The following is a 72,089-nucleotide window of genomic DNA, read 5'->3' on the forward strand; positions in this document are numbered from 1 at the left end:
CCATGTTATGATCACTGTTACCCAAATGTTCCAGGACTTGAATATTTGTTATTACTTCTACATTGTTTGATATAACCAAATCCAGAACTGCCCCTCTCCTGGTTGGTTCCTCAATAATTTGGGTCATATAATTGTCTTTAAGCACCCCCAAAAACCTGTTCCCTTTTGTTGTAACGCTAATCGCATTGCCCCAGACTATGTCTGGATAATTAAAATCCCCCATTATGCAAACATGACCCAGTTTTGATGCATTCTCCATTTGCAAAAGTATTTTAGCTTCCTCAATCTCACAGATATTTGGTGGTTTATAGCATATTCCCACAAACATTTTCTTTATACTTTTACCTCCACTGCTAATTTCTATCCACAAAGTCTCTACATTTTCATCATTCCCTTCATAGACATCGTCCCTTATAATAGGTTTTAGATCCGGTTTAACATATAAACATACGCCACCTCCCCTTCTATTTGGACGATCCTTCCGAAAAAGAGAATAACCCTCTAAATTAACTGTCCAGTCATGAGTTTCATCCCACCATGTTTCAGTAATGCCTATGATATCATACTGCTCCCTTGCAGCTATTAATTCAAGCTTTCCCATTTTATCTGTCAGGCTTCTTGCATTAGCAAGCATGCATTTCAGGTTTTTTTCAGCCTGTACTATTATCTTATCTGCTCCTTCCTTTCTGCGCCCACTTTGTTTAGTCTTTAGAAGTTTTCTAGTATTATCTGTATTTACTATGGGTGTCTCACTGCTTGTCAAACTTGCACTTGCCCCCATTCTACCTCCATACCACCTTGTATCCTCATCTATTCCATTTAGTTCATTATCTTTTTCATTCTCCTCCCCCCTCCATCCTAGTTTAAAATCTCCTCCAACCTTTTTAGCATTCTCCCCCCTAGCACAGAAGATTCCTCTTCATTGAGGTGCAATCCGTCCCTAGAATATAGATGGCACCTCTCAGAAAAGGAGTCCCAGTGCTCTAAAAACCCAAGCCCCTCCTTCCTGCACCACTTTCTTAGCCATGCATTAACCTCCCTCATCTCTGACTGTCTCCCTGCGGTAGCGCATGGCACTGGTAGTATTTCATAAAATACTACCTTGGAAGTCCTTGCATTAAGATTTTGGCCTAGATCCTTGTAATCAATTTTTAGGACCCTCCATCTTTCTCTAAGTTTGTCATTGGTGCCAACGTGTACCAAGACCGCCGGGTCAATCCCAGCCCCCCCCCCCCCCAACAATCTGTCTACCCGATCCGCAATGTGCCGAACCCAAGCACCCGGGAGACCACAAACTGTTCGGTTCATGCGGTCCTGGCAACAGATTGCCCTATCTACCTTCCTAATAATGGAGTCCCCTACCACCACAATCTTTCTTTGTATCTGAGCATCCTGAGTCCCCTCTGTGCTGGAGGAACTATTCCCCTGGCTGCTAGAGGAATTAGTCTCCCCCAGCCTTGCCATTTCTGCCCCAACATTCCCAATATCTTCACTCAACATGGCAAATCTATTGGGATGTGTCAACTCAGAAACGACCTGCCTCTCCCTATTGCCCCTGCTTCCCCTTCTAACTGTCACCCAGCTACCTACCTGCTCCTCACTAACAGCAACCAAGCTACCTACCTGCTCCTCACTAACAGCGCCACCATCTGCACCACTAGTCGAAGCAAGGGCCTGCTCAGTGAGCTCTAATTCCCTTTCAAGATTGCCAATGTCCCTCAATTTTGCAAGTTGCCTCTTAACATTAGAGTTTTAGTCACATATTGTGACCGATGTTTAGTAGGGTGCAATGTGTGGGGAGATTTGTCAGTCGCCCAATATCACCAGGTATCGGGTTTAGTGAATTGTACCGTATGTAAATAAGTAATGTAGGGTTAATAATTACGCACTTCCATGTTTGCTGTTTAACTCACATCAGTAAAATGTGTGTTACTCTTGGCTATATCATGGCAAGGAATTACCCAATAAAACGGCATCGTGTTTTTGTTTAACCCTTTCAGTGCCGGAGGGTTGTGCCACCTCCATGGTAGACTTCCGCATCACGTGACATTTCTTAGCACCGATCACATGATCGTTTCCCTTTTCCGGGGATCAGGACGGTTGTAACAGGGAAGGAGGCTGGGCCTGCTCCCCGTCCCTTCAGTGTGTGGTACAAGCGTCGATCATGTACAGCCCCTTAAAAATGAGAGCAATAACAAGGGCCCCTGAGGTGGCACTTTTGTTGACGTACTGCGTGCATTATTAGGGCATTAAAGGGGTTAATGCTTATTTATTTTTTAACTTATCATAGTCTAGTGCAGGGGTGCGCAAACTGGGGGGCGCGTGAGATTTTTCTAGGGGGCCCGCTCTCTTCCCCAATGCATTTAAATTAAATGCCGAGGGATCGCGTGAGGCCTCTGCAACTTCCCTTACCGGGATTCAGAAGCTCGGTGTGGTGCGTCACCATGGCAACGCGGCGTCAAATGATGCCGCGGGTCATCAGACGCCAGTTGCCATGGCGACGCGGCGACATGACGTCACAAGACCCCGGCAAAAGTGGTAAGGTGGACGCGAGTATGAGGGTGAGCAGGCAAGGGGGTCACAGCTCAAATAGTTTTTCCACCCCTGGTCTAGTGAATCTGGTCAATGTGTCATGACTTATTGGTTGCATATTGTTGTTAAAATGTTCTACCAGTGTCATTTCAAACTATTTATTACTCACGTCAATATAACATATGACTGTCTACCAGAGCATCATTTGGAGTAGGACTGGTCGTAGAGCAACCAGAGGACTAACATGGTACTTCAAATAACTATACATATACATGTCCACCATTTTGTGTAAAGTTGCATTGAACTTGTCTGATAAAGTAATCTGCATCAAATGTGTCAAACGTGAACGCATGTAATACCTTTTTGCACCCTTCTAGGGAAGCAATGTTACATTATTGAGGGGCAGCTTGGTGATTCTTGATAAATAGGCCAGCTACATTTTCTTGCTATCACAATGTGTGTTCTTTGTGTGCGGTTTGGGGTTGGGCTTTGTGCTCTAAATGAGAAGTCTATCAAAATCTAAATGAGAAGAATACTGTAAATGTCAAGCACCTCAAGAAGGAAAAAGAAGGTGCTACAGGGCTAAGTGCTTTCACACAATACACGCGGCTAAGTGAGACTGCAAGTTTAAGGTTATAAATGGTGAATAACATAGTCTCTCTGATTCCAAGATCCGTGACCCCAAACATTGCTTCACTTTATTAGGTTTACTCACTAAAGTGCAATACACATTACCAACGTTTAGCAGCCATTCAGTGAAACTACTGCTAGCGATCAATAGTAGTAGTTGCAATTGTCAGCAAACCCCTATGCCTGGTGGCAGAAGTGTGGAAAGAAAAGATGGGTGACCTTCAGGTAATGTACAGGAGAATTTTATGGAAGATGTTTTTTATTAACACATTGACTGTGAAGCTGTCTTTCCTTTGCTGGTGAAGAGTGCACCTCCATTCAAATACAAATCACATGGAGGATGACTTCTCAGCATATTGTCTAAGGACCTTTTGCTGTTCTACCAACCATGGCTCCTATTCAAAGTAGTGTGAAGCAACCTCCCAGTGCAGAAGAAGAGATGATTGGGACTAACATCTTCTCCAGCACAGGGAATCAGCTTCACAGCATGTTTAATAAGGGCATATATTGCTCCTGGATCAGTGCGGGCTTAATTGCAGATTGTATTATTTGAAGGCCAGCATAAGAGTCATTCATAGATATAGTTGCATAAACACTTCCACGACCTTTTACGTCTCATCTTCAAATTCGGTGGTCTAAATAAAAGGTAGCAGTGAGCTACCCTATGAAAGACACACATATAAGGACCACAATGTAATAATCAGGAATATAAAGTATATCTATCGACAACAACATAAAACATATACATGTATACGGTCCATGTGTGTGTGTGTGTGTGTGTGTGTGTGTATGTATGTATGTATGTATATATATATATATATATATATACATACATTACCAGAAACTGGCAAAAAGGAGACAGCACTCAGGCAGGTAAATTCAGTAAGTGTATTACAACACAAAGCACCCCCCTGAGGAAGATCCCCCTGTGGGATCCAAACATTGGACTTCTGTGATTTGTGTTGTAATACACTTACTGAATTTACCTGCCTGAGTGCTGTCTCCTTTTTGCCAGTTTCTGGTAATGTATGTTTTTGTTATCTTTATGGGATATGCACCAGCCCATTTAGGATACTATATTGAAGTACCTGTGAAATCTTTTTCAACTAAATGGAAATATTACTGTATGTTTATTTGCATGTCTTAGACAGGTCTGCAACCCTGTCGTTCACCATTACCACACAGCACACAGCACTTCCACTGCAGCAAGGGATTCTGGGAAATGACATGCAAATGAGCACACAGTGCCACCTTTTGTCTCAAGCTCATATTACACAAGCAACCCTTAAGCCAATGCATGCTGCTTTAAACACAGCCTTTAAGCATAGGCTGGGGTGAGATGCAAACCATAACCATAACCTTAATAAGTGTGGTGAATACCTACTCTTAGTCAGCACAACAAACCTCACACTGATGATACCCATCAAGGTTGAAACATGTCTGTGAGTGGGTTTACTGGCTTTGCATCTCACCCCAGCCTATACTTAAAAGCTGTGTTTAAATCCAGAATCCCTTGCTGCAGTGGAAGTGCTGTGTGCTGGGCGATAATGGTGAAAGACAGGGTTGCAGACCTATCTAAGACATGCAAATGAACATACAGTAATATTTCCATTTGCTATATGCTTCACTGTGGAGGGTTTTTGTTACTTTTTTTTACCCACCATAACCTTAATAAGTGTGGTGAATAACTACTCTTAGTCTCAAACCAGCATAGCCAGCACAACCAACCTCACACTGATCATACCCATCAAGGTTGAAACATGTCTGTGAGTGGGTTTACTGGCTTTGCATCTCACCCCAGCCTATGCTTAAAAGCTGTGTTTAAAGCAGCATGCATGCGTTGGCTTAAGGGTTGCTCGTGTAATATGAGCTTGAGACAAAAGGTGGCACTGTGTGCTCATTTGCATGTCATTTCCCAGAATCACTTGCTGCAGTGGGTGTGCTGGGTGATAATAGTGAAAGACAGGCTTGCAGACCTGTCTAAGACATGCAAATGAATATATAGTAATATTTCCATTATATATATATATATGTATATATATATATATATATATATATATATATATATATATATATATATATATATATATATATATATATATAATGGAAATGCTTTACTGTGGAGGGTTTTTGTCACTTTTTTACCCACCGTAACTTAACTAAGTGTATATATATACACGTGATTTTTTTCATTCATTTTGTGACACTAGAGCACACTGATCTAAAATACTGATGCAGAATGCTGGAATCTGACTTCTGCAGCTCTAGTGAATAAAAGACTGAATTAAAGCCCATGTGACAGAGGCTAACGCAAACCGACTGGCTAAGTGTGTGGTGCACAGAAAAAAAGCAGGTCGCTCCCGGGAACTTTGTGACACTAGATTTCTTTTTAATTATTCCATGCAGATCACACTAATCTATTCTGTCAGGGCAAAGGCTCAACTGCTCCTCCTCCTGATTCTGCTTCTTCAAATCACGTTAATTTAGCTTTTCGACCGTTCACGTTTCTAGTGCCTAGCCCTTTGGTCCAGTCCCTGCAGAGTTAAACCATTAAATGTGTCCTGAATAAAGTGTGTTGGACAATGCAAGTAATTTCTGGTACTTATTGCAATATTTTGGCACTGGGAAAATAATTGCCTTTGGTGTGGCTCGCAGCAGAAAGGCATATTCTTTTCTATATAATATTACATTAATGATAGCATGTTTTGGAGCTTTGACAGATATTCTTTTAATTACACACATTCTAACCCTATTTGAAGGTGCTGTTACATACATTTTTTTAGACCACAGGAAAGTTAAGTACTCACTTTTTAAATTTTTATTGTGTCCCTAGAGGTTATTATGATAGCAGAAAAACATGGTAAATGTACATTTTTATCTCCAATTTATAAACATACTGTAGAAAGCATCTAAATTTAACAGAGGTTTTACTCGATGGACATATGTCTTTTTTTCAACCTCATCTACTACGTAACTAAGTGACATCTCTACATAAAAAAGTACCTCCGTATTATGTGGCAGCTTTTTTATTTGGACTAACAATTGATATTTTAGGTTCATAAAAAAAAATCATAACAAAATATCATAATTGCACCTTGAAAACCAAAATATCTCGGCATTTCCACATAAAGCATCATGTGGTCCCCCTTTCCCGCAGGACCACAAGGGCGCATCTTCCATGCAGAACACTATTTTAGAAGCTGTCAATGCTATCATTGCCTTACAGGGAGGGTCTTCAAGGTGGCACATTGCTGAACTTAACCCCTTTTCAAACTAACTCTATACCTCCTTGTTAGTGTCCAGCTCTGAACTTCTGAAGAGTATTTTTGTGTGAGTCAGGGTTCATTCACTCAGGTTTTTTGTGGGACTTTCTTCTTTTCAGCCCTCAGTGTGTTACACCAATTAAAGGGCGACGTGCTGTAAATGTAATGGGCCGAGAACTGATTGTTTTTGACAAGCAACAAAACACATAGATCCACCCCTTTGATTAGGCCGTTGAAGGGGAGGTTCAGGCCGGTCAGTTTACTGATTAGTTCATGAACTGTAATTCTGAGGGGCTCGTGTGAAAGAAAATGTCTCTTTTTTTTCTCTCTCTCTCTCTCTTCTTCTCTGAATAGGAGAAACAAGCAGGGTTCATGTAGAAAGAGGGCGCCGATCGATGAGCTTGCCATTAATAAAGCAGATAGCAGGCAACCTATTTCATGATACTATACATGCGGGTTCATCATTATTAGTATGTGCCTCAAATGCTACCTTATATGAAATGAATTTAAATCCCACTGCCAGTAAAGGAACTGTTCCACTAATGTCACAATGTATAGTATAATTGTGATAAAGTGAGCTATATAACACATTTTCAACCACTTGTTATGGGGGTTTGTTTCATACTGTAGCATACCTTTGCAAATGTAGTCCTAAAAGTCTACTGGTGGGAAAAAAGCTCACAAAATATATGCTTTATTCATGTTTTAATTATTCAATCCATTATTTTCAAAGGCATCCATGTGACAAGTTATTGACTACACTTATAAAGCAGAGGCCATACTAGTTGCACGTGCGATTTGTGGCCTAAGGGTAGACGCGATGGGTAGGCGTGACAGAGGCGTGGCAGTGACGTCACGGAGCTGGCTCACCCTATTTAGGCGAACCAATCACGTGACCCGACAGTAAGGGAATAAGATATTTGATGGCGATACAACATTTCCCATTTATGGTCAGTCCAAACAAGGTACAAGAACATTTCATTCATCCTCTACCAGTCACAGTACCAAAAGCAAAGTAAAAAACAAATGTATGCTAGTTAAAAAAACTTACAGAATAACAGGATGCAACAGTAAGTAAACCCACCAAGTAAGTAATCGGTAATTATCACAAAATACATACATACTGCATGTGTTTTATGTCAATATTTCTCCAAAAGAAAAAAAAAACTAGTTTATGAAACTAAATAACATGAGGGGAGATGCAACGTGTACAAACAACAAATGCTATGTGTCACTGTCTTCCCTCAGCAAAAACTGGGCCAAACTAGAACACAAACTCTACCAAATTTATCAAAGCAAAAAAATCAATTGCTTCCTATGGGATCTGTTTCTTTGATAAACTTGGTACCCTTATCTGCTCCAGTTTTGCAACTGGGAGACTTGGATACATAGCCACCAATATAATGTTATTTTTTACCAATATGCGTGCCTTCCAGGATCATGTTTGCCGGCAGGGTTTGCCCCTTTCTTTCTTTATGCTGAAGCACATTTGTTAATTTGGAGATTTGAGTTCACTTTTTAAAAGGTTGCTGTTTTCTTCCCTTAAAAATAACGGGGTAGTGTCCTCCAGTATTAATGACATATTGTAATTTTTATGATATTATTAATGATAATTCTATATACCAGAACACAAAGGTGTGTATATAGGTTCAGGGGTCGGAGTCCGAACTGCGTAAACGTCTAAGTTTGTTCGTAAGTTTTGAGTCGAAATTTGGAGCACATTTTTGAATCAGAGCAAAATTCAAGCCAAAATCAGAAAAAGGTCATCCACTGGTTCATGTTATTTATTTTAACCTGGGTGAACTTTTGAGTTCCACAAACATTTTATAAAAATGTCCCGCTTATTTGTTCATTTAGTAAAAAAAAAATAAAAAAAAAAATACAAAACATGATATTTTTTTTATTTTTTACATGAAAAAGTGAAAGAGACAACATGTAATATTGTCAACAATGCTTTGCTTTTCTGGTTGTCACATCGTACCCTTTCAGTCATACCCTCATACATCAATCTCTGGTTATAATTGATTTATATTACACTCTGTGGAAATCTCAGTCTTGTCAATTCCTTGTATTACGTATCAAAGATATTAGGGCAGTATACGTGTTAAATGAGAAGTCTAATTGTTATATAAACCATAATCATTGTATGTACTTTAAAACCGCCTTCCCTGTACTTGAGAATATTTCAGGCCCACTGAATACACCTTAAATCTTCTTGAGCAAGTAGAAGATGACTTTGCTGCATATTGAATAAGGCTATAATAATATTATAATAATATAATAATGGACATTCTTGGCAATAACTCATATTATTTAGTGATATCACGTAAATATAGAACTTCACCAAATCTACAATAGTAACATCAATAATCAGAGGAAGGGTTGTTTTAAGAAGGTTTTAGACTATTTAGATCCATTTTATAATGTGATTGCCTAAGTAAAAACATTAATTTGTTTTCTTGACATTTTCATGAATTACTTGCTTGAGTATATCGGGATGATTGACGGGTAAATATACTGGTATTTTGCTTTATTACGTAGCGCAGAATGGTGACAATTACAAAGCATTTTCCTTTTTTTTCTATTTCTCGCTCACCCCCATCCTTCTCTATAGACGTTTACCTCTCATTTTGTCTATCCCCATCCATTATCGGTCTCCTTTTGTTCTCTCCATATCACTCACTCTTTCTCTCCCTGGCCTTATTCAATTTGCTGTGAGACCTCTTCCCAGTGCTGGAAAAGACTTCAGTTCCATTTATTTGAACACCGATTGTGTGCAGCACAGGGAAGGGGCTATATACTCTCAATGTATTACTTCCTGGTAAAATATTTTTTAAATAAATAAATACACAGCATACTAAATAGGGGTCTGTCCCCTTTCCCCCTCCTCCTCCTCCTCTCTGTATCATAAACCTCTATCCCTGCATCCTTATCTTCTCCTGTCTCTCTCTTGACCTCTCACCTCCCCTATTTTGGCATATGAGGATCTACAGCATCTTTTCCAAATAATCATGTATAGCCGTATCTATGTATCATCTTTAAACTGGCTCCATAAAATGTTTCACATGATACAAATCTAACCCCCTGGAAAATAGTTCACCTTTATATGCTAGGTCAGTTTTTTGCATCAAGGCAATCCTAGGAACCCTTGGGTTCCCCGGGAATCTGTAAAGGGTTCTCTGCAATTTTCAGTTAATTTGAAAATGGAAAGAAATACAGAATAATTAACAATGCATCTGATCTCAGACATGCTATTAGAGAGGGTTGGGGTTCTTTACAATGCATCTGATCTCAGATACGTTATTAGAGAGGGTTGGGGTTCATTACAATGCATCTGATCTCAGACACTGTATTAGAGAGGGTTGGGGTTCCTTACAATGCATTTGATCTCAGACGCGCTATTAGAGAGGGTTGGGGTTCCTTACAATGCATCTGATCTCAGACATGCTATTAGAGAGGGTTGGGGTTCCTTACAATGCATCTGATCCCAGACATGCTATTAGAGATGGTTGGGGTTCCTTACAATGCATCTGATCTCAGACACGTTATTAGAGAGGGTTGGGGTTCCTTACTATACATCTGATCCCAGACACGCTATTATAGGGGATTGGGGTTCCTTACAATGCATCTGATTTTAGCGCTATTCGAGAGGGTTGGCGTTTCGCAGAGTCTCACAATATAATTATAGGGTCCTTTAACCAAAATAGTTTGGAAACCCCTGTGCTAGATACAATCATTGACTTATATTAACTGCGTTGTGAACGTTAACATCAGGTATGCAAATAGGATGGCAGAAAGAAGGGGACACAAGATGACTGGTGATAGATCAGTATAAACCAGACTGTTTGTTCGGATCTGCAAGTGTACACTTGATGGACACGTAATAGTAATCCCCTGTGGTGAAGGTTTTCATATCTACACGTTGAATAGAAGTCAGTGCCTCGTCTTAGCAGGGCTAACATCTTACCGCCTCTTCTGTCTTTAATAGAGAAACATGACATTTTACTGCTATAGAAGGGTATTTGCAGCTTACTACATAAAGGATATCCCTGCATATTCATATACTCTGTATGATTTATCCAACCATTATAGCACCAACTTTCCAAACCAAATACAGATAGGATCCAATCAATTTGACCTCGCAGAAAGAGTGAATGCTCGAAATGACCATTCTTTATGGGGAAATTCTGTTGTGCTGGGAGATTAGCATGTATTACCTAGGAATGAAAAAAAAAAAAAGCTGTGCTGGAATGGCGAAAAAGAAACAAAAGAATTACATGACATACTAAAAAAGAGTGGGCTAAATTAAAGCGTCTTTGGTCTTGTGACAGACATTATTTCTAAAGTTAGTTAAAGAATGTCCATCAACCAAGCAGTGTTGTTGGCACTTGTTAAACCCGTATGCCCTCCCTGTGTCTAATTAAAAAGTGCTCTGCTGCTGTTTTTTATGCTCAAGCTTCTTAACCCCTTTTGTGCGAGAGAGCTAAAGGACACCCATGCAGTGAAAGAGTTACATCCCCATTTATCTGTTTGTTTGTTATTAGTGTGTGTATTATGATGTATTTTACGTCGGTTATTGTTGTTGTGTGAGCCTTCGTGCGGTTAGTGCTGGTGCATCTTTGCCGTTGCTCTGCGCAGCAAGAGTTTTAGATAAAAGTATCCTAAAGTTTCAACACTCGAAAGGAACAAAAACTGAAGGGGGAATCTAATAATAAAGATATAATTATAAGTAAGCAGGGATCTGACGTTAACGTTGCAAAGACGCAACAAAGTTTTTGGATATCGATAACGATATAGTAAGATAGATAAATCATGTAGAGGTTTGCAGAAATGTACATTTCTGCCGTTACTAGGTATTTATTTTACGACAAAGAAAACTCTGTGTTGTTGCTACCAAATATGGTTTGTTTCCTCCTTGAAACAATTATAAGTCTAATACATATTGTATTGCAATTCTTGGTTTAGGGTATTGTTGTTCTACAATATCACTGATATTTAATTTTAAAAAGGGACACGTTTAACTTATTCGTTGGTCTATATTCACTAACTAACTCTGATAACATGTTTAACATTTGATATCATCTGACATTGATCACTAACATCATCATATTTAGTAAAGATTTTTCCTGATATCTAAATTACTGCTGCCTGTTTTTTTAATCACTCAGGTGCCAATACAGTTTTGGAGAGCACGGGAGAAAGGCCCATATATAATATGCTATATAGCCATCTTCCTCATGCTAGAAAATAGTTCAGCTCCACTGACATGACAGAGAGACAGAGTGAGATAGAAGAGAGAGAGGCAGTGTGAGTGAATGAGAGAGAGGTAGATAGATAGATAGATAGATAGATAGATAGATAGATAGATAGATAGATGACTGATAGATAAATTGATAGATGACAGATCGATAGATAGCATGCGACAGACAGGAATTAAGCAGAAGGTGATTCCTTGACAGACACCACCATTTTGTTCCTCTGCTGTGATTGGCGTGCGAGGGAAGATGATGCACACAGTGCAACTATGGCCCTTACTCTCGATGCTGTGAAACCATCTCACCCTTGTAGAAGACCTCAGCTCTAAGACTGGAGAGACTGCTTCATAGCATAGTAAATATATGCCTACTATGCATATATCTGACAATGTTTGGGGAAATATATGAGCACACACATGTTGCTTAAGTTATTGCTAAAATGTCTGTGTTCAATATCCAGTGATCAATATTTTTTGTGAATACGCAGATAATTCAGGAATAATAACATTTATTTGTCAATTGAGAACTATCGACATTATCAGTGGTTTAACAGAGTTTAAGGGGTGGTTGTTGGAATCACTTTTAACTCTACAAACACCTCTAGCGCTGAAAGCTTTAACTCATTTATCAGACTTTTAATAGGGTGTATCATGAAGATTAATCATTTCAGTGCTGGTGCCTTGTGGATTCCACTGGAGGAGTTAAACCAAATAAAGAACGACACACTGGAGAAGTTCCTATGGGAACATCATGTTCTCTGGTATCACACACCTGAGAAAAGGACCTTAATGGTCCCGAAAAGCAACTTCTTTTAAACGCCAGTCATCCATTCCACCTAACAATCTGTCACTCTCTAGTAAAGCTCCTGATACAAGGTTGCACTTCCTATAATACAACTGGGTTTCTAGAGCATGTGCCCCATATTTACTAAACAGTGCTATTCCATAAGACTCCTTTACCGGAAGCCATACAAGATGCAATACTGAGAAATATGACACTAAATTGATATATGAACATCACGTAGAAAAGTAAACATTGGGATAAAGGAGGGTTTTTTAGAATCTGAGGGGACCAATGTAAATAATGTATATGGAACATACGTATGATAAATATGAATATACAAATCATTTAAATAAACTAAAGAGGTTCTGTAATCACTGACTTCTAGAACAGGGGGGCTCAACTCAAGTCCTCAACCCCACCCCACCCACCCCCAACAGGTCAGGTTTTCAGGATATCCCAGCTTCAGCACAAGTGGCTCAATCAGAGTCATGGACTGAGCCTCAGATTGAGCTACCTTTGCTGAAGTAGGGACTGATTAAGCCACCTGTGCTGAAGCAGGGATATCCTGAAAACCTGGCCTGTTGGGGGGGGAGGGGTTTGCGGACTGGAGTTGAGCCCCCCTGTAAAGCAGTTATGCCCTGTTGATTATACTGCAAGTGTAAACCGAAGGGTGCAAGAAACATGAGAGCGAGATGGGAAACCAGCGCTGAACAGCACGAGACAAGCAACAAGAGAGTCCATCTACTGTAAGTAAAAATAAAAGGTTTATTCTCTCACTCTCACTCTCTCCCTCTCTCACTCTCTCCCTCACTCTCTCATTTTCATACAGTAGTTCCTCCCACTCCCTCCTATGCCCACAAATCAATCTTTCCCCCTCACAGCTTATTCTCCCACTATGTCTCAGTCTCCTCTCTCTGCCATTCCTTTCTAACATTCCCTCCTTCTCTCTCTCCCCTCCCTTAATTCTCCTTCTCCCTCCCCCTCCCTCTCTCTCTCAGGTTCAATAAAGATTACATCATGGACAAAGTATGCCCTGAGAATCAAAGCCGTCACAATTGGTGGCTATTTAACTGTAATGTTGCTGAAACACTTCCCTCCCCGTCCCACCCCCCGAAATCCCCCTTACCATTAAGGGTAGCATTATTTAGCCAGGGAAAATCTGATCAAAACTGTCGACCGCCAACTGGAGATTTTCTATGGCCTCAATGCAGGCCACCTTAACGATTTCCCTAATTAATGGATGACATCTTTGGCTGGAGGAGAGGCATGTATTCTACTCTGCCTTATTCTTTGTTAGCCCACTAATTAACTTTCCTAGGTCACCCAGGTCTCCCAAATCTAAAAGTGGAGAGGGCCATTGTGAGAGCAGCAGTAAACTTACTTTTTCTGCCTGGGTACTTAAAAGAAGGGATGATTATAGGCAGGGAAACATAACTCTATTTAAAGTCTTTGTGGCTGCACAGAATGCATAGGTCCCTGCCTTAGAAAATTATTGAAACACCTTCTATACCAACATTTCTACACATAATAAAACAAATTAGCAAATGCATCTAAATTCAGATGCACTTTTTGGAATGTGAACTTCTGCAGATCCACAAAGCGCATGAGATATCCAGGGGCCATTGCTATGTGCCACAGCTACGAGGCTTTGTACTGAGCGATCCCTTACAGAAACGCTGCTCAGTATACACACAAGGCAAATCAGCCTGTGTGACATGCTCAGGGAGATTGTATTATGTGACAATCACATAGCACTAGGCTACATTTGGTTTCCATTAGCTCCAAAGATGTCCTTCAACTATAAAAGGAGACCGTCCTCAAGTTGAAAACCACAGGAGGCAACAATGCTTTGCTGAAATAAAGGCAAATGAGTTGAAATGCACCAAATTCTCTCCTCTGCCGCATCAAGATGCTGTTTGTTTGCTTTCAGGGTGAACGGGAATTATACTAGAAGAAGAAATTCTTCTATCCGGGTTTGGAGTAACGTCTCTCAGCTGTGTTGGGGAAAAATGCAACGACCGTGTTTTTAAACTATATCTTTGAAACAAATCTCATTGCAAAACATGAAACCGGGAACGGAGTCCTGTGTTCTTATTTATCCGATAAACTGCAAACTTGTTGCAGCACTCGTGACAATATATAGTACAGAGAACAGGTGGCCTACAGCCCCCATAACCAGCGCCCTGATAAATATATTGTGTGGGCCTACCCTTCACTAGTTTTAATATTTTTGTATACAGTTATATTTTGTGCACCATTTTTTATTGTATTACCTAATAATGCTGAAGTTTTAACTCAATCATCACTCCAGATCACGAGTGCAACACTGCAGAGCCTTTCCCATGTTTGCCTTTAATCGCTGGTGACAATGAGGAAAGCTTGGCGTGTCGGCAGATATAGAGAGAGAGCTTTTTGTCGTGCGACGAGATGCAGTTTAAGCTTTTTTCCCCATTTCGCTGGGGAGCAACGTGAAATGTAAGAAGGTTGTTCAACTAGTTTCTTTGCTTTCTTACGTTGAACACAAATCTGTTTGTCCTTAGATATCCTACAACTCGAGCCTTGCTGACAATTTGGTCATAGACAAGACAGCACGATATACAAAGTATGAGCGATCCCATTACAATAAACGTGCACTGTAACCCCTCCTATTGCTCCATCTCAAACCCCCCTCAAATCACAGACGGTCGCAGGGCTTGTAATGTGGGGTTTGTCAAAATTGTTTTGTTGAAAGTATAAGACGTATGTTCAAAATGGATTGCTCACAGAACAACTGCAGTGGAAACAAAACCAATGTCCCTGCTATATCCTAACCAGGCCCAATACTCAGTGGGATTTCCCAGCTAACAAATTAGTTAGATTTGATGTTTTAGTTGAATATTTTAGCCGAAGCACGATAATCTTACCCGCCCGCGCCAAGGCAGCTTCAGACTGGGTCCCTAACCTGGAACCCCAGCCATTCTTTGTGTCTGAGAGAATGCTGCTAGCCTAATTGAAAGCAAATTCAGTAAATCGTGTGCAGGATACTAAAAGTGAAGGGAGAAACGGTGCAATTAAAATCCGGCTACAAGCAGAAATTAGATTCCTTTAAAGGTGTATCAGTTGTACTGTGCATATATCTCTGTGCACTTCGTAAATAGCTCCAGTTATATTTGTTATTGGAGAAATGGGGCTCTGAAAGGATACATCTTTTACCCCTCAACGCCCATGTATAAAAACGTACATAAAAAATGAGATATAGATAGATTCCCATCCGCCTTGTTACATTTGAATGTTCATATACCCATACGCATACATTATACAGTAGGAGAGAATGGCAAGTGTGAAAATGAACATATATGTATATGTATATACAGTACTGTATATATAACTTGTAGTACAGTGCCTTACAAAAATCAAGAGGAGCAATGTAAATGAGTAACACTAAATGCTATAGACGTCAGAATCCGGAAACAAACTTAAATATATCTGTCAAACATATTTTCCGTATATTAAGGATCAGAAGAATGGGGGTGAGGTGCTTGTGCATGGGTGGGCAACTCTTGTCCTCAAGGGCCACCAACGTCAGGTTTTCAGGATACCCCTGCTTCAGCAGGTGGCTCAATTAGTGGCTCAGCCAAAGACCTGTGTTGAGGCAGGTATGTCCTGAAACCCTGGCCTGTTGGTGGTTGTTGTTTGGCCTGGAGGACTGAAGTTGCCCATCCCTGTCCTAGGATCTCTTTACAAATTGTTATCCCCTCCTTCAAAATGAATGGGACTGAAATATGCTCCAGCACCAGGAAGTGGCTTCACAGCACGGTGACTAAGGGCCTTCTCGCCCTGCTTTCAATATACATATAAAATGGTCTATTAACCCACGAAACCCTCTGTAAAAGAAAAATAAAGATACTTCTTCAAAGGCATTAATCAGGCACATGTCTGTTTGAAGAGTTGCCTCAAAGAAATGGTAAATCCCAATATAATTAATGGGGGCAGCCACACGTGTATTTTAGCCATATTGAAGTATTTCTACTTGCACACCAAATAAATGCACAGAATATTCCTTTGTGTGCCTTTTCTTATGGTGACTGCAAAAGTTTCTTATATTACAAGAGAACACGCATCAGAGAACTAGATTCCTTAGATGCTTTAATAATGAGATTGTCACTCAGTAGCACTGTACATAGAAACAAACTATGCATTTTCTATTCAGCAAAACACGTCATAGAAATATAGAGTTTGACGGCATGATAAGAACCACCTGGCCAATCTACTGTACCTGTGATAAGAACTCATGCTCTATTTCCTCATTGGCTTTCTTTTATATGAATGATAGACTTGTGTCTATTCCAAACGTTTTTTTATTCCCTTACTGTATTAGTAGCATATGCGACCTTTGATTGGAGGATATTCCACAGATTCACTCCCCTTTCTGTGATGTACTTCCTCATATTTCCCCTCTGCCTTCCACCCTTCAGCTTCAGGGTATGACCTCTTGTTCTAGCAGTTCCCTTTCTTTAACAAATTGCTTCTCTCCTGTACTGTGTTGAAACTCTTTATATAATTGAAAGGTTCTATCCTATGTCCTGTCTCATACGGCACACCTGTGGGCACGTGACCTACATACGGGACTAGGGTTAATACACAGCTCTCACGCTGGCTCACTTTTCACCTTCGCAAAGGTCCCTCAAATGAAAAATGTCTCCCCTCAAACCGTCCCCATATACCATCTGTCATGAACAGCACACAAGTGAGCATGTGACTTAGATATGCAACCAGGGTTAATACACACGGCTACTGTAGCCAATTCACTTTTCTCCTCTGCAAGCTACTTTCAATGAGTTAATATTAACCCCTTACTCAATTGCAATCACAGCTATCCGCTTCCACCGCCCAAGAAATATGCCAAAATATATCATTCATATATATATGTCTGCCAGTGTCTGAGCTCCCTGTTTATTATTGAAAAAACTATACACTTAACACACAAAAATTTGTTGTAGCAAAATGTGTCTGGAAATGTAAATTACTCTATAAAGAGCGTGCAACAGTTCATTCAGACCCCAAAGCATCACTTATTAAGAATTGTCTAAGATAAAAAAAAACTGTGCTTTAGATTACAGAAAATTATTATTACAAGAACATAGAATTACATTAAATGCAGAACAGTTTCTTAAAAATAAAATGCTGACAAATAAATCAGAAATCTCAATACATTACATTACCAAATGTCATACTGTAGGTCTTTCCCAGAGAGGTCACTGGCATAGAAAGATGAACATTCACATGTCTGATCCCAAACACACATGCCCACATTTATGCCAGGACCTTCTGCATTGAAACCCACATGGGACCCACCCCTGTTGTAAATCAGCTACTTGGGTGACATTTTTATGACATGGAAAAAAAAACCCTCTTCTTTTGATTAAAGTCTTGACTGAATATATAGAAGGCCTCATAACTTTATTTCCCTGTGTGCTCCTAAATTTGAGTGAGGCATGGATATCTGTCCCTGGCCACATTCTAAACCTTGTGTCTGGCCTAATTGCATTCATCTTCTTGAAACTATTACAAATATCTAAACGTTATTATTCAGAATAAGTGTCATGTCCAGGATTCCATAGTTCTTTTGAATGGTAGGGTCAGTCACCCACCTTGTCACTCTGTAGAACCCTTGCAGAAATGCGTTAGAAGTACCTTTAAAAGTATCCTGTTTACTTGGGTGTCAAAAGAGCCATAACGTAATCCCATCTCTGGCAAAACAAATGCCCTTATCTTCAGATTCTATCAGTCCCATACAACACATCAGTGATAACACCCCCTTTCCAACCCAATTAAGCCCTCTTTGTAGATTAGCACAGACACAGGAGGGGTCATATCCATAACCTGCCATAACCACAATATCTTATATTTTTAAGAAAACCGGTAACCACATTAACCGCATGAAGCACCAGATTGATTTAAATACTTAGTATCTCATGAAATTATCGTGACCGTGACCGCTATACATATTAAGGTCATTCTGTACTTTCTTGTTAAGTTTTGTGGTGTAGGCTTTGCACTAGTTTGGTAGCCGTTCTTTGCCCAATCTCCCATTTATTTATGTCCTTCTGGAGATATACAGTAGTCTCCAGAACTAAACACATTACTCTAGTAGAGAGCTATAAAATGGCTACCTCTTTTTTTTCTGCTGCTAATACCGATCCCACTGCTTTGTTACATTGATTGACTACTCTATCCACCTTTAAGACCCACCTTAAGACACACTTGCTTAAAGAAGCATATGAATAGCACTGTGGATATTCTGAACACATGATACATAAAGCTTGGCCCCCTGCAGACGCACTTACCAGAACTCCCTCCTACTGTCTCTGTACGTTATCCCTACCTACCAATTAGACTGTAAGCTTCTCGGAACAGGGACTCCTCTTCCTTAATGTTACTTTAATGTCTGAAGCACTTATTCCCATATTCTGTTATTTATATTATCTGTTATTTATTTGATTACCAAAGTATTACTGCTGTGAAGCGCTATGTACATTAATGGCGCTATATAAATAAAGACATACAATAAAATACAATACATTTAAATGACCTGAAATAACGATGGTTCCTTTCTCTATAGTCATTAACATTATAGTGCCAACGGCTCTTGTATTTTACCTTCAGATTTTTGAGATCAAAGTCCCTGATTTTGCACTCATTGGCATTAAATTGTATTTGCCATAGGCTTGACAATTCTTCTTATTTACCTATATTTTTAATAATTTTGTTTAACCCCTTAGAGTGTCAATCATGTTGTGCTGGGCCGCCGACAGATTTCCCTGGGTCCAGGACTAGAGTTTTGTCCTGAGCCCCGTCCCATTTCACACCTCCGCAAGCCCCCTCCTCAATTCTCTCCCCCTCCCCTCATGTATTTCTCTCCCCCCGTTTCACTCTTACCCCCTCTCTTCCTCAATCACTTTCCCCCCTCACCTCTCTCTCTCTCTTCCTCACTCCTCTTACTCTCCGTTCCCACCGCTATCACTCAATTACCTCCTCACTCAATCCCACTCCCTCAATCCCCCCACCTCCCACTCATTCCCTCTTCCCCCTAGCCACACACACACACACAATTCCCCACAATACCCACACAATCCCCCCACAAAATACATACATCACTATCCTCCCCCCAAATACATGCATACAATACTACCCACTCCAAATATATACTTGCAACACTGTACCTCCCCAAATACATACTTCCAACACTACCCCCAAATACATACTTACAACAATATCCCTCCCCAAATACATACAACACTATCCCTCCCCAAATACATACTTCCCAAACTACCCCCCAGTACATACCTACAACCCTACCCTCAATACATACCTACAACCCTACCCCCCAATACATACCTACAACATTACCCCCAAATATATACTTACATCACTACCCCCTAAATACATACTTACATCACTACCCCCCTAAATACATACTTACAACACGATCCCCCCAGCAAAATACATAAATACATACATATTTGGGCCCAGCTTCCGGCACGCACCAGTGGGAGAGAGAGGTCTGACGCAGGAGTATGGGGGTGTGAGGGAGGGCCTTAGCAGTGTGGTAGATGGAGGCTCAATGTGGGAGAGTGAGGGAGGCCTGCAGCAGCATGGGAGTGCCGGGGCCCAGTGGCAACCAGCACTGGCCGGCAGGGCCCCTCGCAGCCTCCAGGCCCTGGACACTTATACGTGTCGGTGGCCCTGATGTTGCGAAATCTTTGTGTCATCTTCAAAAAGGACACTTTCCCTTTAAGACCATTTGTAATGTCACCAATAAATATATTAACGAGCACTAGTTCAAGTACACATACCTGGAGTACTCTTCTCCTCCTCTTAATATACAGTACTCTATTTACTAAAACTGTCTTAAAAGTCATAACCCTTCCTCCTGCTCCCTCCCCCCTGCTCTCCCCTCCTGCTCTCCCACCTCTCTTGCTCCTGCTCTCCCACCCCTCCATTCCTCCTACTCTCTCCTCCTCCCTTTCTCCTGCTCTCCCCCTCCCTTCCTCCTGCTCTCCCCCTCCTTTTCTCCTCCCCCCTTCCTCTTGCTCTCTCCCCCCTCCTGCTCTCTCCCTCCTCTCCTCTCCCCCATCCCTTCTGCTCTATTCCCCATCTCCCTTCCTCCTGCTCTCTCTCCTTCCTCCTTTCTGTTCTCCCCCCTCCCTTTCTTCAGCCCCTCCCTCCCCCTCCCTTCCTCCTCTCTCCCTCCCTTCCTCCCGCTCCCCCCTCCCTCCTGCTCTCTCCCCCTCCTGCTCTCCCACCGTTCTTCCTCCTGCTCTCCCACCCCCCCATTCCTCCTGCTCTCTCCCCCTCCCTTCTTCCTGCTCTCCCCCTACCTTTCTCCTCCTCACCCCCTCCCTTACTCCTGCTCTCCACCTCCTTTCAACCCCCTCCCTTCCTCTTGCTCTCTCCCCCCTGCTCTCTCCCTTTCGCCTGCTCTCTTCCCTCTCCCCCCTCCATTCCACTCTCTCCCTTCCTCCTGCTCTCCCCCCTGCACTCTCTCCCTCCCCCTTGTTCTGCCCCTCTGCTCTCTCCCTCCCTTCCTCCTGCTCTCCCTCTCCCTTCCTCCTTTCATTCCCCATCTTGCTCTCTCCCCCCCCCCCATTCACCCTGTTCTCCCCTTCCCCTTCCTCCTGTTCTCCCCCCTCTTGCTCTCTCCTTCCACTCCATTCCTCCTGCTCTCCCCCTCCTTTTATCCCCCTCCTGCTCTCTCCCTTCCTCTTACTCTCCCCCCTGGCCCTTTCCCCAGGACATACTTGAAAACGAGAGGTAACTCTCAATGTATTACTTCCTGGTAAAATATTTTATAAATAAATAAATTTAACCAACTTAAAGTCCAATCCCAAGGATTGCAACTTGTTTATCAGTCTTCTATATCAAATAGTGTCAAAGGCCTTACTGAAATCTGGGTAAGATACTGCTCCACCTGGATCTATTATCTTAGTCACTCAGTCATAAAAGTCAATCAGATAAATCCATGCTACCTGGGATCTTGTAAATTGCTGGATTTTAGATATTCAACTATTTCTTTCAGCAGTGTTTCCATTAATTCCTCGCTACTGGCACCATGCTCAGAGTTCCCACCTCTTTTCTACTTCTACATTGGGAAGTGGGACTACGCCAGGCTCTTCTCCAGTCATCTGGAACTGCACCTAATTACAGTTAAATAGTTAAACGGTTAAATAGTTTTGTTAATGGTGTAGCCAGCACCCCGCTAAGCTCCTTTAGATGTGTCCCACCTGACTTTATTGACTTGTTCAACTTCAGTTTAGAAATCATTAGTTCGTTCATTAAGCAATACATTCTAGAGAAACAATGCAGTAAACTGTAGTGGGCACAGGCCTGTAACATGCATTAAAGCCAGGCAATAGTCTGTTTCAGATGCTGAGTTCCACTATATACTTCAAGCCTCCCATGGCTCCTTATTCTTTCTCCTCCAATTTTTTTTATTTGTTGCAAAATAAAGTGTGGGAAAGGATACAGAATTTAAAAAGCGGGGAGGGAGACCTGAAAAGTGTTCAATATACACATTATACACACACACACAAAATCACACAGTGGATAGCAGAGCCCTAAACAAGTTTTAGAATAGTTTGGCTCTTCACGGCACATATCGGAAACTTAAAGACCTAATTCTTGACGTACTGTACACTATACACTCCAGGTGAACCAGTTCTCAGCTACTTCCTAACCCGCTAATTGTTGTGTTGAAGGATAGCCTTCCGGAAAGGCTGCTATCAATGGAAGCCAAAATGTAGGTGTGGAGTTATTTAAGATTGCTCTCAGGTTCTCTTTCTCTAGTATGAATCCCACTTTGCCTGTGAGATCCTGGAATGAGGGCGGTGTGATATGTGAAAAACGGAATGGCGCGGTGTGATCTGGGAAGCCCCGGAATGGGGCGGTGTGATCTGGGAAACCCTGGAATGGAGGCGGTGTGATCTGTGAAAAACGGAATGGCGCGGTGTGATCTGGGAAACCCCGGGATGGGGGCGGTGTAATCTGGGAAACCCTGGAATGGGCACGGTGTGATCTGGGAAGCCCTGGAATGAGGGCGGTGTGATCTGGGAAACCCCAGAATGGGGGCCGTGTGATCTGGGAAACCCCGGAATGGGGACGGTGTGATCTGGGGAATGGTCGCGGTGTGATCTGGGAAACCCCGGAATGAGGGCGGTGTGATCTGGGGAATGGGGGCGGTGGGATCTGGGAAACGCCAGAATGGGGGCGGTGCAATCTGGGAAACCCCGGAATGGGGGCGGTGTGATCTGGGAAACCCCAGGATGGGGGCGGTGGGATCTGGGAAACCCCGGGATGGGGGCAGTGGGATCTGGGAAACCCCAGAATGGGGGCGGTGTGATCTGGGAAACCCCAGTATGGGGGCGGTGTGATATGGGAAACCCTGGAATGGGGGCGTTGTGATCTGGGAAACCCTGGAATGAGGGCGGTGTGATCTGGGAAACCCTGGAATGGGGGCGGTGTGATCTGGGAAACCCCGGAATGGGGGCGGTGTGATCTGGGAAACCCCGGAATGGGGGCGGTGTGATCTGGGAAACCCTGGAATGGGGGCGGTGTGATCTGGGAAATCTCGGAAATGGGGGCGGTGTAATCTGGGAAACCCCGGAATGGGGGCGGTGTGAATTTGGAAACCCCGGAATGAAGGTAGTGTGATCTGGGAAACCCCAGAATGGGGGCGCCATGATCTGGGAAACCCCGGAATGGGGGTGCCGTGATCTAGGAAACCCCGGAATGGGGGCGCCGTGTTCTAGGAAACCCCGGAATGGGGGCGCCGTGTTCTAGGAAACCCCGGAATGGGGCCAGTGCATTGGCACAATGTGTAGCTGTCAGCAGATGATCAATTTGTTTATTTGTTTTACGGGGAACATCTAGGACAGGCTTACCGAGTATTATTATCACCGGATCACTTGGGACATCAATCCCCACCACTCCTTTGATATGTTCTCTAACTTTCACCCAAAAAGGTATAACCAATGGAAAAGACCAAAAGATATGGAAAAACGAGCCTTTGTGTCCGCACCCTCTCCTTCTGGCTCCTTATTCTTAATGTAATTAGAACTTAAAGAACTCTAAATCTGGAGAATATCACTCAACCTGATGTGATGATTATTTGTTCTCCATATCAACTGTACACTATATTGTACTAATAATCAACAGAGAAATGACAGGATATTACATTAACATTTGGGGGAAACTGGATTTGGGAAATGCGAACCAGTTGTAATTTATAAAATGCACTTTGGCACTAAATTTAATTTTATTGAGATTATCCACAAAAAATGTGGTGGAATCATTTTTTTTGTGCATTTTTTTCAAACTGGTAGAATTATACACAGTTGTAGTGCCTGCTGCAAAAATCAGGTTTCTGATTTTGACATTCGTTGAGATATTACCTATTGTGTCACAAATCATATCTTCAAAGGGTAGTTCCGATCATATAAAGTCTCAAATTGACAGCCCTACTGATAAATACAATGAAAGTATTCCAGAACATTGTTGGCTTGTGATTTGTGAATAGGGCTCTGATTTATTAAATGGTATTTTGCCTTAAAGCTGCAGACCAAGCAATATTCTACATGTGTGATTTTCTTAATAAATCCGTTTTGTACTATGAGAAAATACTTGTAGCATTTTTTTTAAACCACTCTAAAAGACATTTTTAATGTATTATCATGTAACAAACATTTTTTTATTTCTATAGCAACCATTTACAAAGTCACATCTCCTTCCTCTTCTGAAACAGGCTCTGGCACACCCCTTTTTGAGCCCTGCCCTCTCTCTAATGTGCACCAATTGTATCTAGTGAGTGTCTGGTCACATGATCTTCCACACAGAACTTTGCATCTTGGGTCCTCTTCTGCTGCACTGACAGCCATTTAGTGAACCCTCAAGCCGAATCTTCGCTGATCGATCCCAGGAGAACGGATCGATCGGCAACTTAGCTAATTACTTATTATGTTGTGTGGATTGTTTTGATGCACATATTAAAGGGGGGAAGGGTAACGGCAGCATGGACTGCTGCTTTAACACTTTATAAGCCATTCACTGTAATGAACTGTAAAGTGCACTAATCTTTAGCACTGTTTACTGCACTTGTTCCATGATGTAAAATGCATCAGGTGTCTGTGTTATTATGGGTTAAATATCACTAACCTCCCATTGCCAAATGTTGTCATTTCTTCCAATAAGTATACTTTTAAACTGCTGAGTAAATAATGAACTCATGTTCCTGCAAGAAGGGACAGGATCTCATTGCAACCGCAAGAGAAAAGTTAAACAGATTATTTTAAATGTAGTCATCTGAGTTGTGATGACAGTATTATTGCATGCGCAGTATTACCAACATAAAATTGAACTATAGAAAACTTTGGCTTTTAGCGAATATTAGACTGATGTATTTAATATCTTAAAAGCCTAGGGAAAACAGCAACAAAATATCACCATTATTTCTCCACATTAAAGTTTATGAGGTTAGGTTAATGTCCCGCGTCTTCCATGGAAAGATAGAATACAGTCCTAAATGCTGGCAAATATTACTATGAATAGAGTAGACTTCAACTGTGCAGAAAAACATGCTTGAATGGAGCCTGCTCTTAAGAATACCACTTTAGACAATCTGAGTGTCAAATGTTGCAATCTGCTCAGAGATAATCAAGTGTGGACTGCAAAGTGTTTCTTACATTTCAGTAAATTCCACATACTGTAGCTCATTCGATGCCATTTGTTTAACTACCAGTCACCATGATTCAGATTGTATCACTTTATTATATTAATAATAATAGTATAGTTATTGTTGTTGATATTATTGTTATTGCTGTTGTTATTATTAATTTATCATTAATATTATTTCTAATTCGGTATACAGGAAGAAGTTATGTATGTGTGTGTGTGTTTGTGTAAAACAGGTAGATGTCATACAACTGCATTGTGTCCGTGTGTGCATACACTATAGAAAATAGTACAACATGTAGCTCTTATCCTCTAGGACCAATGCTTGCAAACTGACAATTAGTCAAATAAAAAAGATGACATGTTATTAATCACTAGATGAACTATAGCTTGTGTACCAGGGGTGGGCAAGTCCAGTCCCAGAGGGCCACCAACAGGTCAGGGTTTCAGGATATCCCTGCTTCACCAAAGGTGGCTCAGTCTTTGGCTGATTGAACCACCTGTGCTGAAGCAGGAATATCCTAAAAACCTGACCTGTTGGTGAACCTTGGGCACTGGAGTTGCCCACCCCTGATGTATACAGTGGGTCATATGTAGACGCTAGAAACAAATACACGGGCAAATCATTTTGGGCCTTTTTTTGCATATTGTAATTTAAAAATCTGAATAACGCCTCCAGTCCTTGACAGAAGTACAAAGCAACATATTATTTAGAACAATGTTTGCAGCTACCACCTGCACTGAAAGCGTTTGTGGGAAATTACAATAAAAGCCAATAACGGCTAATAAATGACAGCTTTTTTATATTAGCATGTTGACCACAGCTTCTACATGCTAAGGGGGACATGCTAATATCCATGAAGTTACATGCCCATTGCATCTTGCGTGATCCCACCCCTCTCATTCTAAAAATTCCAATGTCATCAAAAAGCGTTGGCCATAGATTAAATATTAGGTTACATTGCTGTTATTGACTATTTTATTCCTTCTGCATATACGCCTGTAAGAAACCCGAGTCATTTGAATTTGTCCTCGTGTTAGATTAATTATCCCAAGGAACTTTGTATTGTTTGCTTTCCACGGGGATCCCTGCCTAATTATTAAATACAATTGACCCGTTTTTAACACGATTCCCTGTGACTTTTGAATTTCAGTGTGAGACAGAAAGAGGGAGTTAAAGTGAAATATTCAGATCCCACTGCATCAAACCGTGCACTTGTATGTTGATCTGTACAATCCCACATACAGATGTATTAGTATATATTATTTGTATTCATATTATATGAATATTCATATAAAAATGTTTACACATTTAACAACACATATACTTCATATATTTAAATCTGCATCTAATAATATATAAGTCACTTTTATTTATTAATCAGGTTAGAAACCAACGTGGAAAGCAAACACTGCATTGCATTTTAATCTATTAAATATGCATCTGTAAATGATGGTAATATGTTCCCAGAAACCTGGTGTACATACATAAAGGACTTTGTTGGCATTAGTCCGAACAGCTCAACTGCTAGCACAGTAAATGGTTTAACTTTTCCCTTCTTCTTGTCTTTCTGGAGAAAGTAACTAACTTTATAGCACACAGAGAGAATAGGAGACAATGGGGTCTTATAATCCATCAAGTCACCTTCCACAGCTTAAACATGGGCTCCCTCTCCCTCTCTCTCGCCCTCTCTCTTGCTCTCCTAAAAAAAAAAGGAGAGAAATTGACTTTTGTTTGGAGTTTGTGAAAAGTGGGGCTGTGGTCCCAGTCAATGGGGCTCCCCGCAGTGCGGGCTGAGTGGAGCCATCTCGAATCAGCCAGCCAAGGCCCCAATTAATCCGCTCTTTGTCCCGTCCAAACCACCAGCAGCACATCAACACATTTGGCCATTGTTCAGACCTTCATGCAACGGGATTTACCCTTTCAAACAGCCAGTTTTGTCCAAAGTAGTTCGAGCGGAAGTTTCTCACTGACAATTTGCCCCAAATAGATAGATTTGTCAGCACCGACCCTTAGCAAAAGCCAAGGAAAGTTAGCTGTCTAGCAGGGAACAGGTGGGAGGGGTGAAGACCCTGGTTGTGCTCTCCTCGTGGGCTGTGGGGGAGTCCGTTCCTGTTTGTGGCAGGGCACATCTCACTGCTGAGAATATTTCTCCTCCTGTCCCCCTTTCTGACTGGGAGCTTGGCTCATAGCTCTTTGTCTTGGATGAGCTTTAATTGTATGATCAAGTCTGGTATATGAAATCTTACCTACCTGCCTTCATTTGCATCTTTGTTCCTTGAAAGCACTGTCTACACTCAGCTCGTCAACTAGATGTATGGGAAAACGAGTTGGGGTATTTCCTTTATTGGTCAATCCATCTAAATAGCGATACTTCACTGACATAGGTAGAGGAAGTCATTGGATTTTAAAGGGAGAAAGACAAAAAACGTGGATTTAAGTACATTGTATACGATATTATAATTCATAGATTGTCTCTTATGTTGACCAGTGCTATTAATAAGAAAATTTAGAGAGGATCCCTATACGTGAGATACATACAGGGAGTTGTCATGTGATGCATTCAGGAAGATTCTGTGCTCTACAAGATGGCTTTGGAAATGTTGTCTTTTAAATGCTTTATTGCTTTATAAACCCACACAGATCAGTACATGGTGACAATAGTGCTGAATGAGGAGGAGAGATCACCTTGCTGCTGCTTTCAGTGCTAGAAACAGAAGAGAGACAGAATAAGTGCAGGAGTAAGCTACAGAGGCCCCAAGGCTGATGTCATGGATGTACAGTATTGCAACCGCATCCACCCTGCAGCACCCTGGCAATGTTGCAGAGAAGTGGAAAAAATGCAGGCAGATGAGCTCCGAAGAAAGATGATAAAGTTAAATCATCAATGTTTTTACATGTTGTGAGGGGAGCGTTGCATATTTAACTTTAAGGCGTTTGTAGAAGGTACTAGTATGAAGTTAAGTCAAATAGGGACCACATTTGAGGAATATGGTATGCCAAAAATGAATGAGACTTTGAGAGTTTAATCTTTTTTACGTGTATACAAAAAAAGAGATAAAGCCATAGAGCAATATGTCACGTAATTAATAAAAACACAACACAATCTGTGCCTTCGGTGAACTAACAGAGTTTCTGATCAGAGGTCAAATCATTTGTGGCATCAAAGAACATTTTCTAAGAGTGAGACTTTTCCGTGGAGCAGATCCAACCTTAGATCAAGCTCTCCAGATATGCCGGGCAGCAGAAACTGTAAGAGAGCTAAATTCGCCAGAAGGGGTTATCCGTACCTCAAGTGTAAAAGAGGACAGTCACAAATAGGCACAACCAGGGGTGGATTTCCCATCTGGCTGGGAAAGCTATAGCCTGAAGCGACAATTTTTTGGGGAGAGGCGATTTGTTTGCGTGTGTGTGTCTTACCGTTTCCATAGTCACATGACGCCGTGACGCCACTTGTCACATGACGCCGTGACGTCTGTTGCCATAACAACATGCTGTCATGTGACGCCATGTTGCCATGACAGCACGGCATCCCATGCCTCGGTGATGTCTGTTGCCATGTCAACAAAAGGTTGTGACATCATGACGTCGTACGCTGAGAAGAACCACCCCCCGCCCCACCCCCAGCCTACAGGCGTAAAAAAGCTAAATCCGCCACTGTTCCACTGTTCACAACAAATAATTAAATTCACACATAGGGAAAGCCTCTGCTACAGGAGATATCCCAGATAGAAGGTTGTGTTGGAAGTGTGGGTTGCAGCATGGCCCCAAATAATGTGTAGCCTTTGGGAAGCTCTGTCATAAATGTTGCAAAAATAATAATTGCTGTAAATTGCAGTTGCAGAAAAGTCAAGTGCAAGCAGTTAAACACAATCTGTCTCAGGAATGTTATGTACAGTACTGTGTGCAGCTGATGAGAGGGACTGGATACTACCAATCACAATGAATCAAACGCTTATAACTTTGTAACTGGACACTGGAGCTCGGGTTTACATTCTACCTGAAAGGACAAAGAAGACACTGCACACCACAAACGTGTAAAGCACAAAAGTATATTGTAAATATATATGCAAGCGAGATACAGCAAATACAAAAATGGAGAATGAATAATCCAGACTTGAGGCAATAAAGTATAACAATATTAGTCGGCTCTGCAGGAAGCTGAGACTCCCGGATAAAGCATTTCTGTCCAGCGGGAAAATGAAAGCCTGCCTTGTCTTTCCCGGAGCGGTACCGCTGCTGTATGTGAGTGCCTGTGTTTTTCTTTGTTCCTCACTGAAAGTCGGGTGCTCCAATGTTTCACATCTAAACTTAATATGCAGGACTCTACAACAATGATTAAAATCCCTGTACACTTATAGTATCCAATACACATTGTTCAGAGATACAACTCTAATGTTTGACTAACCCGTTGTATGATTCTATGAGGCCTGCTGAACCGCTACCTATTCTGTGATTAGAACGTCTGTGACTATTCCCCATCCCCTTCTTAGCACCTTGCAACCATTTAGTAGTGCAGCTGTCCCACAGCACATTGCGCTGCAATAACTGTGCCTTAAAGCTGCCGACCAAGCATTACCCTACATGTGTGTTTTTTTAATAAATCAGTTCTGTACTATGAGAAAATACTTGTAGCATTAAAAAAAAAAAACAACAACAACCACAACAACGCTAAATTACATTTTTAATGTATTATAATGTAACAAGCATTTTTTGTTTCTATAGCAACCATTTACAAAGTCACATCCCCTTCCTCTTCTGAAACAGGCTCTAGCACCCCCCTTTTTGAGTGCCCTGCCATCTCTAGCAGTGCACCAATTGTTAAAAGAATATTACAGAATTAACAGAAAAAAAGCTTGGAAATGCATTATGTTTGAAGAGATGAATTGAAACCCCTAAATTCGGCTGGTCCAAAATCAGTCCCAAATGCCTAACAAAAGGACAGTTTTTTCATGATTTTTCTTATTAACACATAAATAATTTAGCTTTAATTATCATAAAAACAACTTACTTGTGTATGTATTTTCCTAAAGAAATTGCTTTTTGGTGGCTGCTGAGGACTGCACATGGACCAGCCAGTCCTAAATAGCAAAAGTGGTAAAGCTGCAGACCAAGCAATATCTTGCATGTTTTTTTTAAAAATAAATCAGTTTTGTACTATGAGAAAATTCATGTAGATTTTTTGTAAACAACTCTGAATTACATTTTTAATGTATAATAATGTAACAAGCATTTTTGTTTCTATAGCAACCATTTACAAAGTCACATCCCCTTCCTCTTCTGAAACAGGCTCTGCCACACCCCTTTTTGAGTGCCCTGCCATCTCTAGCAGTGCACCAATTGTATCTAGGGACTGCCTGGTCACACGATCTTCCCCACAGAACTTTGCATCTTTGGTCCTCTACTGCTGCACTGACGGCCATTTAGTGAACCCCGAACCGAATCTTCACCGATCGATCACAGAAGAACGGATCGATCTTCAACTTACCTAATTACTTATCATTGTGTGGATTGTATTGATGCACATATTAAAGGAGAAAAAATGCGGCAGCTTGGACTACTGCTTTAAACAGGGCACGTCATCATTATTTAAATAGCTAATCCTAAACTAAGCAATATGTATGGTACAGTATATTGCTCTTGTCCCATTCAGAGTTATTGCAGGAAACCAAGACTACCCTGGCTCAGCCTTTCCAAACAGTAATAATAAGTGGGGGTGGTGCTCAGCTGGGAGAAATATCAATTATAACACAACAGCGAAAAGAGACCCCAGTCCAACAAGCACTCAAAACCCTAGGTAGTGCTGTGCAGAATGTGCAATGAGTGATACATAATACATAATATAAAATGTTAATAATCATACAATTAAATTATATAGTAACTCACTATAACTACAATGACCTGCCAGTGGTGAGAGATAAAAAAAAAATGGGTTGTCACTTGACCTCCAAGTCCAGTGCATTACATGATAAATAGTGCCCTGCTCTGCTTCTGCCATTACATAATGTTTTGCACCCCCCCAGTTTGTGCACCCCTGACTTAGAGTATGCTACATACTGATTATGCTTTTACAGTCCTAGACCCGAATTATTCTAGGAACTGACAAATACCAGCAATATTTCTACCGCTGGGCATAATAACATGTGATCAATTCTAGCCATTTATAGGTGTATCCGTTATGTATCAATACCACTGCTTTCAGCCCCATAGCAATGAATCAGGAATACTGACTGCCGTACTGTCGTGCAATAAACAGCCCATTTTTTTAAAACTCTCACCACTGGCGGCAGGTCGTCGTAGTTAAAGCGAGTTACCATATATTTTAATTGTATGATTACTAAAATGTAGTATTATGTATCACTCATTGCACATTCAGTCCGACACTACTTAGGGGTCTGAGTGCTTGTCGGACTGGGATCTGTGTTCTCTGTTTTGTCCCATTCAGAGTTACCTTTACATTTGAAAGACTATTAAACAACATGGTGTTATCTGGTTGAGCGCCCTTTCTTTAATATCTCCCATATATGTTGCTAGGTGCCCCTGCACCTTCAAACTCTGCAGCTTGCTGATGTCAATGAGGGCAGCTGAAAATCTTACACTTTATTCTCAACCTATAAAGAAAAAATATGCTTCTGAGATCAGAAGTGATTCCTTTTCTTGTATTTACAGGACTGTTGAAAGCAGAGAAACATCACGTCTTATTCCAGTTCCACCCAATTACTGCTTTCAGATGAGCTCTGTGAACATGAGCTGCAAAACTGCTTTTACAAAAGGGACATTATTTTAGTTTGAAGACGTGACTCCTATTTAAAACATAATCCTGATTACCCTCTTAGTCAATTATTTTGTAACATCCAGTGGTAGAATAGGGCAGAAGATAGTTCAATCTTCACAGCTGCTTGTTCTACACAATAGAGTGGGAGTTAAAAAGCCCCAAGCTGCTTATAGACTTTCAGTTCTTGTTCTGAAGTACCCTCTCCACAAACAGTTTCCTGGCTATACCCACTAAAGTACTCCCAATTGAAACATCCAATGGTAAACGCTAACAAAACGCAGCACATCAAATTAAAATCAAATGCTCCTCATACTTCCATTGATGAAAAATGGCATGTCCTATTGTCCTGGCATACATCATGGAGGGGCCTTCAGATGCAGTAGCTTGGGCAGTTTCTTCATCTGAACAGTGCAGATGTGCCAGTGAGTTCAGTGCTTGTGAGTTTATAGGCTCTTTCGGAGCTTTCTACAAAAGATTAATGTTTTACTTGTTTTGTTGTTGCTACAAATCGAATATAAAGGTGACTGCTTTGCGATGCGTTGGAGGCCACGCCGGCAGCAAAGAGGCGAACAAGCACTCGTTAAATAATCCCATTCAATGATCTTAAAAACTCTTCAGACGTTGGGTATAAAATGTTTGGTAATTGAGATACATATTTGGTCTACCAATGTATTAAACCATTCTTGTCCATCAAAAAAAATAAATACATTACATTACTTACCTGTATTACATCGATGATTGCACTAACATCCAACTTTTCTGACACATTTGATCTAATTAAAGTATTATTACTTAAGCCGAGTTAAACCTGGTGGAACATCTGCAGTCTTGAACATTACGTTAAAGCCGATATGATCCCTAGGGGAGTTCGTATCAAGGTTTTGCCTACATGGGAGATCAATGATACATTTAGATCCAAATGGGAAGCTATACTTAACCAGTGTTCTCTGGAATTGATTGGATTGATCATTGAACATGGTCAAACTGTGATAGAACAGACTAAACGTGAGATCACACAGTTAAAATTGGATCTATCAGTCCCTGAAGTTCAAAAGAATGGAAACTATTTGAAATAACATGTACACAAGAGTTGGACACATTTGGAAAAAAAATTGATGGAAATAAAAAAAGAGTACATTTTCCAGAGATTCATTAGATTATGCCAATAACCGCATTTATTTTTGGAAAGCTCCAGGTGAGAAAAGATCTAGGGGCAAACAAGCATATGTATCAACAACTGATCCTGATTCACCGGACACAGATATGGAGGGCGAGGTTAATAGAAACAGACATTTAGGTCTATCGAGTGAACCACAGCGATAAAGCTAGATTACTAGTCCCCAAAATTAAGGTCTCTAATGTTAGTTCCCCCTCACCGGTTAGCTTTATATCTACCTACAACCAAAACTGGGAGCATATTAGAGCTGTAATTCAACGCCACTGGGAAATTTTACAAAGCGAAACAAGTCTGACCAATTATATTGGTCAGATGGTGCAGATGACAGCCAGAAGGGCTAAGGATCTAAGAGACCAACTGGTTCATAGCCATTTTGACAAAACAGTTACAGCTAAAACAATCACCAAGGGGACATACCCTTGTGGGAATTGTAAGTGCTGTGGGTTCATGTGTAAACAAAAAACATTCATGAATAGCAGTAGGACTAGATCATTTCCAGTGAGGCAAATTTTTAATTGACATACCAAAGGGGTGATATATGCATTATCATGCCCGTGTAACCTACTGTATGTGGGAATTACCTCTAGGGAACTCAAAGTGTGTATCTTAGAACATGCCAAAACTAACAAGCGTTGTGAGGCACTTTCACTCCAAACACGCAGGTTCAACCAAAGGCTTGCTTGCTTGGGGGATTGAGAACGTACCAAGGGTGCTCGGGCACCCAGTGTCCTGCGAGCAAATCCCTCCCAATGTGTGTGTGTGAGGGCAGTGCTACCCTCCCCCTTGCGTTGGTGTACAATACCTTCCTGGCTTAAGGTCCAGCCAGGCCACACTTCCAGCAAGCACAGCAACCATGTCCCACGTTGTGGGTTCTCCAACACAAGCCCCTTAAACCTTAGGGTCCCGGTGATGTATAGTCCGCAGGCCACACTGGGAAGCCTCCCTCTGCGCTCAGGTCTGCTCCAAGGGTTCTGCAGCGCTCTATCTCTCTATCTAACAGGAGCTCCCTATCTTAAGGCCAGCCCTACACACGTATCGGCTGTGAGGGGGATCTATCTAGGGCCTAGGTGTAGGTTCGGGCCTTCCTCTTCCCTCGCTCTGGATCATCTGGCCATCATCCCCCTGAACCACGGAGGACATCTGGTCCCCTGAAATATCCACCCCCACTCTACACACATCACCCATACCTAACATGCGGCGCCAACCACAAGATGGCAGCCGCACCATCTCAATCCTCCCTACATTACTATGGGCGCTCTCCTGATTGGCTGTAACGGCCCATATGATACTATCTCTGCCGCAGGGCTTCTGCGAGTTGTAGTCCCACTATTTTACATAGCCAGGACGTCTCCTACGGAGGTAAGAGGGGCACCCTACTACACTCTCCCCCTGTGAAGACCTACTACACTCTCCCCCTTTGAAGACCTCAACGTCTCCGCATGAGAAACCAACATAACATAACTTTAAATAATGAAAAATGCAACAACATAACATAGTACAGCAAGTAATTAAATAGCATTCAATACCTCCGTAAGTATCACCATTATGGACGCAAGCTTGCACCAAGACCACTGCTGAGATTCAGAGTAAGGTGCCCCTAATGAATCATAAGCCCATGTGATACTATCTCCGCCGCAGGGCTTTTGGGAGTTGTAGTCCCGCTATTTCACATAGCCAGGACGTCTCCTACGGAGGTAAGAGAGTTACCCTCCCACGCTACCTTTATACATTTTTTCATGTAGGTTCATACACATTGCTACTAGAGGTTATTTATTCCTCCGGTTTTTGCCGGCTGGGCAGATATCCAATTGTTTAGGAGAGGTCATTATTTAACCCCTCCTAGATTTAAAGGGATTACTGTGACGTTAGAACATCCTTAGAATTACCTTACGTGTTTTTCTTTACCACTTGGTGTCTGAGTGTTATCACATATCCTTTGGTATCTTACAACTTTAGATGAATGTTTTTGAAGTGAAACTTCTTTAGTGGCACCTAGTCAAATTTTGATGGAACAAAACTCCTTCATGGAGACGAAAATGTGAAACGGAAATGACGTCACGTAATAGCCGCCGCTCCCCCCACACGCCCGCTGACATATGCGGCGGCAATAGCTGCTGGTCCTGCTCCTAACGGCCGCCGTTCCCCTCACACGCCCGCTGACATATGCGGCGGCGATAGCTGCCGGTCCTGCTCCTAACGGCCGCCGTTCCCCTCACACGCCCGCTGACATATGCGGCGGCGATAGCTGCCGGTCCTGCTCCTAATGGCCGCCGTTCTCCTCACACGCCCGCTGACTTGCCGCGCATGCTTCAGTGTTGATGGCTCCGCTGGCGGACGTCACGCATGCACAGAAGCGTCTGGCAGCGGCGCCGTTCTTCCCACACGCCCGCTGACATGCCGCGGGCGTGGCTTGCTTTGGGTATACCGGTGTGTGAGGAGGCTGCGCTGAGCGGTATAACCGGTGTGTGTGTATACAGCTATATATCCGCCTCCCGCAGCCGGACATGGACATCCTTAAGTCCCTCGGGCATCCGGAGGAGATTTACAAGCTGCTCAAATTCAAGATGGGCGGCTGCAGGACGGTGATGCCCGTACTGAGCCGTGTAAGTGCCTGCACGCAGACGTGTCCTAGAGGTTGTGACACTGGGGAGAGGGTACAGCACCGTCCTAGAGGTTGTCACAGGTGAGAGGGCACAGCACCATCCTGGAGGTTCTCACATTGGTGAGAGTGAACAGCACTGTCCTAGAGGTTGTGTCACTGGTGAGAGGGCATAGCACACACACACACACACACACACACACACACACACACACACACACACACACACACACACACACACACACACACACACACACACACACACACACACACACACACACACACTCACACATATTCACACATATTCACACACACACACACACACACATATTCACACACACACACACACAGACACACACGAACAATTCACAGTTATGCTCAGAAATAAAATGTATATGTTGCTGACAACACACAAAGAAGTTTCACTTACTATGCACGTGCACAGCACACACAGCTTTTTTTTTTAAGTTATTTTATTATTGTCTTGTCTGTCTGACCATTGCTATAGATTTAATACATTTTGTTATATTTTTCACCAACCCCGAGTGCCCCACTATGGAGTTCTGCGAGTTCTGTCTCTTGAGACTTGTTTTTTCTTATGTTGCTCATGTTGAATGACTCCAGGTAGCACCTCCTTTATTCACATTTTAAGGTTGGATGGCGTTTCTGATTTATTCTGGTAGCAGCACTTTTCTCAGCTCCCCCTTTTTACCTGTATTACGCAAGAAAGTAGAATATTTGAAGATCTTCAACGCTGGTTGGAAAACAAATAAATAAATAATACAAAATATATCCCTGACTCCTTATTTTAAGACAGGTCTCTGAAATAGAATACAATGAATAAAATATTCAGAATCCAAACTTTCTGATTGGTCTAATCCATTTTTGAACCTGGAATTTCCAGAAATTTGAAACCATATGAGATGCTTATGTAGCCCCCTGTAAACAGCACAGGCTATACCTATCTTCCTTCTACTGTGGTAAGTCCTGTTAAGATCAGGCACCAGTAATCATCATGGGTTTCCCCCCCTTCATAGCCCTGTCTTGAGTGGTAGATGCAGGCCTGGACTCTGCTGCAGGCGTGAGCAAGAGGGGAGGTTCTGCTGACATCACGAGAGGCGGAGCTAGCTCTATATTTAGCAGCCAACTCCTGTGAGTAGAGTTTGTTATACCGAGAGTCTGGAACTGCCGGTTAGTGATACCGAGAATCTGGAGTTGCCGGTTAGTTATGCCGAGAGTATGCAGTTCAGCTAGTATGCCGTGAGTCGAAGAATCCTGCGGATCGGTCCGAGGAGTTGGAGGAGACCACGGTCTCCCCTGCGCAGAGTGCAGGAGCAGAGAGAGAGGAGTGGAGAGATTCAGCTTCCTTTAGTAGAGCTGATAGAATTATAGACTTGGTGGACCAATGCCCTCACCCCACTGCCAGGGGTGATGGGGAGAATCTAAGACCCACCGCGAGGATAACCTCGGGGGTGGGCCACGGGGTATTGAAGCCCTAGCCCAGACCATCCTGTTGGAGGAGAGACTTGGAGGGAAGGAGAGGAGGAATTATCTGTGTGGGAGGAGAGCGGAGTAATAAGTACAGCTTGGCTGTTGTTGTTGTGGCTACTGGACGCCACTAACGGGGGGAGTTGCTGATCTGCTAATAAAAGAGACTATCCTTTGTTACCAAAGACTGTGTGTGAATTGGAAGCTATTACCCTGGGACCCAGGGGGTTCTTCTATACAGGTCCTGTCCCATATTCCTGGGAGTATAGAACATGGAGGCGCTGCACCACTAAGAGATCATGGAGGCTACCACCCCAGAAGCCCGGTCCTGGCTCCCCAACAACATCGCGGGAAGCTCAGTCCCTCCTGTTCCTCACAGGTATGCACCACACCGCATGTAATCTGCCCTCATGCACCCTAGACACCACCGTAGAGTCTGGGGGAAGGGGGGAAGCAGGGTTACACTTAATTAAAACAAATGGTGACATTAAAATGAACGCAAATTAAAACATGTTACATAGTTACATAGAAGATGAGGTTGAAAAAAGACATGCGTCCATCAAGTTCAACCTATGCTAAATTTAGACGACAGATACTTTATCCTTTATCTATACTTACAGTGCAGTATATTGATCCAGAGGAAGGCAAACAGAAAACCCCAGTAAAATATCATCCAATGATCTCTCATAAGGGGAAAAATGCATTCCTTCCTGACTCCAAGAATTGGCAATTAATCCCTGGATCAACATCCTTCCCATGTTTACTTATTTGGTATATCCCTGTATACCTATCCTGTCTAAAAAGATGTTCAACATTTTTTTTGAACAAATCTATTGTATCTGTCATCACAGTATCCATGGGTAATGAATTCCACATGTTAACTGCCCTTACTGTATATGCCTTTGCTTTGTTCCTGGTGAAATCACCTTTCCACCAACCTTAAGGGATGACCCTGAGTCCTTTGTACTGCCCGTGGGATGAATACTGCACCGACACACTTTATTCGAGCAAATACCCGGTATGTACCTGGCAGATACCTGGAATGTGCCGCTCCTAACCTCTGACAAGCCCCGTTGCATTTGCCTTCCCAGCCTGGGTTCATGCCTGGCTGATGGGCGGCTGATCTGTTAAATGATAATGATTAGGATTTAATAGGCTGCAATGCTTCGCGTGTCTACCAGATGGCATAAATTCATGAATTGTAATGCAGTTTATATATATATACTGTGCAGTATTGCAGCCAGCGGGAATAAAATGCTTCAATCCCTGCTTGGAAAATAACTCAATGCACTCGGGCAGAAAACAGTCACAAACCTCAATACACCCGGGTATACCCGAATTCGTGGGACTAGCCAAGCTCGAATAAAGTGTGTCGCCAGTGTAGTTCTTTTGAAAGTTTACCTTATCTTTATATGTATATTTCACAAGTGTAGTTCCAGCTGTCATGCTCTATATCTCATAGAATATGTTTGCTGACCGGTCATCTTAGGCTAAGGCCCAGCTACACGTGCCCGCACGGCCGCCTTACTTGCCGGCGGCGCGTGCAAGTCACTGCACCGCGGTCTGCAGTGAACTTTTTTCGACACGGGAGGCGTGACCAATAAGGGTCGGGTGGGCGTGGCCATGATGTGGGGGGCGGGGCCATCACACAAACACACAGCACTGCAGCAGCCCCACAGATGAAGATAGGTGAAGAGTATAGATGTACCAGCAATGCATAGCAAAACATATCACTGCCCCTGATCTTACCTGGTGATTAACCCAATGCTATTTCAGTGTAGGAAGCTATTAATTTGTTAGGATGCATTACAAACACAAAAAATAAAATTAACAAGAGTATAGAAAGTAATTAAAAACAACTCAGTAATCTTTCAGAGATCCTTTCTTTAGAAATCAAGCTTCTATTTTGTCCCTTTTTTAACATACACAATAATAAAGCTGCTGCCGAATCCCAGCTTCCTTGCACTTCCCTCCCAAGCCGCCTCCCTCCCATAGCTCCAGACAGCTCCCGTCCTTCCCTTCTCCCCTCCTCATTGGCTCCCTCGCGTACCACGTGACGCGTCAGCACTTCTGATCACCAGAGGCTTGTAGCTCCGGCAGGCTGACGCGTCACAGCACGCAGTGAGCCACGTCGGAAGGAGGCGGCGGGGACCTCCAGACTGCAGGTAAGGGGCTGGCGGCCGCGCGTGCCGCCGACCGCAGCGGGTCCTCAGCCTTATACACTAAAGTTAAGTACTTTCCAGGAAAATTGTTGCATTTTTTTTAATTCCCAAAATGTTTCCCCAAATGCGTTTTTGACTATAGAGAGGCACAAGGATTTTTTTCATATCCAATATTGTCTATAAAGAAGTCTTATACATTACTTCAAAGCTCAACATTTGAAACAGATACTTAATCCCTATTAAATTCTACATGCCACAGAGCGTTCATCCGAAATGCGTATGACTTGTGGTTCAGTTGCGTTACATCCCGCACATGTAAGTAAGTAGTGCTAGTATTAGTAATATTCACAAAAATACAGGGTATTATCTAACCATTAATAGCCTACAGGTGTAGAAGGCTTGGGGATTAAATTCAGTAGGGCATTAATGCATGAATTAATTACCTGTCGTTCAGGGATTATTACTGAAATAAAAACATCACTGACTGGTTTTTCCATTGTGGATTGAAACTTCACTTAAACTCACGTGAGTTCCCGAAATCACCACCATTCTGTGATTTAGATATTTACAACGTTGCAGCGTATCATTTTTTCAGTGACTATTACAAATAATTAAGGTGCACAGCATTCAAAATATGAACAAATATAAAGTAGGAAAAACCTACCCCTAATCAGAAACCCTCACTATAGCCCAATGCCCAAATATACTAAATAAAAGCAGTGGATGCTCCACTGAACACAAAAGGATAATATTAAGCAACAAAAATCCAATCACAAAGGATTGAAAAGAGCAGAGAAATCTTCAGTGTGTTGACACAGAACAGGTAATGCAAAGTAGTAAAAAGCAAGAAGAAATATAACCCGCTCAACCTAGATTGACCAATGGTCAAAGACACAGATCGGTGCACAAGGGTAGTTAATGAACACTGAGAAAGAAAGAAACACCGGGTGGAGCAAAGGCACTACCTCCCGGATAAGTCCCTTGATATTGCACTCAGGATCTGTGAGGGGAGAGTGCCCTATCTAACAAGAGATGTACAGTCAAAGACAAAAAGGGGCCTATGCAGAGAGCAGCGCTATTTCGAAATTCGCCATTTTTTGGAGAAAATCGCGCAGAAAACAGCAGAAAATGGCGATTTCCGAAAAACGCGCCAATTTTTCTTTTCTATTTCTAAAACTCGCCTCGCGGCTGGCGAGAACCTCAATCTCGCCAGTTTTAAAAATATCCTAATGCAGAGAGGCGCGAACGGCATCTAGCGGCTGTTCGCGCCAATAAAATGGCGCGATTGTCTCCTTTTTGCCTCGCCAGAAAAAATTGGCAAGAAGCTGCCGCTCGCGGCCATTGCAAAGGGAAAAAAAGGCGCGAATTTGTTTTTACACGTTTCTGAAGCGCGCATCTCGCCAATTTAAACTCGCCACACGCATCCATGTTAAACATAGCAGAATTCGCACTTTTCTGCATATGGAGAATAAAACTCTCCAAAAAAGCTACTTTTTAATAAATTCGCCATTTTTAAAATTCGCTGCTCTCTGCATAGGCCCCAAAATCTGGTCCTATATGCGGTAAAATATGGGTATGGGTAAATTAAAAACACATTTAATGGGTATATAATGGAATAAAATGTATCGTACCAGATTGGTACAAAGTGAGTGTTAAAAATGCCTAGAAAAGGGGGGGGGGGTTGTGCTATGAAAGTGTAACTCTAATAATAAGAGCCTGTGTAGTAAGCACAGCCTGCAAGGTTACCTGTAGAAGCACAGGTAAGAAGGTACAGACAAATCAAGTAACAATTTGTTGACAAATGCTTCTAATGAACATCACACACAATGCCGAACAATAAATCATGTGATTATGTCAATATAGATGGAAAGTAGTATCCAAAAATGTATTTATTCATTATTTAAAAAAGAGACAATGTGAAAAGTTAAAACACAAGTATAAACAGTTACAGTAATAAGTTGGGAATCCTATTGATAGAACTAATTCATGAACATCTGTCAGCCAAGCTCAGTTGTAGGTTGCAATGCAGTTTTGAACTAGTACCTAAATCAGTACCTGGGTACAGCGTCAACCCTAAAATAGTTAATAATAAAAGGACAAGGAGCTATATACGACTGGCCACAGCATCTATCAGTACATATGATAATAAAGGTTCAAAATAAGAGGCTCATAAATAACCCATAAATCATTGTATCTGGATATGTAATTATAGCTCAGCCAAAATGCAGATGAAGGAGAGAGATGCGCATAAACACAAAACATGCATAGATATCAAGTCCCGAACGTCCAAGGTCACAGAGCAGAGTGCTAATCACGTGAATCAAGAAATACACTACAATTAATCATATGTGGCAGCTTCAGCAAGTTCATGAGCTTGTGACAGCATGACATAGCTTCTCCACGTGTATCGCAGAACCGCTGTGATGCCAGAACAGAAACCTCGCCCCCCGGAACTGACACCTGTTATTACAGCCATACCCCGCATTAACGTACGCAATGGGACCGGAGCATGTATGTAAAGCGAAAATGTACTTAAAGTGAAGCACTACCTTTTCCCGACTTATCGATGCATGTACCTAACTGCAATCATCATATACGTGCATAACTGATGTAAATAACGCATGTGTAAAAGGCTCTATACTCTCCATGCTTGCGCACAGCTCTGGTACAGTTAGGGAGCCGGTATTGCTTTTCAGGACGTGCTGACAGGCGCATGCGTGAGCTGCTGTTTGCCTATTGAGCGAGATGTACTTACTCGCGAGTGTACTTAAAGTGAGTGTCCTTAAACCGGGGTATGCCTGTACTTGTGTTTTAACTATTCCTTATGCATCTTTTTTTTATGTATTTAATAAATACTTTTTTTGTATGGGTAGTTTGGATCACTTGCTCTGTGCACACAGATTTCTATGCTCTTTTCAATTCTTTGTGATTAGATTTTTGTTATTTAAATTGAGTACTATATTGTTTTATTATAATGCGAATTTCCAAAAAGCTGCTTTGTTTCCTTCTTATTTATTGTTGCATTTTCTATTTGCTTTTTCGTTATTTCCTCTGAATCGTCGTCATACGTGAGTCCATAAACTAGCATTTAGTGCAGTGGTCCTTAACCTTTTTGAACCTATATACCCTAGAAAGATCCTCAAGTATTTACCTACAGACCCCAAAACGATTAAATAATATATTTTCATAAAAATGCGTCAAAAATTAGCGAAAAACATATGAACACAGGCTAGGATACAGTGTGCCAGAAACATGAGGCCTTTGTGGTTACTAATAGTAGTTTGCAGAACTTAAATATTGGGCCTTATGCAGAGAGGAACGTTATTTAATGTGAAAACGGCAAGAAAATAGCCACAGAATTGGAGCAAGTTATGGTCGTATGCAGAAAGCTGCGTTACCTAATTTTTCTGATGAGATTCAAAATTGCCAAGTTTTTCTGGCTAGATTGAACTCACTATAATATAGGGCAGAATGGCGAGTTGCAGTGCATCTATGCTACCTGCATACCACCCTATTTTAACATGGCGAATTTACCAATCTCTCCACGGGGCCTATGCAGAGAGCAGCGAATTTTAAAAATGGCGAATTTATTAAAAAGTAGCTTTTTTGGAGAGTTTTATTCTCCATATGCAGAAAAGTGCGAATTCTGCTATGTTTAACATGGATGCATGTGGCGAGTTTAAATTGGCGAGATGCGCGCTTCAGAAACGTGTAAAAACAAATTCGCGCCTTTTTTTCCCCTTTGCAATGGCCGCGAGCGGCAGCTTCTTGCCAATTTTTTCTGGCGAGGCAAAAAGGAGACAATCGCGCCATTTTATTGGCGCGAACAGCCGCTAGATGCCGTTCGCGCCTCTCTGCATTCGGATATTTTTAAAACCGGCGAGATTGAGGTTCTCGCCAGCCGCGAGGCGAGTTTTAGAAATAGAAAAGAAAAATTGGCGCGTTTTTCGGAACTCGCCATTTTCTGCTGTTTTCTGCGCGATTTTCTCCAAAAAATGGCGAATTTCGAAATAGCGCTGCTCTCTGCATAGGCCCCATTGAGTGTTACTTCTTGTTTTCAAGTATGTCCTGGGCAAGATAATATATGTTATAGGTGTATGTAACAGTTACAGACCTGATTAAAATGTGAGACAGCTTTAGTTTTGAAAGAACTTTGAGAGTCTCTGGTAGATTGTTCCAGTTGTGAGGTGCACTGTAATATGATGAGCGGCCAGACTCTTTGTTGAACCTTGGGACAGTGAATAGAGTTTTGGAGTCAGATCTCAGGTGATAAGTGCTGTGTGTGGTGAGGATGGATAGGGGTGAGGAGCTTGGTCAGATAGGCGGGTCCAGTAGCTTGCCCAGAAAGAATTTATAGGCAAGACAGGGGAAATGTACTTTGCGCCTAGACTCAAGTGATGGCCAATCTACTTCTTTGAGCATTTTGCAGTGATGTGTGTTGTAGTTACATTGTAGGGAAAATCGGCATATTTAGTTGCCACAACCTATAAGTGGCATTAGCGTCTGCTGTGCGATGCACTTTTTCTGACCAGCTGGCTATGGGAGGGTTTGTTACTATAAAGTAGACCTAGTTTGTCATAGGTTTTGTATGCCAGGGTATCAATATGCAACCCAAATGTTAAATAGGAGTCAAGCCTCAGATATTTAAAACAAGTAACAGGGGCTAGAATAGTGTGAGTTGGTTCTGATCTGTAGCTCTGTCATTGGTAGCTTTCGAAATTTAGCCTTTGTCCCAAATACCATTGTTACAGTCTTGTCAGTGTTTAAAAACAGTTTGTTTTGGAAAATCCAGTTTTCAAGTCTTGAAAAAATCAGATTTAAGTACATGTCCAAGGTCAGAGAGGTGTGTAATAAGATAAGGTCACCCGCATACATGTGCATTGAAGCTGCCTTACAAGCTGTAGGTAGATCATTAATGAAGACTGAAAAGAGTAGGGACCAGAGAACAGAGCCTTGCTGTACACTGCAGGTGATATCCAAGGGGTTGGAGTTAGAGCTTGAGATAGACACATATTGGATCTACCCGATAGTTAGGAGTGAAAATAGTTTAAAGCATGTTCCCCTATTCAAGCTAAAATGAATTCAAGATAAAATGAACAGTATCAAAAGCCTTTGCAAAATCTAGGAATATTGCACCAGTGAGTTATCCCAGTTCCATTCCACATAGGATCTCATTGCAAAGTTTTAGGAGGGTAGCCACCATGGAGTGTTTTGGGCGAAAGCTAGATTGGAGATATATATATATATCTATACATATATATATGTATAGATAGATAGATATAGCAACAGCTTCATTGGGAGTGGACTCATTTTTCCATGACTTTGGATAATATTGGGAGAAGAGTACCTAAATCAGTACCCGGGTACAGCGTCAATACTAAAATAGATAATAATAAAAGGACAAGGAGCTATACAAAACTGAACAAAGTCTTGATTAGTACATATAATAATAATAATAATAATAATAAGGTTCAAAATACATAAGAGGCTCATAAATCACTGTATCTGGATATGGAATTACAGCTCTGCCAAAACGCAGCTGCTCAAAATGCCCTCATATCCCCCAGTGAGTGAACTGAAAAAAAGACTGGGAAACAGTACCTGTTTAGATGGAACTAAACTGAACCCATATAAGTCCGCTTTGACCGCTGAGATCATTGGATCATGAGTACCAGCACTTTTTTTTTTTACCAGAAAAGGTAAATCCATATTGGTTGCAATTAAAACCTGAGGAGGGAGAGGATGCGATTCGCCCGAGTTTACATATTGTCAAAGTATTCTAGGCTGAAATTAAAGCTACAAGCTTGTTTTTATTTAAGATCAATAACCTAACTACTATGATACACATTCCCCATGAGTTGCACTTCCCCGCTTCAAAAGCCCGTAAATCAGAAAAGTGGTTACTCCCAGATCCAATGCAGGAGGGGGCATTAGTTCAGAATATTACAAGTTCATGCTTTTATTTACTATCATCATCATCATCTTCATCATTCATCCATCATCTATACATAACATCCCAGCGCATTGTGCAGTGCCGTACAGTGAGGGTAAGACAATAATACTATTATATATTACTACCGCAGATAAGGAGGGCCTTGCTCCAAGACTGTTCATGCGTCTATAATGCCACTGTAAGCCATAAGCTTAGAAAAAGTTATTATTTAAAATATTTATTATTGTAATGTAAACTACTGTGATTATATATTAAAATGGATCTAATTTCACATAGCTTGTTACTAGACAACATAAATATTATGGCGTTTGCTAACTTTGTTTGCATTATATGCTGTTCCTAACCTATACTGTGTGTTTGCATTGCAGAGGATGTTGATTGCAATTTGCATAATGTTCAGTCACAATTGTGAGCATGTTATGTAAAGGCATTTCTATGGAAATTAATATGATATATTTTAATTTCCCTAATGTATTTAAGGTACATCCCTCCCCCCTTGTAATTTATTCAAGGGAAACATTTAAATAATCCTTATGTGATCTGCATAGTCTTGTGCAAATTGTTTCTATCAAGGAAATTGTACAGCTCTTGTGCCTAAGCTTGTATTATAGTGACTAAGTTGAACTCACATGGTGTTGCACCCACAACTGAAGAAGCACCCACAACTGAAGAAGCACCCACAACTGAAGAAGCACCCACATAGTAACAGCGTCAAATATATTAACTGGAGTATTGTTATCATGTATTATGCTGGCTTCATCAGAATGTTATTGCAGTCACTTATGATAGGCAATGATATGGTCAGTGATTATATTTATTTATTTATAAAATATTTTACCAGGAAGTAATACATTGAGAGTTACCTCTCGTTTTCAAGTATGTCCTGGGCACAGAGTAAAACAAATAATACATGGTTACAAGTACAGTTACATAAATGAACAAGGTAAACATTATATACAAGACATTGCGTGCACAGTTAAAGAAAATATATATTATGAGCGTATGAAACAGTTACAGACCAGATTAAAGTGTGAGACAGCCTTAGATTTGAAAGAACTTAAGCTGGTGGTGGATATGAGAGTCTCTGGTAGGTTGTTCCAGTTTTCCGGTTTTATATATTCAGATGTAAGAGAAATTGAGAGAGGATGTATGTGACACACCTATAATAATATTATGTATAATTTCATTTATTTACATTTTTTCCACTTATGTGGAATTAACTTTGCCTGGCTAAGAAACTCAAAATGTATCAAACTTAAACAGAAAATTGTTTTGGTGTCTTAGACATATTCACTAGTGGGAGAACTAGTAATTTTATATTCAAACTTTTGCATTGCATCAATATTGTATAAAAAACATGACATTAGGGTTTAAAACAGACACATGACATATTGTTCTTATATATATATATATATATATATATATATATATATAATTATTATTTTTTAAAGCTGGTGATTTTTTATTTATTTACAGTACTAGATCTAAATAACACATGTTAAAGAATGGAAAATAATCATTCAGTTTATAATACATTATCTTGTATGTATGTTTATACAAAAACCTGCTTTGCACTTGTAAAGTTACTTACAAGCAATCATTGTAATCAGAGAGTACACACACTATGTTATTGTTTAATGACAATGCAAGGGGCATTCCAAACCACCACCATAACTTAACAAGACGGAGCTCCTAATACTTCCTCTCAAGCCTGGCTCTCTGGCCTCCATCTCCATTACTGTCAGCCCTGTTATACAACCAGTATCACAAGCACGCTGCCTAAGTATGACAAGCACGCTGCCTAAGTATCGCATTCATTTCCTGCCTCATTCTTCTCTTCATGCTGTCACTAAAATCTGATGACTTTCCCTCCTTAACATTGCAAAGATACACCCTTTCCTCTGTCGCTCTACTGCTAACACTCTAACGCAGGCCCTCATTCTCTCCTGTCTTGACTGAATAAACTTCTACTGTCTGGCCTTCCTGCCTCTCACCTGTCTCTCCTACGCTCTATCCTAAACGCTGCTGCTATCACTTTACTGTCTCCTAAATCTGTGTCAGTGTCTCTCCTGCTGAAATCCCTCTCCCGGCTTCCTATCAAATTCCGTATTACTTACATAATTCTCCTCTCTTTCAAGGCTATACACTCTTCTGCCCCATCTTACAGTTCATCCCATATTTCTCGCTATATACTGCTCACTTCTTGCATTCCGCTTATGGTCTTCTTTTATCTGTCATCTTTCTACTCTTCTCGTATTTAAATCCTTCTCCTTCCAGAAACCTCTCTCACTTGCTGCCCCTCACCTCTAAATACCCTCTCTCTCACCCTCAAGACCTATCTCACTACAATTCACTGATCAAGCATTTCAATGATTCCAAAGTAATTATCCCTTGCATACATACATACCATAACACCTTCACTTACTTATACTTATTCCAAGTATGTGTTACATCTACTTCTTTGAAGCGCTATGTACATGGTTGGTGCCTGTAGACGGACGTTCACAGAGGTACACAATTAGGAGGCTTTATAATGTGAAATTATAATAGGCTTTATTGTGCCTGTTCCTTTTCATCAGGAAATTATCCAAACACAGGGGGGGAACAAAGCTTCCATTCACTTGGGAGTATTTCTAGAGAAGTCCTATGCAATTAGTTCACATCTCCATTAGTTAAGCATTTCTCCCAACCCCAAACACATAGCATGAAAATAAGCAGAGATAAGCAGTCTCTTAATAATGAAAGTCTTATCTGTTAGCTTCTGTAGAGTAAGCTTCTCTGCTCTCCTGGAACCGCACCCGTGCGTGCACAGAAAATATCAGCATCCAGGTTTAGAAGTCCTGTTTGGTGTCTTGCAATCAGCTATGCTGGGCAGAGCTCAAGACATGTGCTGTCTCCAAAGGTCAGCTCTCAGTCAGAGCTAAGGAGTCACTTCCTGTCTCAAAGGCAGGCTTTTGTAAGCAATCTAATCAGGCAGGTGGTGTTTAGTAATTAACTAACAACAGTTAACCCCCACACTGCTAGATTAAAGGCACATTACTGAACAGGGATAAGTCCCCTGTTACAGTGCTGTACAAAAATATATATATACATCATATATACATCCGAGCATCATTGACGTTTCAATAAAAGACATTGGCACTCTATGAGATAAATTCATGACAGTAAGATATGCATGATCATATAACAACCATTTCTTTTAATGCTCATTCTATTTTCACAAGATCATGTTTTCATGCATATGTTACACTCATGAATCTAGCCCCCCATGCAAAAGAAGTCATCCGCAGAGATTCCATGAAGGGTGCACTTGCATTCCAGACTTTCCCTCTAGCATAATCATCAAGCTGCCTGTAGCCCTGAATAGAGAGGAGAAAGAAAAGCTAATGACAGATGCATCATTTGTATGACTCTGAATGATAACAATCAACCAGTTCACTGCCTGAAGTTTCTGCAATGTGTTGAAGGCACCTCTTCCAGTGAAGGGCTTCTATAATTATGTGAAAGTACTTTAATGTCTTCGCTTCTGAACTGACAACACAGTAAATATATGCTTACCTATCTTTCTAAATTGGGCCTTTGCAGCACAGTTCTCCCAATTCCCAGTAGGTTTTGTAAAAGGAAATTCACATTGAGAACTGTCTTTGTGCCGAGTGCTCACCGTGTTTATTTTCTAAATGAGGTGGCTGCAGTGGTCGGATGAGCCAGAAGTCATACGGATGAAATCTCCCAGGGTGTTTAGGAAAAGAGAAATCTTCCCATCTGGCAGCTCTTCAACGTTACTGCATGCAGCTTGGATATCTTTTCTCCCATCTCCCCCCTCTATCTTCTTCCTGCCACTTTCTCTATTCTAATTCTTCTGCATCATCTTTAACACCTTCCCCTCAATCCTTCCACTTTCTCCCCTCTAATTCTTCTGCATCTTCTATAACATAACCAAATAATGCTGATGGGAATACAGAAGCCTATCGGCCGCTAAACTTACATGCGGCTTTGCCTTGATGTTCACTCACGCCTCTCCTCCTTGTCCTTCCATACACTCTCTGTTTCATTATCACCGTCTGCTGACATGCTGCTCCGACATCTTCCCATCTTCCCAAACAATTTTACTCATGGTTTCTCTTTATATCCTACTGTTGATTTTTTTTGTTTATTTATATCCCTTCTTTTTATAGATTGTTAATTCTTCCATGAATGGTTCTGTTGGCATACTGTATATGTTTGTATACTATGCATATGTGTCACACTGTGTGCTGTATGTCACTCATAATGCACAGTGTCATGAAAAACTCTGCCACTATAAACAGTGAATTATAATTGCAGTGACATGTAGAGTCAGAACTCTCATAATGTTCAAGACTCAGGTGGATAAAGGGGATTGTACAGCTTCTTACAATCATGGAAGATTCAAACAGAATACTGGACATTCCAAAGGCTTATGACATTTCAACAACTTGTAAAAACACATTTTCCCTCTGCCATTCCTTCTCTACCTTAGCATGTTATCTTGCATTTTACATCTGTGTTAAACTAACTCATGAAACCTTTTGTAAATGAGTATTGCTTGACCAGAGGAAGAGAGTAGAACTCTCGAAGGCTGTTCCTAAACTATCAATTGTTAGTCCAAATAAAAATGTAAAAAGGTATCACCTAATACTGAAGTACGCATTTATTTTGCACTATCGCAACTGGACTAACACGGCTACTTCTATTTAAAACACATTGACATTGAGCTAAGTTCTACTCAGTGGTGTGAAATTTGAGGAGATCACCAAAGAGTTCCATATAAATGTTAATAAAAGATGATGCCTACACTACGGTTTATAGATGGTATCTATCACCCTCCAGGCTATTTGTACTGGGAATCACTAACTAATAAGCTGAGGAGGAGATCGTGGCCAGATACTTCATTAGTGCTTGATTAGATTGTCTCCACCTTTCCCATCCATTGAAGAGACTATTTGAGGTGGCCACATGATAATAAATGGTTGACCCATATTGTGGTGGCCACCCTAATGCATTACTGCAGCCTCCTGTGAACATTCAAAGGTGTACGAAATTCCTTGAAGGGTGCACCACAGAAATTCGATAAGGTTTCAAGACTAATGTGTTGTAACGTTTTATTTTTTCGTTATAAACAAAAGCTTTGGAGGATTTTTACAATCTATATATAATATCTCCTGGTGCTAAGACTGTTTGTCTGTAATCAAATCTATATGTGTGATGTTTTGTTTTGTCCATATTGTATGATAATTATGAAGCCGTCATTAGTCAAACGGGTAAACGTAAGTATCTGATATGCTTGGATTCAAAAGATCTGGAGACAAGGGGAACATATTATTTATTAACATAATGCAAATAAGTAAAACTGTTACTTTACAGCAGCAGTCCAAGCTTTCGTTTTTTATTTTTTTTATTTAATTTTTCCCCCCTTTAATATGTGCATCAATACAATCCACACAATGATAAGTAATTATCTAAGTTGCCAAACGATCCGTTCTCCTGTGATTGATCGGCGAAGATTTGGCTCGGGGGTTAACTAAATGGCTGTCAGTGCAGCAGAAGAGGACCAAAGATGCAAAGTTCTGTGGGGAAGATCATGTGACCAGGCAGTCACTAGATACAATGGGAGCACTGCTAGACAGGGGCAGGGATGTGACTTTGTAAATGGTTGCTATAGAAACAAAAAAGGCTTGTTACATTATAATACATTAAAAATACAATTCAGAGATGTTTCATTTTTAAATGCTACAAGTATTTTTTCATACTACAGAACGGATTTATTTTAAAAAAAACACACATGTAGGATATTGCTTGGTCTGCAGCTTTAAGGGTGATTAAAATCTTTCCAAGGAAGACAATTACACTGATAAGTTGTTACATTTGACGGCTCCTGTAATTTTTTGTTAAGTTTTATTGTACGTGTTATGGTTATTCCTTACTTGTCATTCAGTAGTTACATTTTCTAGATCTGCTTTAAGGTATAATGAATAGTCTGAATACTAACATTGTGCCCTTCTTCCTTCTCTTTCGTTCTGTATCTTGTTTCCGTCCTGATGCTTTAGTTCAACTAAATTAAAATGCCTAAATAAGGTGTGAAAAGAGTTAAAGTCCCCCATAAGGCTGATGTTTTTGTCTCATTGCTGAACCTTTATCACAGCAGCACTATTACCAAACCTTGTTCTTTGGTAAGGCTTTTTCATAAAAGAAGAGGCATTCAAGAGAGATTTGTCACAGGTGAAACCACATGGGAAAATTCACCTGAGCTTCCTCATCTTTTGTGAACACTGCATATCTAATTCCATTGTTGAATGGAGCAAGATGAACATCCTCACTTTATCTACCGCTCACTTCTATCTGACAGTAAAATTGAATGCAAGTTTCTGTCTGGCTTGCACTTTGTTTTTGCAGGGGCTTCATTTAATTGCTTAGCAGGGAACGAATCTTACCGTACAGTTGAGGGTGGCTGCTCCCAACTTAACTTAACCCCCTTCTTTCTAGTTCCCCATAAAAGATAGACTATAATTAATTAGTGTTTTTGTTTTCAACTATTTGCTTGTGACCATTTGTGTGTGTTTACAGGTGACCAGGGCAGCAGCCAGATTTCCCGGAGCCTAAGACAAGAGTCACCCCACCCCCACCCACCGGCACCCAAATACATTTTTTTTTAAAAACACCAAATAAATACAGACTTACCTTGAGGATGGTCTCAGACCTCTGCAGCCATGGCTCTCCCCAGCTGCGGGCCTCCCTCACTGACACTGCTCCACTCTGAGCCTTTCATGCCGGCACACGGCGGGCCTGTCTCATGCCAATGCGCGTTGGAAGCTAAGCCCAGCTTGCTTCTGGCACGTGCTAACATCAGAGAGACCTGGCATGCGCCAGTGTCAGAGGCTCAGCACGGGACAGTGTTAGTGTTAGTGAGGGAGGCCAGCAGCTGGGGAGAGCCGGGCCCAAGGCAACGAGAGGACCGACAGCCGAGAAAAGAAGTTGGAACCCGGCCAGAAGTCGGGCCCAACTGTCTTGTCCACCCGCCGGGCACCCCTCTGCCACCGGGCCCAGGGCACATGTCCCAGCTCTCTCCCTCTGTCGACGGCCCTGCAGGTGACATTGATCTTGCCACTTCCCTGAAAAAAGAAAGAAACAGCCCATGTTGAAGTGCAGGGACATTGTATGTTATGGATGCAATTGCATGTGAACAACGTTCAAAACTTGTATTGAAATTCTGCAAATATTACTTCAAACGCAAACATTTTATTTATCTACATATCTCTTTCTGGGTTTTTTTTATTTGTAAGGTCACTCATCATATTCGATTTTGTGACGTATATCTGATTCGATTGTTATCAAGAAAAGAGGGTTCAGTCTTGGTTGAAGCAGCAACTGCGGAGCTCGTTCTTAATACATTTCAACTTTGGAAAAGATCTTTCCCCTTTGCAGTTTGTTCCCGTCATTGATAGGAAAATTGGTAAAGAGATTTTCATATTAGGAAATGTTGGCCCCAGTTTGTCACGCTGTAATAGTTTTTTGTTGTGCGTTATTTTTTAAATACATTTCCGAGAAATCAATGAAACTGCCTACTACATAAAAAATTGTAGAAACATTTATCGTTGAATAAAGCATTTTTTTATAAAAATTTAGGCTATCTAAAATGTAAAGCAATATACTGTTGTAATTACACCAAAAAAAAATACAAATGTAAAAAAAATGATAATTAAGTGATAATTAGAACTACAAATTTAAAATAAAAATTTGGGTCATAGTATTTTTGGGGTCTGTGAAAGTTCGGGGGCCTTGGAAGGTCCAGGACCCACAGTCCAGTTAGTCCATGCCTTAAGATGGCACTGCCAGTACCGGTACCCCAGTGGCAGGTGACTGCAAGCCTGTGCCCCAATCCCTTCCATCTGACTACATGTATAAAACAACCAAATTGATCTTTTTGCTATAAAATGTATGCTTGTGGAAACATTTTGGACATGCATTTCTGTGTCAATTTGTCCAAGTAACTTTTTCTCCCCATGTGTATCAACTATAGATTTCTTCTGGTAGCTCTTGGGAGTGTTACCAGGTGCACATTGTATAAAGATATACAAATTCTACGTCTGGGTGCACCATTTTTCCATTTTATGTGCATCAAAGATCTCCTCCAAGTCTGATTTGGCATTAACGCCTTTACCTAAACCGAGTGTCAAATGTAAAACTCTTGTTTCATTACTTTCTTCCATTCGGTGAAAAAGCAAGCTCGAAAAAGATTTGGAGCTGTGCACTTTTCAACATCTTTATAGTTACATAACCCACAATTTGTCTCTCCTTTTACCCTTCGTCCACAGCACCCTGTGCACTCCAGTGGGCTAGGTCGTTTGATCGCACCTATTTTGCTGCGACCAAATCTCTGCTGGTATTTAGTCGCTACTCACCTCGCTTCAGGGACCTCTAGCCGCCGACCATTTCTCCACCAAGGTAAGTCCCTAACCTTACCCCTTACTCTAAAACCCCTCATTTTAGGCTATGCTTATAGTGCCTGTGACGGGGACGTTAGGCTACGGTCGCTGGAAAAATCAAATTGAGATGACTTCCAGCTATCACGACCAAGCCGTCGCTCAGTCGCGCCGTCGCATCGCGCTTACTATAAGCACACGCCAACGGGGCAATGCATTTGTTTTGCATTTGACACGCCGTCGCCGTCACTATAAGCGCAGCCTTAGCCCTTAATACTAACACCACCCCCTACCTTAAAAACATTAACCCCTTACCCTCAACAACTTCCTCTATTCCCCTATCCTAAGAAGTTTAACCATTTCCCCCTTACCCTAAACAAGTTACCCTAATCCACTACCCAAAAAACTTCAACCCAATCCCTTACACTAAACACCTTCCCCTATTCCCCAACCCAAGAATTTTACCCCCTAAACCCTTACTCTAAATACTTTACCCTAATCCCCTGCACTTAAAACCTAACCCGTTACCCTAAAATTCCTATCCTTAACCCCCTAACCGCTAAATGAACCCTTAAATTAATTTACCTTGGTCGGTTCCTTTAGTCCGCAGATTTCAGCAGATCAATCTCAAAAAGGGCGATTCGCGGTTTGGGTCTTTTTTATTATTATTGCCAATACAATCTGTGGATTCGGCAACCCGTGGACGGATTTGTAAGAATTCATCAACAAGTTGCTGAATCCGCGGATTGGCTTCTACAAATCATACAACGGATTGTATCCAGTGACGGTGTTTGTTGAATCCGCGCAGATTAAAACCGACTAAACCGTTTGCGGATTTTACACTGCGAAGCGGATTTTGGGGGGGAAATGCGAGAAAATACGGGAATCGGATTCGCCCATCTCTACTTTCAAGTTATCAATGTAGCAGTAAAGGGCAGAGAAAAACAGAAATAGGGAAAGGGGGAAGGAACACGTTCCAAAAAAATATTACACATTAAGAAACAAAACAAAAAAATAAACCAAGATTCAAGGCAAAGAATGTGAGAAAACAAAGAAACAAGTAAGTGTTAGTGTCACTTGGGCTGCATTGGTACTGTCATCATGTATAACAGGGGTGCGCAAACTTTTCCCCCTGCGCCCCCTGCCTGCTCTCCCCCTCTGCTCATGCCCCCCTACTTACCTTATCTCCGGCGACGTCACGTGACCCCCGGCGTCATTTGATGCGTCGCCGAAGATAAGGTAAGGGAAGTTGCAGAGGCGTCGCGCGATCCCCCGGTATTTAATTTAAATGCCTTGGAGAAGAGCGTGGGTCATCTGTAATCGCTGTGCCCCCCCCGCCCTGGAAAATCTTGCATCCCCCCTCCAGTTTGCGCACCCCTGGCGTATAGAGTTATACAATTGATTATGATTAGTTTTAAACTTTTTTTTATTCCTACATCATTTTTTTTTTACATTTTGAACAGAATAAGAAAAGAGCATTGGGGGGGAGGGGGGTGGGGGGAGGGTTGGAAAACAGTCCCCATCAATAGCGATCAAAACAAATAATTTGTTACACATAGAGCTTGAAGATACAGTGTACTGTATACAGTTGTGTGAAAAAGAAAGTACACCCTCTCTGAATTCTATGGTTTGACATATTAGGATCTCTACGTGCACTCCATCCTCATAGCGGGACTCTGCTTTGCATCGGAACAGTCTGGAGATTTCATCACCTCTCGCAAGAGAAGCGTGCCAGCATCCGGGACATCGAAGGTTACCCAATCAGGTAGAGGGAAGGCAGCCAATCCGACGCTCTGACAGCCAACCAGACAATCCAAGCGCCCCAGCGGGTCAGGAGGATTCACCGCCAGGACTCCAGAGGTGACTGTCGACAACGAGAAGCAACTCCCCAGCGATTACATATGTTACTACATGCGCATTTCCTACCTGAATCTTCTAAGTAGGATTTCAATTTTTGCTTGCCCACGTGAGAAGATGAGCTGTTTTTATTGTTGGATTTTTATTAAAATGTATTTTTTGTTCATCTTTCAATCTTGAGTACTTTCTATTCTCAGGGAACAGACCATTCCCTCCTCTTTGGACATTGTTCCATTTTTTTTACAGTATTACACTATCTTTGTTCCATGTTTTATCTCCCCACATGTGCTGATATCCATGAATTAACCACACTTTGGAATTTATCAACGGGTGTTGGACTCATTGGTTCACCCTTTTTTTCAAGGACATTCTCACACCAGCACGGTTGTATTTCAGACTATATGATTATATGTCACTATTGTATTCTATTAAAACTGTATGTCAGTTCACTATTGTATAGGCACCATTTGGTAAAAAAAAATCCACAATCCAGTATCTGACCAGGGTAGTCAGAGTTACCTCTTTTTAGGCAGCCACTTATCTTCACTGTTACTTGATAGTTTAAGTGATTTTGAACACTTTTGTATTAGTAATTTATTTATATATTTTTTGAATAGCGCAGCACACACTTTTTTCACCATACACATATCAGGACATAATAACAATCATCTGTTCATTAGCAGGTCTTAAAATGAGGTAAATACAACCTCAGATGAACAGCAACACATGACATATTACACCGTGTCATGATTTATTTAACAAAAATAAAGCCAAAATGGAGAAGCTATGTGTGAAAAACTAAGTACACCCTTACTGCTTCCATAGGAATTAAGATGCTAAGTAGCAGACAGGTGCTGCTAATCAAATGCCCTTGATTAATTGATCATCAGCAAGTGTGACCACCTCTATTAAAGCCGAAGTTTTAGCAGTTTGCTGGTCTGGAGCATTCAGGTGTGTTAACACAATGCCAAGGAGGAAAGACATCAGCAATGATCTTAGAGAAGCAATTGTTGCTACCCATCAATCTGGGAAGGGTTATAAGGCCATTTCCAAACAATTTAAAGTCCATCATTCTACAGTGAAAAAGATTATTCAAAAGTAGAAAACATTCAAGACAATTGCCAATCTTCCCAGGAGTGGACGTCCCAGCAAATTCACCCCAAGGTCAGACCGTGCAATGCTCTGAGAAATTGCAAAAAAACAAGAGTTACATCTCAGACTGTACAGGCCTCACTTAGCATGTTAAATGTTAAAGTTCATTTCAGTACAATTAGAAAAAGACTGAACAAGTATGGTTTGTTTGGAAGGGTTGCCAGGAGAAAGCCTCTTCTCTCTAAAAAGAACATGGCAGCACGGCTTAGGTTTGCAAAGTTGCATCTGAACAAACCACAAGATTTCTGGAACAGTGTCTTTTGGACAGACAAGACCAAAGTGGAGATGTTTGGCCATAATGCACAGCGCCACATTTGGCGAAAACCAAACACAGCATACAGTATCAGCACAAACACCTCATACCAACTGTCAAGCACGGTGGTGGAGGGGTAATGATTTGGGCTTGTTTTGCAGCCACAGGACCTGGGTCCCTTGCAGTCATTGAGTCGACAATGAACTCCTCTGTATACCAAAGTATTCTAGAGTCAACTGTGAGGCCATCTGTCCGACAGCTAAAGCTTGTCCGAAATTGGGTCATGCAAGAGGACAAAGAACAATAAAGTTATTGCTGCATATGGTGGTTCTACAAGCTATTGAATCATAAGGTGTACTTAGTTTTTCACACATGGCTTCTCCATTTTGGCTTTATTTTTGTTAAATAAATCATGACACGGTGTAATATGTCATGTGTTGTTGTTCATCTGAGGTTGTATTTACCTAATTTTAAGACATGCTAAGGAACAGATGATTGTTATTATGCCCTGATATGTAAAACCATAGAATTCAATCAGGGTGTACTTTCTTTTTCACACAACTGTATATATTATGTGAACTTGTACGACACGAGGCACAGCTAGGATAATCCTTGTATACCACTCTTTAGTGTTAACAGTTCCATTAGGTGCTTTTTCTCTAAGATAGAAATTTCTAGCGGTGTTGCAGTCGCCCGGTACAGATGTGGTATTATATGACCATAGAATCTATATTGGACTTCCTGGTATGGCACCAGTGAGGATAGACACAGTTTGCTGAGCTCTCGCGAGCCCCGCTCTGCAAAGCAAGATCACACTGGAAAAAATCAAGAAAAAAGACAAAAAACACAGTGATCCACAGTGCAGACCCTGGAGCACCATGTCCACCTATCTGGGGAGCAAATCGGCTGGAACAGATAAGCAGAAGAGAGCTGACAAAAGTGAGAAGAAAACAGAATATCCTAAAATGGCCCCTCTCACAAGAGTTAGGCCTACCTCACGACGTGGCGTGAGCGCGTACCGCGTTTGCGCGCCTCTGTCTGCCGGGCGATGTGTGTTCATCCCCAGCAGACTGAATGACGCGACTTGGAGGCGGGACTTCCATATCCTCCTTCATGGAAAAAAAAGCCACAAAGTCTGCGTGTAATTTCATTGGCTGGCGAAATACACGTGACGCGGCTGCTGCTTGAAAGTACAACTTGAGTTGTCTCCCTCAAGTGCAGCAGCATCAGCGCTGTACTCCGCCGCCAGGAGTCGTTTCTAGTTTGAAAACGCTCATGCACAAACATCAAAGAGTGCCGAATGTAAGCGCGCACCCGATGCGTAGCAGGGACAGTGAGCGTGGCCTTACAGGAAGCAGGGAGAGATAGAGGAATAACAACAGGATACAGCCCTTAAAGAGACAGACTGAATATTGCCTGCAGTAAAGAAGAGGTTTGGCTCCCTGCAAAAGTCCCTTGAAGATTTTAAAGAGGAACTCTCCTTGCAAAATGTAAGATTGGAGGAGGTGGAGACCAGAGTGGGAGATTTGCAAGATGATCTGGGAGAAACTCATTCAGAAGTCCAGGAACTAAAAAAGAAAAGCCTTTTTTTATTTAAAGGGAAAGATTTTGAAATAGACTAAAGGCTTAAAAATAAATACTTACCTACAGAGACCATAAAGATTCCTGGATTCCATTGGTGCCAAACCTTCATTTTGTTATGCAATAAATCAGCTTTTCTATTATCATGGTCTCCTCAATTTTATTTTCAAGTTGAATCAGAGAGGAGGGAGACAGATTTGTCTAATTCCTGGCAATTAGGTATCTTGCAACCGCTGAAATATGGTTAGCCAGTCCTAAACCCCAATTCTTCAGGTTAGGGGAGGCTTATTCATAAGAATTATATACGAATCAGATGGAACATCTAGGTCTGTGTCGCACCTGTGCGTAAGTGACTTGTATATGTGACAAGAGTAAATACACACAGTTATATAGCTGATCCACTTTTCACCTACATAAGGTCAATCAAATGTGTAATATTTATCCTCACTCTGTTACAATATATAGCTTTAATCGCTTCCACCGCCAAGGATTAAGAGAATTAGAATCGCCAGGGTCCTTGGTCCCTTTTTACTAAGCAAAATATGGATTTAGCACACAAAATTCTGTTGTAGCAAAATGTGTCCGAAAATTTAATTACTCTCTTGAAAACGTGCAAAAGTCAGTTAGAGCCAAAGATTAATTATTAAATGTAAGATTTAATATACAAAAATAGTACAGTGCTTAGGTTACAGAAAAAGATTATTACAAGACCATACAGTACAATAAATGCAGACAGTTTCTTCAAAATAGAAGGATAAACAAATCCCTATACGTTACCACACAACATGCACTGTATCTGTTCTTTCCAAAGAGGTCAATGGAGCATGAAAGATGAGAATTCACGTATCTTGTTGACATCAGACATACACCTCTTTTTTAATTTTAATTTTATATTCCCAGATGAAAGCTTTTTATTAAAAATTCCTTCTGCCTTGCAAAAGGATAAGTCCACCTTTCTGGGCAGGCCTTTAACCTCCTCTCATCAATCTCTAATTACACTTTTATGACTTAAGGAATGAAAGAACTTGAAAAAGCTGCCTGGATATATGAAAGACTTCATAACTTCATTTCTATAATATTTAGACGACGGTCATCTTCACTGTTGCGTCGGTAAACTTAAAATGCATGCCTGGATATGAAACTTTATGTTTTTAGTGCTCCGTTTGCCTGACCAATGTAAATCTCACATATACATTCTCATAAACATGAGAACATGTTTGGCTTTATTTGATTTATCTGATTGTAAATGTCACAAAAATCTATTTGTTATTCTTGCGAATCGCTGTCAGACCCATAATATCTTTATATTTAGTTAATCCACACAATTCTGGAATCCCTTCTTAGCCGCACCCCCTTGTATTTGCAGATCCCTTCAGGAATCCCTTTTAAGGTACATTAAAAGGTTTCCGTTTATTTGTAATGTCAGAGAAGAATTGTGACGCCAGATTTTCTGAAACCCAGGGTTTGACCTTAGATAACCACAGTCCTATGAATTACACAATACTAGGCTTGGTCAGTGGTGGGACCGGCCATAAAAACAATTCCTGTATTTGTAAGACAACTTGCAGCTAAAATTAAAACTAAATACAACCCTAAATACAAACCTAAATACAAGCGGCCCTGCTTGTATCAACTACTTGTTGGTCCAATAAAATGTATCTTACACTTATTCCCTCTCCCTCCGTTGTTATTATTGTGCAAGGGAGGACTTCAAACTCTGCATGAGTCATGTCCATGTTGTATCAATTGTATGTAGTGCAGGATCACACACTGAGTTCCCCAAAACTAACAGGTACAGTAATGCCATTAATCAGAGGAACTGAATCTGTTATTTGTAGACGTTGCCCAGCTCGAGAACTGAGGGTGGAAGGAACAGCGCCAGGTTTATCACAGAAAACACCCTCCTTCAAGCACAGGGGGCTAGTTACATAGAGTTTTTATTTAGCATTAACACTTACATGCCAGCACATGTTTCTTTGTGAAACGGTACAAGCAGAGCGCTTGTATATGATTTACAAATGAAGTAGTAAATGTAATCATGTATGTATGTATATCTTTATTTATATAGCGTCCACAATGCACTCAGCGCTTTACAAGAGAGACCGTTTGGTACAGGGAATTATAATACAATAAGTGCAACAAACAAAATCAGACAATCGGAAAGGAAATCCCTGCCCCGGAGAGTTTACAATCAACGTATAAATCATATCTTTCATTGTTTGCACAAAAAGTAGTGAGATCACAAGCAATGTTAATAAGTAGGCTGTGCAGTGAATCTGGATCATAGAAAGATTATGAAAAGAAAAAAAATATTTTACTGGTTCACAAGAAAAATCCAAAGATGTGTGTCTCTCTCTATGTTTACCGACAGACAGGGGGCTGCCAAGAAATTGAGTATAACAGAGAGTAATAGCAGGCACACCAGGACTTATGAAAAATTGCAAAACGTGTAATTTTTTGCAACTATGCATGAGTCCTGGTGTGTCTGCTATATATATATATATATATTTATATCTCAATCACTACAAGGATCTCAATCACTACAGACGCATGTGGAACATGTGCACAAGGCAAACAAGACATGCAAAAGCACAATATTACTCTGACAATCTCCACCAGAATACATCAAACCCAGCTAACTTCTGGAAGGTTATCAACAATATATTCCAGCCTCCTAACCATCAACAACCAAGTAATATCACTAAGGGGGATATTACTCTGACATACCCCACTGACATTGCAAATGCATTCAATGATTACTTTGTGGGGTGTGCCACTAACTTATTAGCGAAACGCAGCCCAAACCACAAACCTGAATCTCATCCTGGGAGTACCCCTACAGTCCCACCCCCTCCCAACACTGCCCACAATTTTCAATTTGGCCCAGTACCTGAAGAGGAGATTATACAAGCGCTCCTCAAACTAAAACAAAGCAGCCAATGTGGACCCGACTTACTACAATCTAGGTTCCTACGACTTGGTGCCCCAGCCATTGCCAAACAAATTGCGTCCATAGTCAACTCTATCCTGTCTGCAGGCCGTATCCCTAAGACCTGGAAAATTGCCAGAGTTGTCCCAATCTTCAAAAGTGGGGACAAAAACACTGTCTTAAACTACATGCCAATCTCACTTCTTCCAATTCTATCCAAAGTCATGGAAAAATGTGTCCACTCCCAATTAAGCGATTTCTATACCAAGACAAATATCCCTAGCCAATTCCAATCTGGGTTTCGTCCCAAACACTCCACCGTAACTACCCTGCTAAAAGTTTGCAATGAAATCCAGTGTGGAATGGAACGGGGACAACTCACTGGTGCAGTATTCCTAGATTTTGCAAAGGCTTTTGACACAGTTGATCATGCTATCCTGCTTAACAAACTCCAGAGCTCTGGAATAGGGAAACATGCTTTAAACTGGTTTCAGTCCTACCTATCAGGAAGATCCCAACATGTGTCCATCTCAGGCTCTAACTCCAACCCCCTGGATATCACCTGTGGTGTCCCGCAAGGCTCTGTTCTGGGGCTCCTACTCTTCTCAGTGTTCATTAATGATCTTCCCACAGCTTGTAAGGAAGCCTCAATACACATGTATGCAGATGACACAATCCTATATGCACACAGCCATAGCCTCTCTGACCTTCAACACATACTTCAGTCTGACTTTTTGAGACTCGAAAACTGGATTTCCCAAAACAAACTGTTTTTAAACACTGACAAGACTGTTACAATGGTATTTGGGACCAAGACTAAATTTGTAAAGCTTCCAGTGACTGAGCTCCAGATTAGAACCAACAATAACACCACCCTAACACCTGTCACTAGTTTTAAATACCTGGGCTTATGATTTGACTCCCACTTAACATTCGGGATGCACATTGATACCCTGACAACCACGACCTATGCCAAACTAGGGGTACTTTACAGGAACAAATCCTCCCTAAGTCTCCTGGTCAGAAAGCGTATTGCACAGCAGATGCTAATGCCAATTATTGACTATGGAGACATAGTATATGGCTCGGCACCTCAAACCCACCTTAGCAAACTTGACACCCTCTACAATTCAATTTGTCGTTTTGTTCTCCAATGCAACTACAACACACATCACTGCGATATGCTCAAAGAACTAGATTGGTCAACACTAGAGTCTAGGCGCAAAGTTCACCTTTCCTGTCTTGCCTTAAAATTCTTTATGAGCAAGCTACCACATGCAGCACTTATCACCTGAGATCAGACTCCAAAAGACTATTCATGGTCCCAAGGCTCAACAAAGTATCCGGACGTTCCTCCTTCTCCTACCGTGCACCCCAAAACTGGAACAACCTACCAGAGACTCTCACATTCACCACCAGTTTAAGTTCTTTCAAATCTAAGGCTGTCTCACATTTTAATCTGGTCTGTAACTGTTTTATACGCCCATAATAAATATTTTCTTTAACTGTGCACGCAATGTCTTGTATATAATGTATACCCTGTTCATTTATGTAACTGTACTTGTAACCATGTATTATTTGTTTTACTCTGTGCCCAGGACATACTTGAAAACGAGAGGTAACTCTCAATGTATTACTTCCTGGTAAAATATTTTATAAATAAATAAATATATATATATATATATATATATATATATATATATATATATATATATATATATATATATATATATATATATATATATATATATATATATATCAAACACTCCAATATGCAAACTGGTGGTCTTTATTACTTGACGTTCTGGCTCCAGTTGGGGCCGTAATGTCAAGTAATAAAGACCACCATTTTGCATCTTGTGCATTCTACTAGTAATAAAGACCACCATCTGTGCATTTGTGTATTCTACTATACACGAACAGTATGCACCCTGCATGAAAACATCAAAGTCTGAAGTGAGTGCCCAGCTCCATGATATATATGTGTATCCATGTCTGGTCTGGCTACCAGTCTGCCCTCCCTAACATGTCAGCCCTGGTGAGAGCAGGCAGCGTCAGGACCAATTACGGGTTTTCCCCACTCAGACAGTACCCTTGAGTGACAGGGTGTGAGGAATCGGGGAACGCGTCCCTTGCGACACATTCCCTCCTTGTTTACTTACAGTACTGCAGCGGCAGCTGGCGAAGATCCGCCCCTCGCTAATGCGTGCATCCCCGCTCCTGTTACAGAGCACGTGCGCACCCCCTCCTTCTATGCACGGTCACAGAGCCTAGCTCTGCCCCCTCGGACACGCCGCACGTCTGCTATGCGCTGTACATGCGTATGACGGCGCGCAACGAGCCCCAGCTGCGTGGCAAGTCTAGCTATGAGCCCTTGTCTCCTGCAGCCTATCTTTGGCATCTGCGGAGGCCCCGCCTCCGCTCCACCACCTCTCCTACTGGTTCCTGTCTCCTATAAAGGACTGCCTCTTCCTGTCATACCTTGCTAAGCATAACGAAGTGTAGCCTTGTGTGTGCCTTGCCTTGCCTTGTCCTGTCCTGTCTAGTTTCTTGCAGTTAACCCTTTGTGCACCGAACCGGCTTGTTGTGGATTCTCTCTGGCTCTTGACCCCTGGTTTACGGACTCCAACTACGTGTATCTGTCCAATCCCAGACCTTTGGTTTACGGACATCAACTAAGTGTACCTCTCCAACCCACGGACACCGGCAAGTATCAGTTAATCCTTTCTCTCATACCCAGGCCCAGCAACGCTGATACACCACCTTCTGGACACGCCCCCGTTACTATGGGTGTGTGTCATAGTCCTTCCCACCTCAGTGCCGGGGTCACGTCTTGTTTGTGGGCTCACGCAAGCGTTACAGTATGCTTAACCCACCAAACATTGACCCCCCTGAGGTGGGCCAAGCAATGACTGCCATTACGGAGCACTTCCAGGACATACTGCACCGACACACTTTATTCGAGCAAATACCCAGTATGTACCTGGCAGATACCTGGAATGCGCCGCTCCTCACCTCTGACAAGCCCCGTTGCGTTTGCCTTCCCAGCCTAGGTTCATGCCTGGCTGATGGGCGGCTGATCTTTTAAATGATAATGATTAGGATTTAATAGGCTGCAATGCTTCGCGTGTCTACCAGATGGCATAAATTCATGAATTGTAATGCAGTATATATATATATACTGTGCAGTATTGCAGCCAGCGGGAATAAAATGCTTCAATCCCTGCCTGGAAAATACCTCAATGCACTCGGGCAGAAAACAGTCACAAACCTCAATACACCCGGGTATACCCGAATTCGTGGGACTAGCCGAGCTCGAATAAAGTGTGTCGCCAGTTTAGACACACAACTTTCTGAATTAACCCAGAAATTGGCCGAAGTCACCTTGTCACAAACTCAGTCTCGAATCATTGGGCCAGCAACCTTAACTGCTTCTGCCCCAATGTGAAATATGCCTCAGGAACCACGTCTACCGACGCCCAATCGGTACGCAGGGGAACCTCTTGGATGTAGAGGTTTTCTAAACCAGTGTGACATTCAATTTGAATTAACCCCCTCTCGCTTTTCTACTGACAGATCAAAGGTGGCTTACATTATTGCTTTATTGATCGAAGATGCACTGGCGTGGGCATCTCCCATATGGGAATTACAACCTGAACTCACTTAGAACTTTTCTTAATTCAAGAAGGAGTTTCAGCAGGTTTTTGACACCCCTGGTCGTAAGATTACTGCTGCTTCCTCCCTTTTTCATATATCACAGGGTCACCGGACTGTGGCGAGGTACGCTCTCGAATTCCAGACCGTGGCAGCAGAGACTGGCTGGAACAATGAGGTCCTGACTGCAGCTTTCTGGCAAGGCCTATAGCAGGCTTGCACAACTCGTAAAGTGCGAAGGGCCGAACTGCTCCAAGGAAAAAAAAATTGGGCCGCACGGGTAAAATCATCATCATCATCATCATCATCATCATCGTCATCATCTTCATCATCATCTCTCCTCCAACACCTACCATCATCATCATCATCATATCTCCCCCAGCACCCTTCATCATCATCCTCATATCTCCCCCAGAACCCAACACTATCAACCTTTGCGATACTACCCATCTATCTCTCATACCCCCATCTCTCCCCCTCACCCACACACATAATACCCCCCCTCCACATCAAACACACAATACCCCCCTGCACATCACACACACAATACCCCCTGCACATCACACATCCCACCCCCCTGCACTTCACATCCCTCTCCCCCCTTGCAGCTCACATCCCTCTCCCTCCTTGCAGCTCACATCCCTCTCCCCCCTTGCAGCTCACATCCCTCTCCCCCCTTGCAACTCACATCACTCTCCCCCCTTGCAGCTCACATCACTCTCCCCCCTTGCACCTCACATCACTCTCCCCCTTGGGTGAATGACGGTGGGTGGGAGACAGTGACTGGGTGGGTGGGAGACAGTGACTGGGTGGGTGGGAGACAGTGACTGGGTGGGTGGGAGACAGTGACTGGGTGGGAGACAGTGACTGGGTGGGAGACAGTGATTAACAGTGACTGGGTGGGAGACAGTGACTGGGTGGGAGACAGTGACTGGGTGGGTGACAATGACTGGGTGGGTGGGTGACAGTGGGTGGGTGGGTGACAGTGGGTGGGTGGGTGACAGTGACTGGGTGGGAGACAGTGACTGGGTGGGAGACAGTGACTGGGTGGGAGACAGTGACTGGGTGTGACAGGGTGACAGTGACTGGGTGGGTGGAAGACAGTGACTGGGTGGGTGACAGGGTGACAGTGACTGGGTTCCAGTGACTGGGTGGGAGACAGTGACTGGGTGGGTGGGTGGCAAACAGTGACTGGGTGGGTGACAGTGACTTGGTGGGTGGGAGACAGTGACTGGGTGGGTGGGAGACAGTGACTGGGTGACAGTGATTGGGTGACAGGGTGACAGTGACTGGGTGGGTGACAGTGACTGGGTGACAGTGACTGGGTGACAGTGACTGGGTGGGAGACAGTGACTGGGTGGGTGACAGTGACTGGGTGGGTGACAGTGACTGGGTGGGTGACAGTGACTGGGTGGGTGGGAGACAGTGACTAACAGTGGCTGGGTGGGAGATAGTGACTAACAGTGACTAACAGTGACTGGGTGGGAGACAGTGACTGGGTGACAGGGTGACAGTGACTGGGTGACAGGGTGACAGTGACTTACCTTGACCAGGTGGGTGCAGGTTGCTGCCAGATGCTTTCCCCTCCTGCCCCCGATATCCGTGCGGCAGCTGCCCGGGACGGGAGGTGGGCTTGGGGGCGCGGGCTGGGGGGGGGGACGGCACGGGAGGTGAGCTAGTGGGGGACGCGGGAAGCTGGCCGCGGAGGGAAGCGGTGAGAAGCAGGGCGCAGGAGGAGCTAAATTACTTAATAATTATTACTTCCCCTCCGCCCCACGTTGGGAGCAGGGGGGGTGTGCGGGCCCGCAGAGGAGGTGCGTGTTGCTTCCCCCTCCGCCCCACGTTGGGAGCAGGGGGGGGAGCGGGCCCGCAGAGGAGCTGCGTGTTGCTTCCCGCTCTGCCCCACGTTGGGAGCAGGGGGGGAGCGGGCCCGCAGAGGATTCCCCTCCATCCCACGTTGCGAGGGGGGGGGGAGCGGGCCCTGCGCATGCGCGCCAGGGCCGCAGGGAATCGGCGCCATTTAAAAAAAAAAAATACATTTATTAAATTAATTAATTTGTCGCCCGGCCGGATTCATCGCGGGCCATATGTTGTGCAGCCCTGCCCTAAAGGATCAAATGGCTGCACGTGAGAGACCTACTGCTCTGGAGGACCTGATTGCTACTTGTATAAGAGTAGACCAACGCCTGCAAGAAAGACGAAACGAACACCATCGTCCACGTACATCTGCCACTATGTCTTTTCCTCCTACTACTTCTCATTCTTATATTCCAGTTTCTGGGACATCCGAACCCATGCAATTGGGTAGTCATCAGCTGTCTTTTGTGGAGAAACAGCTTCGGAGGACTGAAGGTTTATGCCTCTACTGTGGGTTACCTGGACATGTGGCATCCCGCTGTCCCACGCATCCGGAAAAATCCCAGCGCCCAATGAGGTATGAGGGGATCTCATTGGGTACTTTTTCTTCTCTCCCATCTTCTATGAAAGGATTACCGAAGAGAATTCTTTTACCTATTATGTTGAAGGGTACGTATTTTCATGTTTCTGCTTTGGCCTTTATCGACTCTGGGTCTGGGGGAAACTTCGTGGACCAGGACTTTGCTACCAATCATCGGATTCCATTGCTAAGGAAATCCTCCCCTGTAGTACTTGAAGCTATCGATGGACGTCCGCTCCAACCAGCCTTTATCTCCCTGGAGACCACGATCCTGACTCTTTCTACGAAGGATGGACACCGGGAGCAAATATCGCTGGATGTCATCCACTCCCCATCCGTACAGGTAATCTTGAGTCTTCCTTGGTTACAAATACACAATCCGGTATTCGACTGGACTGATCAACAACCCGTATGATGGTCTGCTCCATACAGTCCTTCATGTCCCTCTAATTCTCTCTCTCTTGCTGGCCTGGAGACTGCTGAACTCTCTAAGAGTCCCCTTCCAGAAGTTTACCATGAATTCCAAGATGTTTTTTATAAGATCCGTTCTGAAATTCTTCCCCCACATCGACCCTTCGATTGCCCTATAGGTTTGATCCCTGGGGCTGTGCTGCCTAAAGGCAAGTCGTATCCTTTGTCCCTTCCTGAGTCCCGAGCCATTTCTGAATATATTCAGGAGAATTTAAAGAAGGGCTTTATAAGGAATTCCACTTCGCCAGCTGGGGCAGGATTTTTCTTTGTAAAGAAAAAGGACGGATCCCTCCGACCCTGTATAGATTATAGGGGTTTGAATATGATCACACTGAAAAATCGCTATCCATTACCACTCATTTCAGAATTGTTTGACCGTCTGCAAGGTGCCTCAATTTTCTCAAAGCTTGACCTCCGCGGTGCTTATAATCTCATACGCATAAAGGAAGGAGACGAATGGAAAACGGCCTTAAGTACTCGGGACGGCCATTATGAGTATTTAGTAATGCCATTTGGACTTTGTAACGCTCCGGCAGTATTTCAAGAGTTTGTTAATGAGATTTTTCGTAATGTTCTCAATTTATTTGTCATCGTGTACCTTGATAATATTCTCATTTTTTCTAAATCCTTGTCTGAACATATCCAGCATACCAAGCTTGTACTCTCTCGTCTTCGCCAGAATCGTCTCTATGCCAAGATGGAGAAATGTATGTTTCATAAAGATTCTACTTCCTTCCTGGGTTATATAATTTCTGAGAAAGGATTCACTATGGACCCTGAGAAGTTGAAGGCGGTAGTAGATTGGCCCCAGCCCACTTCGCTTAAAGCCATCCAGCGATTTCTTGGCTTTGCCAATTATTATCGTAAGTTTATACATAAGTTCTCCCCGTCGGTTGCCCCTATTACTGCTTTGACCAAGAAAGATGCCGATCCTACCTCCTGGCCTCCGGAGGCGTGTCTTGCGTTCGAGTCCTTAAGAAGAGCTTTTACCACCACCCCCATTTTGCATCACCCCGACACTTCTCTTCCCTTCACGTTGGAGGTTGATGCCTCGGACATCGGAGCTGGGGCAGTGCTCTCTCAAAGTCGTTCTTCTCAAGACCAGCTGCATCCATGTGGTTATTTTTCTAAGAAATTCTCCCCTGCCAAAATCAACTATGACGTTGGTAATAGAGAACTGCTGGCTATCAAACTAGCGCTCCAAGAATGGAGACATCTCCTTGAAGGCACCGAGAAGCCTATTCTGATTCTTACTGACCACAAGAATTTATTGTATATAGAAGGCGCTCGACGGCTTGGTTCCCGTCAAGCTGTCACGCTTGTGCTCCTACACACAAGCCGGGGAAGGGAAAGGACCTGAGCGTGAGGTGGGGAATCCACAGGAGAGACGAAAGGGAGTGAGTTGCCGCGCAGCTGGGGATCGGTGCACGTAGTCCGGGTCCGGAAGTGCTTAGCCAAGCACAGAGACATGACTGGCCCAGCTGCATGTGCGCGCATGCTCTGGCAGCAGAGCGGGAATGCGTGCGTACTCAGGCACCACCGCAGGGTGGGGATTTTGCCACTAGTGAGGAGCAGGGGAGGAAAGTGTCCAGAGCATAAGGTCACAATATAAATGCTTCTTAGAGGACGTCCAGCTTCCTTAAAGGCATAGTGCCAGAAACAGCAGAGAGCAGCAAAACTAAATACAACGTAAGGGTTCTTAGTTTAATCCTTTGGCCAAAGGACTATAAGCCTGCTACCACGTCAAGGTAAACCCTACTCAGCAGGTCCTACACTACCCACACGGTGAACTAACCTCAGTGGTGAAATGAGTGACTGTCCCAGTCTTCCGGAATCCAAAAGGAGATGAGAAGTGTCCAGAGGAAATCCAGGCAGGAACAGCATGTGAGGGCAGGCACGCGAAGCATAGACTACTGACAATATTTAAAGGCAGCAGCAGCTGTAAGCAATGAGGAAGTCAGAGAGAGGCTTACTTCCTGCCAGGAGGAAGAGGGCAGGATTTGCCAGGAAGCAAGATGGAGTCGTTGGCTTCAGAACACTTAAAGAAACAGAGAATCTTGACTCGCAGCTAGAGGGCGGCGACCGCCACACAGAGAGTCTTGACACGCAGCTAGAGGGCGGCGCACGCCATACAGAGAGACATCAGATAATCTTGACTCGCAGCTAGAAGGTGGCACACGCCATCACATGTACGCGCCACGCATAAGAGAATGCGCGACGCGACCGGGGGTGGGCCAGGCTCTGTGGTACGAGTAGGGGAACTGCGGTTGCGTGCATGCTCTGTAAGGAGAGCGGGAACTGGGATGCGGCAGGTAAGGAGGGAACACGCTGCAGGGGGCGAGTTCCCTGATTCCTTACACAAGCTCGATGGGCTCTTTTTTTTCAAGATTTAATTATGTAATTTCTGATATTCCCAGTTCCAAAAATTTAAAAGCCGATGCTCTATCTCGACAATTCATGTCCGAAGATAAGTCCGATGAAGTCCCAGAGCCTATTCTTCCGTCAAGATTTATCATCGCGGCCAACTCCTTCGATATCTTGGATAAAATTCTTGACGCCCAAACTCAGATTCCTGACGGCCTAGAAGTCCCCGACGGATGTCTGTACGCAGCAAACAAGTTCCGTCAGAAGATCCTGGAGTTGGGTCACGCGTCCAGGTCGGCTGGTTACCCAGGGATCAGAAGAACCACGACTTGATTCAGCGTACCTTTTGGTGGCCAGAAATATAAATGACATTAAGGAATTTGTTTCGTCTTGCTCCACATGTGCTCGAAATAAGTCCGTTCGGAAAAAGCCTTCTGGTCTGCTACATCAACTACCCATCCCAGAACGTCCTTGGTCACATCTATCTATGGATTTTATTGTGGAACTGCCTATCTCCAATGGTATGAAAACCATCTTAGTCATTGTGGACAGGTTTTCGAAACAGGCTCATTTTATTCCCCTCAAGGGCCTCCCCAACTCTGCTACTCTAGCAGACATTTAGATCAGGGAGATCTTCCGTATACATGGGTCTCCTGTATCTATTGTCTCGGATCGAGGATCACAATTTGTATCAAAATTTTGGCGTGCTTTTTCCCAGAAACGTAATATTTCTCTTCTTTTTTCTTCCGGGTACCACCCACAAACGAACGGACAAACTGAAAGGGTCAACCAATCCTTGGAACAATACCCAAGATGCTTTATCTCAGATACACAAGATAATTGGGCAGATCTGTTGCCATGGGCCGAATTTGCACATAACTCCCAGAGAAATGAGTCCACCCAAGAGTCACCGTTCTTTATCAATTACGGCTATCATCCGAATACCCTTCCCATTTCTTCTAACATTTCTGGAGTCCCTGCTGCTGATGCCAGAGTCAACTCTCTTCAAGAGTCTTGGAAGAGGATTCAGAGAACCCCCCAGGAATCCGTTTGGAGACAGAATAATCAGGCAGATCGACATCGCGTAGAAGCCCCTGTTCAAGACAGGAGACAAGGTTTGGCTCTCTTCGAGGAACATCAGACTGAAGACACCTACCTTGAAATTGGCTCCCAGATTCTTGGGCCCCTTCAAGATTCTGGAACAGGTCAATCCTGTGGCCCATCGCCTGGATTTACCGTCATCAATGAAGATCCCCTCTGTTTTTCACGTCTCTCTCTCTCTTAAAACCTGTCAAGCAGAGTCCCAGGTACCCTGATGTTCCTCCTCCTCCTCCTCCTCCTCCTCCTCCAGTACTGGAAAGGCTTCTGTGCCATTCAACCAGATCCACGCTCCCGGCTTACTTAGACGGTTCCACGCCAGGTATCCGCAGAAGCCGTACTTGGATCGTCCGGAGTTCGATCCTCAAGGGGGGGGGGGGGTACTGTGCGGAATCGGGGAATGCGAATCCCGAAGATCCGCCCCCGCTAATGTGCGCATCCCCGCTCCTGTTACAGAGCACGCGCGCACCCGCTCCTTCTATGCACGGTCACAGAGCATAGCTCCGCCCTCTCGGACGCGCCGCACCTCTGC

Source organism: Ascaphus truei, chromosome 4, assembly GCF_040206685.1.
Source record: "Ascaphus truei isolate aAscTru1 chromosome 4, aAscTru1.hap1, whole genome shotgun sequence".
Taxonomy (NCBI): Eukaryota; Metazoa; Chordata; class Amphibia; order Anura; family Ascaphidae; genus Ascaphus; species Ascaphus truei.